This window comes from Phragmites australis, chromosome 16 (genome assembly GCF_958298935.1).
Source record: "Phragmites australis chromosome 16, lpPhrAust1.1, whole genome shotgun sequence".
NCBI lineage: Eukaryota > Viridiplantae > Streptophyta > Magnoliopsida > Poales > Poaceae > Phragmites > Phragmites australis.
In genome coordinates, this window is record NC_084936.1 from 12,023,475 (window position 1) to 12,095,563 (window position 72,089).

General features: G+C 50.8%; 1 protein-coding gene across 1 annotated transcript; it reads left to right on the top strand.

The window, feature by feature from the left end:
• The first annotated feature begins 15,760 nt into the window (after positions 1-15,760).
• On the top strand, positions 15,761-33,366 carry LOC133895462 (threonine--tRNA ligase, mitochondrial 1-like). Its single transcript, XM_062335790.1, has 20 exons — positions 15,761-16,220; positions 16,579-16,816; positions 16,958-17,017; positions 17,119-17,208; positions 17,403-17,477; positions 17,592-17,720; positions 17,804-17,893; positions 18,408-18,496; positions 18,597-18,693; positions 18,781-18,867; positions 18,993-19,077; positions 29,011-29,105; positions 29,219-29,251; positions 29,577-29,663; positions 30,441-30,533; positions 31,143-31,235; positions 31,314-31,535; positions 32,221-32,292; positions 32,568-32,639; positions 32,786-33,366. Exons 1-20 carry the CDS (start codon positions 15,919-15,921, stop codon positions 32,879-32,881), a joined length of 2,205 nt encoding a protein of 734 aa, XP_062191774.1. The 5' UTR covers positions 15,761-15,918; the 3' UTR covers positions 32,882-33,366.
• The last annotated feature ends 38,723 nt before the right edge of the window (positions 33,367-72,089 follow it).

The window sequence follows — 72,089 nt, forward strand, 5'->3', positions numbered from 1 at the left end:
GAAACAAAACCATGTGCATGTTTGGGAGATGAAGTTGCAGTTGCATCATAGGTGGAAAGTTCTTGCTCAATTCAAAGCCGTATATCCTCCACAAGGATTCCGAAGGGGTCACCTACCTCGCATCTCTATACTGCCTGATCTCATCGATGTTGTCGTTGTTGTCTGCCTTGTCAGCCTTGCTCACAGTCACAGAGGCCCGGTCATGGCCCTTGTATATGTACTTGAATAGGTATTTAACAGCCTTTATGCTCAAGCACGCCTCAACATTGATGTGACAGTTGAACAGCCGCAGAAGGTAAGGGTTATAAGGGACGACCCACCTGTTGTCCAGCAGGTGTTTTCGAACCATTGCACAACGGCCATCTTCACGTCTCCTATACACCGGGTAGGAGTCCTTGCCCTGTAAGGTAGTCACGTTCAAAGGACGCGGATAATGATTCTTGCATGACGAACAGTCCTTTGTGCATGGGCAATCGCGGTTTAGCACACCGCAAGGGCCATGCATCATATGCTTGATGACCATCTTATAGAGCTCTGGATACTTATGCTTGTCCGAGAGCTCGGCTGAGATGAGACAATCATACTGCTCGAGACATGTGAGCTTGTACCGCCCCTGCATGATGAGCAGGAAGTGGGCATGCGGTAGGCCCCTCTTCTGGAACTCCACCACATAGACATAGGCCCTCACCTTGCCAAGAATCTCCTTTTCAAGCAATTGCTTTTTTTAGTTCCTCTAGCTTCACCCTGAAAACGCGCACAACGAGATCCGGACGATCCTGGAGTATTTGGATAGGGTAGAGTTCGCGCATGATCTCATCCCAGTTTGGTTTGCATGTCATTGTGATGAAGATGTCCGGCTTCCCGTACTCCCGCACTAAAGCCATAGCATCCATGTACCGACGCCTCTTATCTCGAGGTCCTCCAATAATGACATAGCCAGCACAGTCCGTTTTCCAATAGCGTTCGCTCTTCCCTCACCGGCATGCAAGCTGTCCACCAAGCCTTGGTACAGGTCCACCTTAACTCTTTCTGATGAGCCCATATGTAGTCCAGCTGTGAGCTCTCAATCTTGATGTATGTGTCGACCAAGAATTGCTGAAAAAGACACTTGCCAAACAACATTGGGTTGAATATCCTTGGCCGAATCTGGAATTTGTAGCAGTAGTAATCCCGCACGGACACACATAGCTTGCCACCAGAATCTGCACAGAGCATATGACGTTAGAGGCTAGTGTTGTACATAAGAGAGTACAGTGCCAAGTATTGATAGTGAAAATGCCATCTTTTGAGAACACTAACCTGATCCTCATCATTATTACCATGAGCCTTACGAGCCGCACGAGCCGCGTTCACCTGATCGATAGACACACCAACCTTTGGGATGTCGGTATGCCAGCCGAGTTCGCCTCTAGGAAAGAAGAGAGGGTATGACAGTGCATCGTAGCATCCATGATATGACTGGATGCCATATACTTCTCTATTCTTCCCTTGTAGGATAATGCTATTCTCAAACGGCCTTCGGCGTTCGCTCCCCTCAACACAAACAGCGGCCACCTCTGAAGTGTCCGGCGCGTTATATGTTCTCTGGTCCAACCTATGATTAAGGTTCAGTGTCACACGATAGTCATCAAGGTCCTCGACCTGTCCCATACTCCGGAGTTGTTCAGAGTACGGGTTGCCACGCAGTATGTCAACCAACTTTCTGATGACATCCTTGTCTTGCTGGTACTGCTCTTTGCGGCAGCAACGAAACTGAAGCTCTAGACTGGGATCATCATCGTAGAAATAAAGCTCCAGGTGCTTGGGTTCTGAACCATCTCTACCGAACGACCGTATGTTGTGGTACATTTGGTCGTGGGCACGAAACGTGTAAATACCATATTTTCTCATGTCAGTGATCTCACTGTCAAGGTGACAGTAAAGCGAGGTGAATGAGAAATGACCGTTGAAAAACCTAATGTTGTCAAGGAAATGCCTAGCATCAGCGTCTGCACTCGACCATAGCCTCATGAGCTCGGGTGGTGTATCTAGGGTGGATAGTTTAATATTTCCATTACGGCAGCAAAACCCCTTTGTCTCATGCTCGAACTTCTTGGCATTGCAATATTGGTAGTTTTCAATAGGCTTCAACATGTGTGTGGCTGGGGGTATATTGCTATACATGTGGTCATACGGATCAGGTATGCTAGAGATAGAAGCAGAGGCGTCGTCAGCTTGATCGAATTCGACATCCTCGTCGACGTCCCCGTCTGAAGATATTTTTAGCATCAAGTAGTTAGATGATGCTACACAAGATATGGACAGAAGGCGAAACAATGTCAAAAGTACCTGTAGCCCTCCTCATCTTCGGAATCCTCCTCGAATATGACGCCATCATCATCACCTGGCGCGGTAATATAAATTTTTATGAGGGTCCTCATTTCATTTTAAATATAAAATGAATACAATCAATGAAATTACTATCAGCATTAACTGGTGGCTGTGTTGGAGGCATGGCGGCGTTGTCAGTTCGGGGGGTCGGAGGGGTATTTTCTGTCAATACAAAATGAGTTCCGTACATCGGTACCTATATTGTATTGGATTTCGAGGAAAAGACAACACATGTAAGAACATTACCATTGTTAATGACGACTGATTGTGTTGGAGGTTCTAAACCATTGATGTCTTCTGCAGTCTCAGTTGGACTTTCTTCTATCAAGGCAAACCGTTTCTTGTCATGCCTTGTTGCAAAGTGCTCGTTACGATGAGCTAGCAATGCTTGACTTTCTCCAGGTGTTACACGTTGTCTACATGATATTTGACTGGCAGCCATACATGGGATCTCCATGTCCAGCATCTGCTCACTTGCTAACTGGATGTAAATAGGGGTACCTTTGACCGCAGGAATCGACCAATCACGTGTGATTGTGGATCCATGTGGACCGGATGCATCCACTGTGCGTGGCACAACCTTAGGGACATACAATGGGTTCTGTATTGCGATGGAATCTTGGCTTAGACTGTTGCGGCGTAACTCTTTCCATGCTTTATCGCGATCTCTCTTTGCCTGATTGTCTTCGGGTGTCATATTATGCACCCTTCGACGTTCGCGACTTGCTTCAATATGCTCCTCACTAAGGGTGTTGCGTCGCACTGCGTAGGACACCTTTTGACGATAGAGTCTTGCTTGCCTATGTTCAGGTGTCATATTTGCGTATCGCGCACAATCCCTCACTCGTTTAGCTTCAACTTGCTTGTTTGTTAACTCTCCCATCTGTGAATTATTAGCAGGTAGAGTATGGGTGGCACAATCATCAATGGTCACGGTCTGGATGATATCAGGGGTACATTGTAGTGGTATTTGCTCTTCTAACATGGTACTATGTTGCTCTGCGATGCGACCACGCTTTTTTCCTAAAATGGGATCAGGTGCCAACATCAGGAATGTAATAACGTGCATCTGTGTGCGTCACAATTGTGGGATGCTTACACACTACAAATTACCATCAAACAAATGACAACAATTTTAATATAGTAGCATGCAAAAATAGGTCAATGTATGTACCTGAGATATGGCAGTTTGGACTCGTAGTGACGTTTATGATGCTTTCGTGTTCACCTAGCAATTGACCAGAGTTGGTATTTGTTGTCTTTGCACTGTTGATGATGTTTTCTTGGCCCTTATACGAGGTACAAACTTGTTGCCAATTTGTGCTTTCGCTAGGAGCCACATTTTCTTTGTTGATAATGTTGGGGTCAACTAAGAAAATACAACATGTATTCAGCTGCTTCAACTAATAACTTGTATCTTCTATAACAATAATGACTGTTGATTACTTTTCAAAGAACCTGGCAAATGGATAGAGGTATTTGTTGTAGCTCTTTGATGTTGTTGGACATTTATAAGGGCAGCTTCAGCTTTCTTTCGATGGTATGCTTCACGTTGCTTCTTTAGTATTTCATCTTTTTTCTGCGCATACCGTTCCTGATCCCGTTGCCTTTTACGTTCTTTAGGGTCTGCGAGGGCCGTCTGTGAACTGATGGTGTTCGATATGTCTCCGAACGGTGCGCGACACCCGAACTTCTCCGAAGACGACATATGCGAGGAAGAACACATGTGGTAACATCTATGATGCTTAGATGAATATAAAACTAAGAAAACGATCCTAGTTTCGTATCCATCAGTACAATCGCACGCACACTGAAAAGAATTTTCGAGTTCCAAACTCCAAAGCCATGGAGTGACCAATTCTGCCCTCTCCCCGCTTATAAACTGAAGCTGAGCTGTGTGATAACTTGTAGATTTCCTACCACAAAGCAAAAGGGACACTTTCCGGAAAAAATGGCGAAGAGACGAGGGCCAAAATCACAAACTGCGGTTTTTTTATATTATGTGCGGTTTTTTTATTATGTAATTTTGTGATTATCGGCAGTTTAATTTGAATCCACAACCAAATTCAATGGTACATGAGAATTCATGCAAGGACATTTGGTTTTGAAATCAGGCATAAAATTATGGATCTTCTGCTTGCTACACAACTGACAAATCACACAATTGTATTGTCAGATGTGTTTAAGTTATCTTCAAAGTTTAGTTGTTCTATGTGAAAAAATTGTACCAATTGTGATTCCAGTTTGAGAATAAACTGAATTAAGGTGTTTTTTTCTACAATGTCTGGTGTTGGCCAGAACCATGTTCTATGTATATGTTAGAAGTGGTAAGCAAGTGATCCTCACATTTCGTTTTACCTGACTCTATTCTAATTTTAAGTTTGAAAGATAAATGGATACAATTATTCTAATTTCATTGTTAGATGATTAATCACTTGAGAGGGATCATATGGGTGTTAATCTGTATAGGTTTCTTGTTAACCATGTTCAGTTATGAGGATATATGATCAAGAAACGGATGTCATTGTTCATGGCACCGGGTCCTTGAACACAGGGCACTATGTGGCTTACGTGAGAGCAAGAAGGCTTGGAAATCACCAAAAGCATAGCAGCAGCTCTCACTCATTTCATGATGAAGCAAACATCCAATGAAACAAAAACAAAATAACATGTCTCATCTAAAACTACAAACCAAACATTATTTAGTACTATCTGTTACAAAAATATCCTTCGAGATGAACTTCAATCCATAAGTATCCACCATATGTCACACCACTGTTGCTAGGTACGCCCACCTTTTTTCAATAAATCTATTCACAAATCTGAGGTCCCTCTTGCCCGTGACTAACGACCGCTAGAAGGCTGCATTATCCAATCAGGGATTTTTCAATTAATTCAACTATTTGATTTAGCATCCTTTCAGTACTTGAGTTCATGGACAAAATTTTATGGATGGTTCTGGAACTACTCACCATGCAGTTTACGGGTTTGTAGATTAGTTGGATTTAATGCAAAACTCGTGTGAACTGAAGTCTCCAGACACCCTATCATAAATTCAACTTTCTTAGTTACTATACAGTTATATATGTAGAAACGGTCAATATTCTTTATATTTAAAAAGAAAGGTGATGAATCACTCACTGTGTATCTTGTTCAATTTTAGCATGGTGCCAATGATAACATATTTATTATTTCCCACAAATTGCAAGCTTATCGTATACTGCTCTAAAAGCTCACACCAAATTCCAACAACTATGAGGTTGAACCTACAATTTTAAAATAAAAAATATGATGTTATGTATGAACTTATTATCTCTACTATATAAAGCTGGAGTTTACAAATTTCTATTCGTATCAACAAAAGTATACCTTTCGTCCATGAGTATGACCTCCCTATAGGGTTTTTTGTTACCAACGTGCTCAAGTTTACACCAGTACACAACAACTCCGGCTATATATGTATGATTTATTAATTATCAGTTTATTAAATGAACACTCATGCTTCTCTCAATATAATAGACAAAAGGAAATATTTCACACTTAATTCTTACCTACAAACATCTTGTTAGGACGTCAGTACACTTCATGGATTGGCGTGAGATGCTTCGGATAGAACGAAAATTGAATAGGCATGGTATACGGCTCAACCCAAGTGCGGTCGTTCAAGGCACACTCATACCGATGCCCTATATTCCGAAGTAGCACCGCCTCCTCCAAGTTAGGATGGAATCTCACATCATGCAGGGTATAAACGCACCCTTCTGTGAGTAAAGTGCTGAATCTCTCAACGTTGTTGTTCGATGCAATTGCTTCTATTTTGGATCCCTTAAATTTTAATAACAGACAAAGTTAGGTTGTGATAGGATTTCTTATAACACGATTGTTATCTCTATCCATTAGACAAGTGACTTACATTGATATCCATGAGAATAAAGTGTTGGCTATCACGATGACGAGAGACCGGGAACTTGACATCTACCCTAACAACGACACTCCTTAATCTCTCCAAGTCCAAATATTCAATGTCGTCGAATAATTGAAATCTGTATTAAAAAACATATTTTAGCTTTACTTCTTCACGATTCATTTTAATTTTGATTTGACAGGTGAAATTGAACTCACCTAGGAACTGCTAGGCGGTAGGAGAAGTCTCCAAATGTTCTCTTTTGAGTAACATTAGTTGGCACCATTGGGCTAGTAGTACAAGACGGTAACATCTAGGTGGTAAGACAAAGATCATGAGAATAACATCTAGGTGGTAATGGCTCAATATAACCTAGCAGAGCAGCAGGGAGAAAAGAATTCAGCTACTGCAATTCCCAATTAAGATGTTTGATCTTAGGGCTATTGATCATGTCTAAAAGAGGATAACATCTAGGTGGTAAGACAAAGATCATGAGAATAACATGTAGGTGGTAATGGCTCAACAGAACCCAGCAGAGCAGCAGGGAGAAAAGAATTCAGCTACTGCAATTCCCAACTAAGATGTTTGATCTTAGGGCTATTGATCATGTCCATAAAATCAAACAGGTATGTTGCTCATGCAAATTATAACATTAATATGAATATGAATTGTGTGAAATGTGTGATAATTACATTTTTAGCAATTATAACATTAATATGAATGAACAACATAAATCATTAGTGTACAACAGCTGAACAGGAAGCTCTTATTATAGGACTCTAACGTAAGGTATTCATAAAGAGGACAAAAAATAATTTATACACAAAAATCACTGAGTATGTGCGACATAATAATCCACCAGATAGATGTAGCATAATGTCACACCCGGTTTTAACGGACAAAACCAGATGCGGCTTATGTGTGCCCAAGATGTTCAACACACATAAGGACATGACAGGTGAAATAACAAAAGTAATACTTTTATTAAATAACGTTAAACTCTTACAATAATTTACATATATTGTCTTCTATGAAGATATCTGCAGCGGAACAGAAGCACTGGTGCCCAACAACACCGCAGACAACTGACCGGGAGACATACGCCTAGAACATCACAACCTCGTCTTGATAATCTTCAACATTTTCACTCACTGAGCAGCAGCACACATGTCACATGGCATAGGGAAAATAGCAAGTGTGAGCATATGATGCGCTCAGCAAGTGTAGGAAAGATAATAATATGCAGGCTTATATCAAGAATAGGCTAACACATTGTATATTTGCGTAAATGCGAGTAATGAAAAGATATTTGGACTCAAAAGCATTAAATAATTATTAAGTGAATGTAACTCATACAGTGTAACATCCAGCATACAAGGCTTTCCACCTTGCATACCATAACCATCTAGTACTCCATGTACTATAACCAAAACAACAACCATCTAGTACTCCATGTATCATAACTATAACCACAACCATCTAGTACTCCCTGTACCAGAACCATAACCTCAACCAAACTCATAACCACAACCATCTAATCATGTGAGGATCCAAGTCTCTCATAACCACGAGCACTGCTGTTATAACAGTTTTACACTCTGCAGAGGTTGTCCAGCTTTCCCCACGAGTCGTGATTTCCATGTTGCCGTGTTAGCTAGACACTTAACACACGCTAGTAGTGTGTTGCCCGCAAAGTCACTTCAAAACCGTTACAAAGTTTCATCCAGTATGTGCATGCCCGCTAGGTTTCACCCCTGTCAAAGTGGCATTCACACTACCCAGAAGCCCCCATTTGCGCCTTGTAGCTCTGGAAAGTTTTCACCCTTCCATTCCACTACACCTCTCATACCACTGACTAAATGGTTCTGGCCTTTACCGTCCCCATACATCCACCCTTCCGTGTGGCATGCACAAAACTGGAATCCACTAATTAATAGGCTAGGCATGTCCCATACCAGGTCTCATGGTTGGTACGATATTTCTTGAGTTATCGCTCCACGAACCGGTCCTTACTTAGGTTACTTGAGCAAACAATAAACCAACATTATAACCATGACAACCATCAAAACCACTTTGCTCAAGGCCTAAGGTTCCATGTTGCTAGACCATTAACACATTAACAACCATTATTGCATAAGTTCATTAATCAAATATATGACACTTCTCAATATCCCAAAAGTATGGCTAAGCAATCTACCTAACAAAAATACCTAACCATATGGTTCCAAGGGATGATAAGGAAAAATCTAGAGAAAAATCATAACATAGGTGATTACCCATCATATTGACACTGCATGCAATTTTGTAAAACAAAAAATTTAAAAATATAGGTTCAAGATGATCAAAGACACTTGCCTTTTACCCAATGTTGCTCAGTGTTGTCGAAATCTTAGTCTTGAAATCCCTCGAATTGCTCCGGAACGATATCGACTAATCGCGAGAACTATCGACTAATCGCGAGAACTACCGACTAACAACACAAAGGAAAACACTAAAAATAACATACCAAACATCATCAAAATACTTTAAAAACACTATGGTTGGATAGGGATGATTTTGGTAACATTTATACGCAAGAATCGCCTAAATCAGAGTTAAGATGAAAAGAGAACAGCTTTCGGGAGATAGATTACACTGAAAAGGAAATGTTGATTTACCGGAACTATCTTCCTATGGGAAAGGTTTTATCGCACAATCACTGTGTCAGGCTTGACAACATCATTGCGCAAGATTCAAGAAGTGTAGGGCAGACCAGACTTTGCTAACTAGGCTAAGGAGAATGATGTGGCGCTGACTTGGCATGCTATGCAAGTACCATCTTGGATTAAAGAAGGGATACACTGAGGTCTAGTATCGACCACTTATGATGGATAAAAAGGCCAAAGGTTATGCTTCTAGGTTAAGGATACTACTGGCGACTCTTTGTAGCGATGGTGGTTCAGGTTTCGTCAGAGATGGCGATCGAGCACGTGGCCACAGACATCGATGTCGGCTTCAGTGGTGTTTCAGTGAAACGAGGGAAGCATGGCGTAGAATGCGGAAAGACTAACTTAATGGTACGGTTGGTTTTGGAAGGGGTCATCCGAGGAAGTGACAAAACAGCGATGACTGCTTCTAGGTTTGGTGGTGACCGCGAATAGATGCAGGAACGAAGACGCTCGCGTTTCAAGAGATTGGCTATGAAATTTATGAAACCGTTTGAACAAAGATGTCCATATATCCTGGGAACACAATGCTATGGTATAGTTTTGGGTAGATCATCCACTGAGAGAAAGAACGATCAGCAAAGATGAGACGGGTGATGGCTGCGACGTGCTGTGGTTGGCAATGGCGTCCTGGTTGTGTCGCTATACAAACGTGGATGGGCTCCTAGGGTCACGTAGAAGACTCAATGGGACACGTCGTGACATGGTTGGTGCATCCATCTGGCTTTCGGATTGACGGGGAACACGAACGCAAATCCAGTGCGCACGCAGAACGCGTCCAGAAACCGGACGGCGGGTATGTCGATCTTGATTTCGATGGTTTGGCTGCTCTAATGACCGACCTAGTTGGTGAGGACGTGGGGAACATCATGGTATATGCACCGGTGAAAGGGCTTGGTGATTTGACCTCTGGTTGGTCGGGAACATCGATGCCAATCGGCTACAGCGCGGCTATCCCGCAGCTGTCCGCGACGGCGATGACCGTGGCGGTGTAGATCGGGCTTTGGCCGGGACTAGGGCTTGGCTAGTGACTTAGTATGATGCTAAAATAGTAGTAAGGGAGGAAAATAAGGGGTTCTCACCTTGCTTTGATGGTCGAGGAAGGAGGATTCGCGGAGAAGACGACGTAGCGCATCACGAGCGACGGTGGCTCCGGCGAACGGCGGCGCTCCAGCAATGCACGGACATGGCAGCAGTGACTTCTAGGGCTTAGGGGCATGGAATAAGGGTAGGAGAGGGCGTGCAACTCATATTTATAGGGCTAGGGGCGGCTAGTTGAGGTGGAGTCCAAACCGAACAAGAATCGGATTCGAGTTCGAGTCGGTTACGATTTCCTTTTTTGTAGCTCTCTATTCCGAGGATGATATCTCCCTCGTTCGGACTCCAAATTGGACGTTTCTTGATTGTAAATTGTAGTACTCGAAAATATCTACAACTTTGGTAGTCATTCGAACTTCTGAAAATGCCATCTTCATTTCCAAAAATGCGCCACAAGATAAACTGTTTGAACTCGGACTTATCTGCGCAGTACTGATTTCGGGGGCCATAACTCTTAGCTCCATTATCCAAAAGAGGACTCCCATAGGTTCAAATCAAACTCTCGACGAGACCTACAACTTTGGTATTGTCAAGATTTGCATTTGAGTCCGTTTTGAACTCCAAAACTTCATGAGAAGATGAGGCTGTCCAGGACTCCGCGAAAATTTACAGATTTCATGGATTTTTTGTTGGGTCATCTAGAAGACTTGGTGAAGGGTTTGGACTTGAGCAAGATTGAGCCCAAAGATACTTTAGGTATATCTAGGGTTTAAAAAAGAAACTTTTGCAGAGAAATTTGAATATGGTTTGAATTTGAATTGAGCTTTGAGTGAATTTAAGAGAAACGAAAAAATGAGGTTGAACAAGAATAGGAGTAGATAAGGAATTTGAATTTGGATTTGGGTAGAATTTGAGAAAGAGGAGAGATTGACTTTAAACAAGAATTTGGATAAGATTTGAATTGAACTAGAGAATGATCAGGTATGATCAAGGATTGAATAGATGATGAATTCAAAGATTTTGAATTCCAACCATTAAGATCCTTAACTTATTCACTACTGAGTTTTGTAAAAATCTTTTCAAAATCTTTTTCACTCAAAACATCAACGAGAAAGAAAAAGAAAAGGAATTCTAATGCATTTACCTAGCTCCTAACAAAACTCAGCATGCAATGCACACAAAATAATAACCTATATTAATTGATTGATTAAGAAAATAGATTTTAAACCTATATTACTGGTGAAGCTATTCAATAATTTTGGAAAATTTTAGAAATTTCAGAAATCTGAAAAATCAGGGTGTTACACAGAAGCTCACTGGTTGATGCTAATCTGAAAGTTAAGTTTGAACCAACAACCATGGCAAGGACTGTGTATATTGCACAGGGCAAGAACCTGTTCAGCTATTCTTATTGATAGCTACACCGTGCAAGCGAAAAGCAAGTCCTTGAGACAAAATAAAGCAAACTTGTAAACAACTCGAGGTCCACTATGGGTGGGAAGAATGCAAAATCTTCAAACTAAGAGTAAATGAAATGTGAATACTGAAAGACAAGTGAATGCTTGGTATTTTCTTAAACTGGAACAGCAAAAATTCAAGCCAGATTAATTGGAACAACACCCAACCATTCGTTCATAAGGTATCCACCAGTAGGGCTAATGAGCCCATGCAAAGGAATTCATTTGAAGGAAATAATGAAGTCCAGAAACAAAACAGCGGAGCTGTTTGCTAGTATTAGGTTAGTTTATGAAAGCTTTCCCTTTTCTCAGCTGGATAGTAAGATGTTTGGAACTGATCTTTATCTAGCTTCAGTTGCTAGATAACCATGTGTAATAACAAGCATTGAGGACAGATAAACCAAGTTAGAAAATACATGAGGCTACTCAAAGCACATGTTCATTCTACAGGATTGCATAGGAATGCCAAATTATGGAACCTAATTCACCCAATACTATCTTTAGGCAGTAAAATGGAGTACATAGACTAACCAAAATTCTCAATATGTTTAACTAATTCGATCTTAATATCATAGAAGAAAATCAAAATGAAGGTTATTCCACATTCCACATGTAAACAGAAGGTCTGAATATATGCAAGTGCAAATTCCTAGATGCTATTTCACAGAGGAACTTACTAATCATTGGAATATCCAATGAGTCTACCATTTGGGCAATCAGAAATAGGGTCTTAGCCAAACAAATTACCTGAACTATCTAAGCTCTTTTGTAGTGCTTCAGATTGGAGAATAAAATAAAATAGATGACCAAATGGTTTCACCAACTGAAAAAATAGCAAAAGAAACTATTAGAAGTGCCAAAAGAAATTGTTACAAAATAGCTTCAGCACAAGAAAGCATAAGCTAAAAAGGAATTGAAGGTATGTAAAGGACCAAGTCACACAGCTATCTGATATGGTCAAACTGAAGGCATAAAACTGAACATGAATCAAAGCTATTTAGCATTCTGCACAGAATCAACAAAAGATAGCTTTTAATATTCATATCAAGACTATGCACCAACTAATTTAACTCAGATCATTTCTATCAAGCCAAGGAAAAGCACTGATCTAAAAATTCATATAATGGTTCAGAGGCTCCATTAAATTTGAATAGATCAAAAAATAAATTTTAAATACACTTTCATGAGGAACTGCTAATTAGTAGACTAGAGTTTTCAAAATTATCCTGCTAAACTTGTGTACTCCTGCAAGTATAGGAGCAACCTACAGTAACGTGGTTTACAAGTAAAGTGGTAAAGAAATAACAAAGTACCTTTGATTAAAGCATCAAGACGAGAGAATATGTTCCAACATGAATGATTAAAGCATCAAGAGGGGGTACCTTTATAGTGATGTCTGGGACAAATCATTTCATATAATTTCAGTGGCATTTGACAAGTTAGGTATGTACTAGAAATACCCTAACTATCTGGTTATGCTTGGGGATTAAACTTGGCGTTTGCATCATGTTATTGATTTTGTTATGATGGTGATAGTAGATAATCATTTTCATTATCAATAGATTAACCCTACTGGAAATTTGGAATTCCTAATTTTATGTCTTATCTGGTCAGAAAGGCATCATTGTTCATTTTAACTTTCACTATATTTGTTTTTGGGCACTGTGACTTGTAAATCAAACCAACTGCTCATGTTAAAATATTTTATGATGAATTGAATTATTGTATCATTGTACTTTCATCAGTTAGTTGCTTGTAATCAAGTGCCATGAGTTCTTGAGCTGATGGCTAACATTAAAAAGAACATGAGAATTTTCATGTGACCTATTGCCTGAAGCACTCAAGAACTTGGCAGACATGCAAAACTTGTTAAATAAAAATGACATGATAAAGGAAATGTGATTAAGAGAGAGAACTAAAAGTTGAGTTGAACAAGGTGGAACATGTTCAGCTGTTCTTATTGATAGCTACACCGTGCAAGAGAAAAGCAAGTCCTTGAGAAAAGATAAAGCAAACTTGTAAACAGCTCGAGGTCCACTATGGGTGGGAAGAATGCAAAACCTTTAAACTAAGAGTAAATGAAATGTGAATATTGAAAGACAAGTGAATGCTTGGTATTTTCTTAAACTGGAACAACAAAAATTCAAACCAGATTAATTGGAACGAGACCCAACCATTCGTTCAAAAGGTATCCACCAGTAGGGCCAATGAGACCAAAAGGAATTCATATGAAGGAAATAATGAAGTCCGGAAATAAAACGACGGAATAGTAAGATGTTTAGAACTAATCTTTACCTAGCTTTAGTTGCTAGATAACCATGTGTAATAAAAAGCAACATTGAGGACAAATAAACCAAGTTAGAAAATACATGAGGCTACTCAAAGCACATGTTCATTCCACGGGGATTGCATAGGAATGCCAAATTATGGAACCTGATTCACCCAATACTATCTTTAGGTAGTAAAATGGAGTACATAGACTAACCAAAATTCTCAATATGTTTAACTAATCCGATCTTAATATCATAGAAGAAAATCAAAATGGAGGTTATTCCACATTCCACATTCCACACATAAACAGAAAGCCTGAATATATGCAAGTGCAAATTCCTAGATGCTATTTCATAGAGGAACTTACTAATCATCGGAATACCCAATGAGTCTACCATTTGGGCAATCAGAAATAGGGTCTTAGCCAAACAAATTACCTAAATTATCTAAGCTCTTTTGTAATGCTTCAGATTGGAGAATAAAATAAAATAGATGACCAAATGGTTTCACCAACTGAAAAAATAGCAAAAGAAACTATTAGAAGTGCCAAAAAAAAATAGCTTCAGCACAAGAAAGCATAAGCCAAAAAGGAATTAACTGTATGTAAAGGATCAGGTCACACAGCTATCTGATATGGTCAAACTGAAGGTATAAAACTGAACATGAATCAAAGCTATTTAGCATTCTGCACAAAATCAACAAAGGATAGCTTTTAATATTCATATAAGACTATGCACCAACTAATTTAGCAACAGAACAGTGTACTGAAGAGGTTATTCCACATTCCACACATAAACAGAAGGCTTGAATATATGCAAGTGCAAATTCCTAGATGCTATTTCATAGATGAACTTACTAATCATCTGAATATCCAACGAGTCTACCAATCTGAACAATCCGCACACCTAATTTTTAAGGAGTTATAACAGCATTGAGCCAAAATTCCACAGATAAAGGATTTCTCAGTTCCATCAAAATAGTTTTAGCTACATGACCACGACACAAGCTCTAGCAAACCAGTCGCCTATAGTGAGAACAAACAGATGATGCCGAGATTTCCGCGGGGTTATACCTGCTTGTTGATCTCAACGATATTGGATCAGAGTTCAACATTTGCAAAAACCTTATGGATCAAGTCGTCGTCACCAATGGAGCGGCTGATCTTCTTGTACAGCTCGTACAACGCCTCCACCTTGTTCACCTAAGAAGGATCTGGAAGGTTTGGCGGTGCGGGTGCTTCATCAAGGAGAAAGGAAGAAATAAATAGGGAAAAGAAAGTCAAGAACTAATATAAACCTAAGAAAAGCACCAGGTAATCGATAGAGATCATCTCGCGACTCTAGTGGTATTGACCTCGCGAGGCGGCCGGAGGATGTGTACTCGCCAATGCCGTCGTGGTGCTGCCCTCGACGCGGAGGTACTTATAGGGGGCGCGGAGAAGCTGGAGGACGGAGCAGGCGGCTGCAGTTGGGGCGCTGTGCCGGGCGTTGTTTTCGGCGGTGGTGGCGGCAGGGAAATCTCTATGGAGCCAAGACGGTTAGCCTGGGGAGGGAGGTGCGGAGAAGGCGGCGGGCGGGTGCTGCGGAGATGCCCGGGGCGTGGTTGGCGGCAGCGGGGCTCGGGGAGGGGGCGCGGAGAAGGCCGCGGGCGGGTGCTGCAGAGAAGCCCGGGGCGTGGCTGACGACAGCGGGGCCCGGGGAGGGGGGCGCGGAGAAAGCGGCGGGCGGGTGCTGCGGAGAAGCCCGGGGCGTGGCTGGTGGCAGCGGAAGGGGCGGGGAACGATAGGGATGAGGATGCGGAAAGGAATCGCGAGGGGAGCGAAAGAATATTCGGCGGTATATGGTGGACGAATCACGCCTTATGCGTTTTTAAGTAGGAGAGATAAGTATTAGCAAGCATATGTGAGAAATTAAACATCCCCTAATCCTCTTGGCACAAACCCATCGGCCATCCCAGGGGCATCTGACAGCTGAGCTCACAAGACAAACGGGCCCGCACGTCGGAATTCCTACATAAGCCCTAGTCCTCTGCTTCCAGTCTCCGCTCGCTTCCGCAGTTCCCTGGTCGACGCCGCCGCCTCTCAAATTCACCTCGCCATCCGCCGGCACGTCGCAGAACCCCCGGTGTTTTACCTTAGTCCAGTCCTCCTCTCTGCTGCCACCGCCGCCGCTTTATGCTCGTGTGCCTCCGGCGAGGCCTCTCGCTCGTCCGGCAGCACACCCCCAGCTCCCTCTCCTCGCCCCCGCTCCGCCCCGCCCGCCTCCTCTTCCGCCACCTCTCCGACGCCGCGATGGGTGAGGGTTCAACCGCCGGGAAGGACGCGAAGGGGAAGGCCAAGGCCCCAGCCGCGGCCCTGGTCGTCGCGCGCGACGCCTCCTACCTGGAGGCGGTCACATCGAAGAGGATCCGCTTCTTCGAGGAGATCCAGGCGAGGCAGGCCCTCGAGCGGCTCAACATCGGAGGCGAGGCTATCAAGTGAGTGCTTCTAACGATCCGCTTGCGTGGCTGTCGTCGAAGTAGTAGAGTCCTGCTGTTGAATCAGAATTTGTGGTTTGTCAGCTTCGGACCACCCAAAATTCGTCTCGCGTTATGAAACACGAACTGCCAATTGTTTGTCATATGTTTCTCTCAATATCTTCTTGGATAGAATTACGCAGTTGAATCAGAACTTGTGCTTAAGTTCAGCCAGCTTTGGACCACCCAAAATTCATCTCGCGTTATGAAACATGAACTGCCGATTGTTTGTAATATGTGCCGCACCAACTGTGTTTCACTTGTTTGACATTACGCTGTTGGATACTTTGAAACATTGTTGTCCGGCGGCTTCCTTCAGGGTTACTTTGCCTGATGGCGCTGTGAAGGAAGGGAAGAAGTTGATAACAACCCCAATGGATATTGCTAAGGAGATATCAAGTGGACTGGCAGCTAGTTGTTTGATAGCTCAAGTGGATGGAACACTGTGGGATATGGGGAGGCCACTGGAAGGTGACTGTGAATTGAAGTTGTTCAAGTTTGATAGCAATGAAGGGCGTGACACCTTCTGGCACTCAAGTGCACATATTCTTGGAGAAGTGAGTTGGTACTTCACGTGCTGATGTCTTTGAGCATGCTTTTTATTCATAATATGTTATACATCAAATGATTTTTTTCAGCCTCTCTGTGACAATTCATTTTCAATTCAACTATAACTAATTACAGATGTAAATTTGCAGTCTCTTGAGAGGGTATATGGCTGCAAGCTGTGCATTGGGCCTTGCACTACAAGAGGGGAGGTATGAAAAATGTTCTGAGGTTCAATCTACTCAATGAATTAGCTAAACCATCTTATCAACAATCAGATATGTTTTCTAATGTTTCCACTTAACCTTTTAAGGGCTTCTACTATGATGCTTACTACAATGATCTGACATTGAATGAGGAGCACTTTGGTCTCATTGAAAGCCAAGCTCAAAAGGCTGTTGCGGTATGCTGTGAATTCTAACTCATTTCATTTAAGTTTATATTTAACTTTTTTTGTGGGCACTATCTACCTGCATGGCTTCTTTCAATATGGTGCTTACAAATTTTGGAATCGCTTGCATTGTTTTTATGGCATAACTCAAGTGCTCTAGCAACACACATTCTGTTACTTAAACAGTTCGACCTTACATGGTGCAGGAAAAGCAACCATTTGAACGCATTGAGGTCAGCAGGGCAGAAGCTCTTGAAATGTTTGCTGAAAATAAATTTAAGGCAACCTTCCTTGTTTCCATCTTGTTTGGTTCATTCTTTTATATCATCTTGCTGCTTATGTCAAATATACGAGAACTTCATTCGTTTTTAAATAGTTTTGAACTATATGTTCAGGTTGAAATCATTAATGAGTTGCCCGAGGACAAGACCATTACAGTATACAGATGTGGTCCTTTAGTTGACCTTTGCCGTGGGCCACACATCCCGAATACTTCCTTTGTCAAAGCTTTTTCTTGTCTTAAGGTTATGGTTATGCGTTAATCTCTGGGTTCTCTTTTTAGTGGAATTGGCTATTTTCAGATTCGAACTTACATGTAAACATTCAGGCTTCATCATCGTATTGGAGAGGAAAAGTAGACCGCGAGAGCCTGCAGAGAGTATATGGAATTTCTTTCCCTGATTCTAAACGTCTCAAGGTATGGCATATAATTTCTGCTATCACCGAGGATATGGACAATCGCAAACTAGTTCCTAGCCTATGACTGCTGAACATGCCCATTATGTTTGCTTTTTGGATATTAGCATTTATTATTAGTTCGTGATCCCATGTGTTGCATCTGACTTGGCTGGAAATTTTGCACACACAATGATATAGCATGCAATTTTCAAAGAATCAGTACCTTGAAACTTTATCTAGGATCACTTTGCGGGTGTTGGCCTGTTGGGTAACATGGTTGTGGTTTTGGAGGTGATTTGCAGAACATACTGCACGGTAATCGTGCAAAACTGTTAGTGAGTACTCTGTGCGTTACATGTCTAGTATTGATCAGTCCAGACAAAATTCCTTTATTAAATGATGGTTAGATCAAAGACAGGTCATAGCTTTCTAGTTTTTATCTGATCATACTTCCTAAATGATATGCTAATGTTTTCCATTTGCTAATGATCGCTCATCTTTTGCATGCATATTTATTACTTGATAATCTGCAGGAATATAAACATCTGTTAGAGGAGGCAAAGAAACGTGATCATAGGTTACTGGGGCAGTCTCAGGAACTCTTCTTTTTCCATCCACTTAGGTAACTTAGCGCTCCTATATGATTCTCTCTTTTCTTTCATATCTCAATTCCCAGATCCCTGGGTACTCGTGACTCACTGATTTTCTTTACAATTATGCAGCCCAGGAAGTTGCTTCTTCCTTCCACATGGTGCTAGAATATATAACAAACTGATGGACTTTTTGCGACAGCAGTATAGAGATAGAGGCTACCAAGAGGTTCGTATTAGTTTGTTATATAGCAATGAGAATTATAAGCATTGCTGTGCATGTCCATTGTTTCTGTTCCTTATGTCTGTCTTATAGGTGTTGAGCCCAAATATTTACAATATGCAACTTTGGGAAACTTCTGGACATGCTGCAAACTACAAGGAGAACATGTTCCTTTTTGAGGTAAGCACATCCACAGATGCTACAGCAGAATCGGAGGTGCCAGAAAATTTATTTTGCATATGTCTATAAATTCATCAGTGAGTTACAACTTCTGCTGGATGCTTGTTGGATTGATTCTTGTGCAGATTGAGAAACAGGAATTTGGACTTAAGCCGATGAATTGTCCTGGCCATTGTCTAATGTTTGACCATAGGGTTCGTTCGTACAGAGGTGAGCTTCCTAATTCAATATTGTATTCTAAATTACTCTGTATTTGTCATGAATGAGATGCTGCCACAATAATTGCTTAAAGATTCTTCCTTTCTGAACTGTTTTTCCTGCCAAATGTAATGCTTTGTCTGTTCCTTGTTATCCCAAGTTCAGTATTTATTATTAATGATTGGTGCTTTGTCTCATCATTGTGAGGAACCGTCCAAATAATATTCTAATTAATCACCAGGAGATCATTATTCATAATCACAACCTCGATGATTAACCAGAATATCATCCCGGTAGTTCCGGCACGTGTTTTGTGCTCAAGATCGGAACACATGTCTTCCCAACATGTACATCACAACAAAGCTTAAGAAAGAACGGATAATTAACATTATATTACAAGATCTTAAGCATGCAACAAGTTATCACAATTTACAGTAAAAGAGAGCTACGAGGAGATTAAAATCTGCTCAACTCCTAACCAACAAAAGAACTAAACAGCGGAAGATTACGGTAAGTGCTAAAGCCAACTATCCCGACGATCGGCCTTAAACGATGCAAGCGGCCTACGGTGTCCGGGTTCCCTTCCCGAACTACTCCTGAACTTTCCTTGAGGGCAAATGACATCCCTAACACCGCCCACATCTCGTCTTATACTCACCACTCGACCAACCAACATCATTGACCCAACATTGTAATCGTTGTGAAGGTAATTAACCTACAGCTCGCGAACGATGGGACATTCCACTGTTCTATTTCTACCGATAACCTATGTATTGCTAAGCATCTCACATAACTTTTAAGTTAGATCTTAGCATGATTAAACCCAGGCTACAAGGATATTGATTAACAATACATCAGTAACAATACATCAGGTAGAGACAATGCAATTCAACATAAGATCTACCCATCAAAACCCAAAATTGACTTCCTATACGTGTAAACCTATACATAAGCATAATTTATCAATATTTAGACTCCATTCAATACAACCGACAGTGTTCAATATGATAGATGCTTGCCTTGATGCACTGGTTCACAAAGGTGCGGCGCCTTGGGATCGACCTTGCTCGCCGAGATCGTTGGTTCGGCGATCTCTAAAAAGAATAACGCGTGCAATGCAATGAGTATGAATGAAGTGCAAATATATGCCACATTATGCATATAATGGATGAAAATATTTTTCCTAGATAGAACAAGTCATAAGGAAACTAGCAAAACTGGATTCATCAATTTTGGACTTATGATGAATTAACGGTAAATTAATGAAGCTTTAACCTAATTAATTAATCTCATAAATTTAATTTATTATTTCATGGCTGGGGATATTTTTAATAGGTAGAGTAGGTTATTATGAAACCAACAAAATTTGTTTCATAATTTTTGGAGCTACAGAGAATTTATTATAATTTTTACAAGTTTCAGCAAGCAGTAATTGTGCTGTCTGGGTATACAGCGGTCAGACCGCAGGTATACTGGCGGTCAGACCGCCAAGAGTCGCGGTCAGACCGCCCCTATGCAGAGGGTTTTGGCCCCTGGCGGTTTGACCGATCTTGGGGTGGCGGTCAGACCGCTGGGAGTCACCAGGGGTACTTTGGAAGCTCACCGGCGACGATTTTGGCGACATTTGGAGTGGAGACTTGGACCTAGAGCATCACATTGACTTCCTCTACCGCGTAGGACAACATGTATACGCCGAAATCAACCAAAACTCGGCTATTGCTTCTAAATCATCAAGAACTTCAAACCCCTAGCTCAAAATTCGAAATTCAACCATCTAAAAGGTGGATTCTTGCCATGAGAATTTAGGGGACTCACCCAAAGGCCTTTACCGAGGTTGTGGATCGCCGATTGAAGGAGGAAACAGAGGGAAAAGCTCGGGAGGCGAAAAACTCCGGTGTTCTTCACATTTCAACGCTAAACACCAAAAGACAATAAATCCGGCTCAAATCCTCCGGTAAAATGAAAATGAATTGGGGGGGGGGGATGGATAGCTCATGAGCTTGTGATCGCAATGATACCACATACTCACCTCAAATCCCTCTCTTGAGCTCAGATTTTGGAAGAAAAGAGAGAGAGAGGGAGTGAGAGGGAGAGTGAGAGGGGAGGGGAGCACGCTGGGGTGCCGTGGAGGAGAGTGAGGAGGAGAGAGTGAGCTGCCACTCTAGAGGGAGAGAGAATGGGGTGGTTGGCCCACTCCGGTGGGGCCTACGTGTTAGAGAAAGAGTCCGTTTTAACTGTGAATTCAATTTTTTTCTCTCCCGAATTTCTCTCATTCAATTGTTTTCAAACGAAGTGCTCTAGTACGCCAAAATAATTTACCTCGAAATTAATTATGATGCTAATGATGCATGATTAAGCTTAATCATGCGATTATGGAATTTGGGACGTGACAAACCTCCCCTCCTTAAAAGGAATCTCGCCTCGAGATTCGGTACGAGTCGGTGAAGAGCGCGATGAGTCTAGAAACCACGCTGTGAGAGGTACCATGCTATGAGGTACCACGCTGTGGGCACTTTCACGCGGTGAGTGATGGAACCCAAAGCAATACCTTAAATCCACATGTGTAATGAGCATAGACATGCAAGAGGTCCTAATTGTACAAAACTCACACAACGCTTACAAGCTCGCAAAGAGCTCGGGATACTCGGAGCGGATTTTAGCCTCACGCTCCCAAGTGGTTGCTCTATTGGACTTTGATGATGAATTTGATGGAATTTCGCCGTGTCTTGCGCTCGACTTTATCCAAGATTCGGATTGGCCACTCACAATATGTCAAGTCCGGTTGCAACTCCTGAGGTGCAACATCAACGACCTCAGCTAGAACTCGGAGGCATTTCTTCAGTTGTGACACGTTATACATGGTGGAGAGGGACGGAGGCAAGTCCAGTTGATATGCCACCTCTCCATGCCGAGCAATAATTTGGAATGGTCTCACGTATCGAGGCGCTAACTTACCTCGGACTTGGAATCGGCGAACACCCTTGAGCGGTGAAACCTTGAGATACACATGATCTCCAATTGCGAACTCGAGGTCTCGGCGGCGACGATCCGCATAGCTCTTTTGTCGGGATTGAGCCATGAGGAGACTTGCGGATATTCAGAACATGTCTTCCGCCTCCTTGACCAAATTCGGACCAAGGAAAGCCCGTTCACCGGATTCGGACCAATTTAGCGGTGTTCGGCATATCCGGCCATAAAGAGCTTCAAACGGTGCCATCTCAATACTAGCTTGGAAGCTATTGTTGTAAGAGAATTTCGTGAATAACAGGCATATGTCCCACTTCTTCCTATAAGTGAGAACACAAGCTCGGAGCATATCTTCTAGAATCTGGTTCACCTGCTCAGTTTGACTGTCTGTCTGAGGATGATATGCCGTGCTGTGAAAAAGCTCAGTTTCCATAGCCTCTTGGAAACTCCTCTAGAAATGAGAAGTGAACTGCATGCCTCGATCGAAGACAATCTTCTTCGGAATACCATGAAGACAAATTATCCTGGTGAGGTACAACTCCGCATATTGCTTGGTCGAAAAGGTAGTCTTGACGGGCAAGAAATGAGCAGACTTCGTCAATCGGTCCACAATCACCCATATAGAGTCGTACCCATTCGAGGTCTTCGGTAAGCTGGTAATGAAATCCATTCTAATTTTCTCCCACTTACAGGAAGGAATGGGCAAGGGCTGAAGTGTACCGGTTGGCTTGAGATGCTCGGCTTTCACTCTTCAGTAGACATCACACTCAGTTACATATCGAGCGATTTCTCGCTTCATGCGAGTCCACCAAAATCTCGGCTTGAGGTCTTGATACATTTTTGTGCTTCCCGGATGAATAGACAACAATGAATCATGAGCCTTATCAAGGATCTTCTTCCTCAGCGCTTCGACCCTTGGAACCACTAGTCGGTTCCCAAACCACACAATGCCCTTATCGTCTTCAGAAAAGCATACAGCCTGATCGATCTTCATCTTCTCTCGGATTCGGGCCATGCCTTTGTCATCCTTCTGAGCTGCCTTGATCTCATCCAAAAGAGTGGATTTGATCTCCAGGTTGGCAATGAATCCATCTGCGACCATCTCGAGCCCAAGCCGGCGGAACTCATCATAAAGTGTGGAATTCCCGGGCTCGACCCTAAGACAATGGCAATGAGCTTTCCGGCTCAAGGCATCGGCGACCACATTCGCCTTGCCGGGATGATAATGAACCTCCAGTTCATAATCTTCGATCAACTCGAGCCATCTTCGATCAACTCGAGCCATCTTCGCTGCCTCATGTTCAGATCGGCTTGAGTGAAAACTCTTGTGATCCGTATAGATACGACACAAGTTCTCCATCAGATAATGACGCCAGATCTTCAGAGCGTTCACGACTGCAGCCAGCTCTAAATCATGTGTCGGAAAATTCTCGTGGCGCTTCAACTGCCGTGAGGCGTAAGCGACAACCCTGCATAAGGACACATCCGAGGCTCATGCGAGAAGCATCACAACAGATATCGAAATCCTTGTTCACATCAGACTGAGTAAGGACTGGAGCGGTCGTGAGCAATTTCTTCAAAGTCTGGAAAGCTGTCTCACAGTCACTCGACCACTCGAAAGCATTGCTTTGCTTCAACAACTCGGTCATCGGCTTGGCAATCTTGGAGAAATTCTCGATAAACCGGCGGTAGTAGCCTACGAGTTCAAAAAAACTCCGGATATCAGTGACATTCTTGGGCTGAACCCAATTGAGTACATCCTGCACCTTGCTTGGGTCCACTGCAACACCATTCTCTGACAGAACATGCCTCAGAAATGTCACCTCCCTGAGCCAGAACTCACAATTGCTGAACTTGACATAGAGTTGATGATCTCTGAGCCGGCCAAGAACAATACGGAGGTGCTGTACATGCTCTGCATCAGTCTTGGAGTATATGAGAATGTCGTCGATGAAAACTACGACAAACTTATCCAATTCCTCCATGAACACCGTGTTCATCAAATACATGAAGAATGCCGGCGCATTCGCCAATCCGAAGGACATGACGCTAAATTCATATAGCCCGTAGCGAGTCGAGAAAACCGTCTTTGGGATATCTTCTGGTCGGACCTTGATTTGATGATAGCCTAGTCTCAATTTGATCTTCGAGAAGACTCGGGCTCCGGTTAGTTGATCAAATAGAATATCAATCCTAGGGAGAGGATATTTATTCTTGATAGTGACCTCATTCAACGGACGGTAATCAACACACATCCGCAGGGTACCATCCTTCTTCACAAAGAGCGCCGAACATCCCCAAGGGTAAGGAGCTCGGACGAATGAATCCCTTAGATAGCAATTCCTAAAGCTATTTCTTCAGCTCAACTAGCTCAATTGACGACATCTTGTAAAATTTCTTGGAAATTGGAGCCGCTCCAGGCATGAGATCAATTGAGAACTCAACTGCTCGGTTGGGCGGTATTCCTAGCAATTCATCTGGAAAGACATCCGAGAATTCACACACCACAGGAATACTCATCATGTCTACGGTGGGGATAGCCTTCAAGGCGAAGAGACAAGATTTGACACCCTCAAGCTTTAATTGAATTCGGGTGCCGGACGGACCACTTAGAGTAACTGTCCTCTGAGCACAATCCATAATAGCTTCATTTTTGGTGAGCCAGTTCATTCCCAAAATGACATCTATCCCCTTTGAGTCCATCACCAGCAAGTTTGCACCAAAATGCGTCTCATTGATAATGATCGACACTCTGGGCACACACTGACTCACTAGAATCTTGGCCTCGGGTGCATCGATGACATGGTGAAGTGGTGGCACTGACTTTCAGCCCGCGCCGCCAGGTATATCTCGTAGCTATGAAGGAGTGAGAGGCTCCGGAATCAAACAGAACCAATGCAGGAATGATGACATAATTGAAACTCATACTTAACATACCGATCAGGACGGTATCACCCTCCTGAACCTCGTCGGCGTTGGTGTCGCGTGCTCGGCCACGCTTGGGGACGTGGGTCGCCTGAGGGGACTGTGGCGCAGACTGAGCTGGTGGTGACCTGGAAGCGGCCACCGTGGCTTCTGGCTTCGGATACACGCAATCCTGCGCATAGTGGCCGACACGGCCGCAGTCGTAGCACGGGTCACTGGGACCACCTGTCACGCTCACTTGGGAGCCGACGGGTCTCATAGGCTGTCCTTATGGAGCGGAGAAGGACGGACGCCGCACCAGCCACATCGGCCGTGGGGCTGTCGAGGCCGACATGTGAGATGGTGGAGATGGATTCTCCGTGCGGGCGCGTTGAGAGCCCCCGCCCACGGAAGGCGACGGACCCCTCTTGCGCTTCTTCTCCTCTTGGTGGTTCTTGAGCTTGAACTCCACCGTGAGCGAGGTGCTCACAAGTTTGTTGAAATCGGCGAACTCGTGCGCCGACAACCGGTCTTGCATCTTCGAATTGAGATCGTTAACGAAGCGGTATTGTTTTCGCTCGTCTGTGCTCACTTTATCTTGAGTATATTGTGCAAGGTGGTTGAACACCTGCACATATTTCATCACCGATCGGCCTCCCTGCTTGAGGTCCATGAACTCCCGTCGCCTGATCTCCATAAGACCCTTGGGAATGTGGAAATCTCGGAATGCTTGGCGGAACTCCGCCCAACACCCGATAATTGGCGGGGTGCATGGCCAAGTAGTTGGACCACCACGCGCCCGCTGGACCTTGAAGCTGATGAGTGGCGAAGAGCGCCCTCTCGTGGTCCTTGCATCGAAGGAGAGCGAGCTTTTGCTCGATAGTCCGGAGCCAGTGGTCGGCGTCCAGAGGATCCTCAGCTCGCGTGAAAGTTAGCGGCTGAGTCCGCAAGAAATCCAAGAAATCATCTCGGCGCCCGGCCCCACCTCCTCCTTGAGGGGCCGTGTTGCGCACGAGAGCCTCGAGGAGTGCCTGGTTCGTCTGACGGTTTTGCTCAATTCTCATTAGCACTTCCGCCATTGTTGGCGGTAGGGGAGGGTTATTTTCATTCGAGCCCTCGAGAAGATCATCCAAACTGCTACGGGTTCTCATCCTATTGTGACGATAAGAAGAAAAAGAGGCGAAGGTTAATTTCCGACATAGGTGAAAAAAAATCAAACTCTAACTAATGTTATTTTGCTATGTCGGATCTCGCTTACTTGGATCCATACACTATATATTGATGAAAATGCATGTTCAAAGGTATGATGCAAAATGAGCAATAAAACATGAAACTATGCTCGTTTCTAAACTACACGTATCTTTCTCAAATGCATCTCATCCCATCAAACACCACAACCGCATACGTTATACTTAGGGACATAATATAGCAGATTCATACATATTGACAGGAAAATGCATAAGTAAATTTTAGTTGGTTGCTTAGTGAGTTCGACACACTTACTAAACAACATTCTAATTGTGTTTAGGCTACTTAATTAAACCAAGCTCTGATACTACGCTGTGAGAAACAGTCCAAACAATATTCTAATTAATCACCAGGAGGATCATTATTCATAATCATAACCTCGATAATTAACCAGAATATCATTCCGGTAGTCCCAACACGTGTTTTGTGCCCAAGATCGGAACACATGTCTTCCCAATATGTACATCACAACAAAGCTTAAGAAAGAGTGAGTAATTAACATTATATTACAAGGTCTTAAGCATGCAACAAGTTATCACAATTTACAGCAAAAGAGAGCTAGGAGGAGACTAAAACCTGCTCAACTTCTAACCAACAAAAAAAAAACTAAGCAGCGGAAGACTAAAAGCTATACAACAAAAGGATATGGAGCCACATGCCCTTAGGCTCCATACCAGAACACTGAGTTAGGAGTAGAGTGTGCTACTCCTGCCCGCCACCCTGATCGGCAGGCACAAAGTAGCCAAACATCGCCCCCTGCTCGTCGACTTGTAAACTTGAATCAACTTAAGGGCAGTACCTTGAGTACGAAGGTACTTGCAAGTCTTACACAATATGGGTATATAATATTCTGACTTCAAGGATTATACATTGAGCTGTTAGCAAGAGTAGGCCACAAGGTTAAGTAAAATACATGTGGTAAGCAACCTAGACATATGTGTGAGCAACTAACTTAACCAATATATATGAAATTACCCTGCAACTACCAACTGATCATATGAAACTAAAACCACATTAGTATCAATGTATAACAAGTACCATCTCGACCACCTCCTACATATTCGAACCACAAACCACATATCCGAACCTAATTAATTGATCTCATAAATTTAATTCATTATTTCATGGCTAGGGATATTTTTAATAGGTAGAGTAGGTTATTATGAAACCAACAAAATTTGTTTCATAATTTTTGAAGCTACAGAGAATTTGTTATAATTTTTACAAGTTTTAGCAAGCAGTAACTATGCTGTCTGGGTATATAGCGGTCAGACCGTAGGTATACTGACGGTCAGACCACCAAGAGTCGCGGTCAGACCGCCCTCATGCAGAGGGTTTTGGCCCCTGGCGGTCTGACCGACCTTGGAGTGGCGGTCAGACCGCTGGGAGTCGTCGGGGGCACTTTGGGAGCTCACTGGCGACGATTTCGGTGACATTTGGAGTGGGAATTTGGACCTAGAGCATCACATTGACTTCCTATATCGCGTAGGACAACATGTATACGTCAAAATTGACCAAAACTCGGCTATTGCTTCTAAATCATCAAGAACTCATGAACTTCAAACCCCTAGCTCAAAATTCGAAATCTAACTATCTAAAAGGTGGATTCTTGCCATGGGAGTTTAGAGGACTCACCCAAAAGCCTTTACCGAGGTTGTGGACCGGCAATTGAAGGAGGAAACAGAGGGAAAAGCTTGGGAGGCGAAGAAATCCGGTGTTCTTCACATTTCAACCCTAAACACCAAAAGACACTAAATCCGGCTCAAATCCTCCGGGAAAATGAAAATGAATTGAGGGAATGGATAGTTCATGAGCTTGTGATCGCAATGATACCACATATTCATCTCAAATCCCTCTCTTGAGCTCGGATTTTGGAAGAAAAGAGAGGGAGTGAGAGGGAGAGTGAGAGGGGAGTGGAGCACGGTGGGGTGGCGTGGGGGAGAGTGAGGAGGAGAGAGAGTGAGCTGCCACTCTAGAGGGAGAGAGAATGGGGTGGTTGGCCCACTCTGGTGTGGCCCACGTGTTAGAGAAAGAGTCTGTTTTAACTGTGAATTCAATTTTTTTCTCTCCCGAATTTCTTTCTCTCATCCAATTGTTTTCAAACGAAGTGCTCTAGTACGCCAAAATAATTTACCTTGAAACTAATTATGATGCTAATGATGCATAATTAAGCTTAATCACGCGATTATGGAATTTGGGATGTGACAATCATCATTGTAGTACTTGAGATTTTCTAGTTTCGGTTGTGTTAAGCACACTTTTCAATGTAAAAGTACTCGGGGGCTCTAGAATAATGAAGAGAAGAGAATAAGTCTGAGCTTGTTTTGTTTAGTACTCAAAATGATACTAAAGTCTGCATTAAACAGTCCTTGGGTAAGGAATGCTATGGGTAGGGTACTTGTACGAAAGGAATGGCTAATGTGCAGGAACCCAAAAACCACAAGCCGTGGCACACGATAGAACGCTCACGGGGAGGGTTGTGATATTGGAGATAATTTCATTGCTTGCCTTCAAATGAGATTGCATTCAATAATATTCAATCAAACCAACTCCTACCAAACTTATCCCTAAGCAGACTTGGAATAAAGCTATTGAAGATAAGTTGGATCCAAAGAAACCCACACGTCGGCACTGGCAGGAGATACTGCTAACCCCTTTTGGCAACACATGCACAATTTAAGCTATTGATTGTTGATGCTCGAATCATCCTTTTGGTGTACCTTCTTTTTCTAGGGAATCCTAATATTTGCTATTGTACTTGTGGATTTTGATAAATCTTGTGAGTAATGTTGATTTTCTTTCCCTTTTTTTTTTGAAATGCTACAGAGTTGCCTCTCCGTATGGCTGATTTTGGAGTCCTTCACAGAAACGAGCTTAGTGGTGCTCTTACAGGTTTAACACGTGTTAGAAGATTCCAGCAGGTAAGGCTAATGCTATTCTGTTAGTTGTTCTTTTTTTTATTTTTCAGTTATTGTTAATGATTATTTATGCTCTCCATATTTTAACTAATCTTTTTTGTGTATGTTTCTGGCAGGACGATGCCCATATCTTTTGCAGAGAGAACCAAGTAAGCTTTATTTGCACATATCATGTTTGTTTATTATCCTCTATAATGAAAGGTTTCTATTAGAAACGTATCGTACTTTTCTAGTTATTGTTATATTGTATAATTTGCATAAGTTTAGGCTGTCATGATATTTACTTGTACATGCTCATGACCAGCACCCTGCATACATGCTAATTTGCATCCTCACTTGCATTAGCGAAGTTGCATATTGTTTTTACTGTTTCTTCCTACTTTGACAGTAGCTGCACTGTGGTTTGGATTAGTTAGATAGTTTCCACTGTTTGTATTACCGCCTACCTTTGTTGAAAGTTTGTTTCTGTTGCAGATCAAGGATGAAGTTAAGGGTGTTTTGGAATTCATCAATTATGTGTATGAGATATTTGGCTTTAAATATGAGTTGGAACTGTCTACGGTATTCATCGCTTCTTTGTTATATTGATAGCATTCAGAAGTTCATAAGAACTACAATCTATGTTTGAAAATTGGCATGAAATGATGACACATAATGAACCTTAGGTTGCATTGTGATTTGCAGGATGAACTGCTTAACTATGACACTGCAGTTTAGTCATTTAATGGATAGCCGTGTTTCCTTTTTCTTTTTTGTTTATTGCGTGCTAACCACGGTTGAACTTGATGACAAGATCATCGGTGAATCTGTGATATGACTGATATCAATATGTTACTCGGGGCATGTTATCACATATTTCTTTTTGAGAACTTATTAAAATCTGGGCAATCATGCTCTTTATAAGTATTTGTTCATGGTTGCTGGTCGCATTTCTCTTATTATTAACTTAGTGAAATATATTTGTACGATAGTTTACATTTTGCAATTTTCTAAACCTGAGAAGGTTCATGACCAGACCTCCCAATCTCTTTTAGCATTTAATGTTTCCATATAGTTCTTTCCTGACTTTCTTGTTAATTTCTGACAGCTTGAGTGGATTGATGTATTGTCATATGGTGATCCTAAAGATCCATTCTTTGGATAGTTAGTGAGAATTTTTCATGTCACATTGGGGTTGACATTGCCTCTTGCATCTTCGTTATTGGCCATTTCCCCTATCTTTGGTGCAAATTGCTAAGATATATGAATTCTCTGAGCCTTTAAGAATATTAATGACCTTGTGACAATTTGATGGTATCTTAATGCTCCAACCTGATCATAATCTTACTTTTTTTCCAGAGACCAGAGAAGTATTTAGGTGATATTGAAACCTGGAACAAAGCAGAGCAACAACTGACAGAAGCCTTGAATGAGTTTGGGAAGCCATGGCAGGTACCTTCACAAAGACTACACGCCATTTTTTCCAAACATCACTATATGCTGCTAGTGCTAGATGTGCATTTGTAATGTTTAGTATTTTTGGTGCAAGATGTGCATTTGTAATGTTTAGTATTTTTGGTGCAGTAAAAGGGGGTTTCACTAAATTCTTCTGCCATTGTTAATTGTACCTGCATTAACACTATCTCTAAAATCCTATCCTTTCATGTCTGAGAGTGTATGGCAACGATTTTCGGGATTCGCTAGTGCTAGGAAATCCTATCCAAGGGGAAGGATCGGACACATCCGATGCCATCAGATCTCACTTAGAGGGTGCTTTGAGCGAGTCTGGGGCTGTTAGGTTCAATCACGGTAATTAATAATCTGTTCTGATCTCTGGTCATAGAATTATGGTCAGAGTAATGTCTAATGAGCTTAAAGATATTTCGTGTTGGTGGATAAGATATATGTTGGCAGTTTTCTCCGACTTTTTTAGTTGCTGTGCAAGAGTATGTATTTCCTTTATTCTTGTTGCTCTACGAGGAAGTAGATACATTTTGTAACAAACATTTAGCCATGACGTTGCCTTGTATTCAGAGGACTTATATAGATGTATGCATGCAGATTAATGAAGGGGATGGTGCTTTCTATGGTCCGAAAATTGATATTGGTGTGTTCGATGCCCTCAAGAGAAAGTTTCAGTGTGCAACTCTACAGGTTCCCTTGAATATTATTCTGTCATCAACTGAAGAGAATAGAAAGGTTCATGTATCTAATCTATATCATCTGTTACAGCTGGATTTTCAGCTGCCCCTTCGCTTCAAATTGTTTTACTCTGCGGAGGATGAAGCCAGGCTTGAAAGGCCTGTGATGATACACAGGGCAATCCTAGGATCTGTTGAAAGGATGTTTGCCATTCTTTTGGAGCATTACAATGGTAAATGGCCTTTGTGGCTAAGCCCACGCCAGGTCATTGTTTGCTCCGTATCCTCCAATTCAGTAGAATATGCAAAACAGGTAAATGGTCCTTGTGTCTGGAAACTAAATTTACTTCATATTTTTTTATATGGTGAGCAATGTTTCAAAATCTGCTGCTTGACTACTTTCCACATGGTGGCCCTTAGGAGTTCAGCTGTGTTTTAGATGTTTCTTTGCGGTAGTTGGTCTGAAATTGCTAAATTTTTTGCTCTGATTCAAATGGCATACTTGTTAGCTTCAAGTTGGTTGATGAGTTCTTGACATATCTGCTGCTTTGATATAACTTTTGTCCCTTTTGATAGCTTAACTTGCGTGGTATCCTATGCGCACAAGCGTGACCACTCAACCTCACCCTTACTGTAATTTTTTTTGAAAAGCGCATGATGTGCTGTTTCAAGAAATTTTGAAAGAAATTTGTGGTTGTAGTACATGCAATGGTCTGCAGACATGCCAAATTCTCAGAAAATTCATTGTTTTAGGAAGGGAAATGCTCTGCACACGATGATTTGGTGCACGCTGTGCTTACAACTAGATTAAGAAGTAGATGTAAATTTGTTTGCGGATTTTTCATGTTGATTTCGGTGCCTCAGAGAGCCAGGTTACACAATTACACCCAAGGGAGGGTAACACCAGCTGATATGATGTTTTTTTACAGCATATGCAAATTGGACCATGCTTATATTAGCAACTTGCTGACTGATCAATTTTTCTTTTCTGGTACCAGGTTCTTGCCAGGTTACATGAAGCTGGTTTTTATGTTGACATTGACATGTCTGACAGGACAATTCAAAAGAAGGTACTTCCAACTCGCTTTTACACTGTTTCTTTTTTTCCTATTTTTTGCACATTATTTGTATCAACTTTATCAGTGGTAGAAGAAAACTAAATATAGCAATTTGTGGTATGGATTAGTTTGATTATTAGATTGAAGTTCATCCATCTCATTTGTGGCATTTGCCTTTATTATGCAGCAAGGGTTTTGTCATTGAAGTTAAATAGCATGTGGTCTGTTGTAGCTCAATACGTGAAGTAACCTGTGAACTGGTTACGACCAATTTTCTATCTTTGCAGGTACGGGAAGCTCAGATGTCCCAATTCAACTACATTCTTGTCGTTGGTGCACAAGAGGCAGAGACTGGGGAGGTCCGACTTTCCTCGCACGCCAATTTTACTTACAGATGCTGCATAGCCATAGATATATATAATTACTCAGATATTGCAACAACCATTATGAGCTTCTCCCAGCTGTTCGTATGAAATGCTGAATTTTGTGGACTCGTGTTTTGCAGGTCGTTGTTAGGGTTAGAGACCACGCTGAACTGACCACAATGAGCATTGAAGCCGTCATCGCACGTTTTAGGGAGGAAATAGCAGCATTCAGATGATTTTGATTTCACATAATGTCCTCATTTGGCTAAGAATTCACTATTTCACTCCCCATTGTGGTTTGGATGGATTTTGTGGTGAACAGTACCAAATTCCTTGTGCTACTTTGGTCCTGTTTGGCACGGCTGAAGCTTATGGGTTTTTGCTGAAAAAGATTTTCGTTGAAAGCTGTTTATGGCTTATGCCAAAAGTAGTTGGGTTTTATAAGAAATTTTTATGTTCTCGGTACATTAGCTTTTCAGTTTATCAGTTTTTAGTTTATTTCATTAAAAGCTAGTTTTTCAGCTTTTCAAAATCAGCAATAAGCCAGTCCGTGTTTCCGTTTATAATTTCTGTCAAACAGGGTCTTTATCTGTAGGGAGTTGTGCAGTCGAAAGCTATGCTCCTTGTTTTTCGTTAATTACATAAGTGCAATACTTAATCTGTAGGTAGTTGACCGCAAGTTAAAGACCTTATTTTAATTTACAGGAAATGTTTTTTATTATTTTTGTCCTTTTCGTCGGTGCTTGAGTCAGAAGTACAGGAATTGTATTAGGCATTTCTGACACGGAATTTTATCCCACCAATTTTCTTTGGGGATACATTCTGTATGCACATCATACTATAGTCTCGCGTCACCACGCGCGCACACACTTCTGTGCGGTAGTGTGTGCGCTCACTACGCACGCTATAATGTGGAGACTCTTCCTCACGTAGTGAAGGCATGTATTATATTACTGAACAATCTTTGTTTGTACTTTAAGGTAGTGTTTGGTTTGGTGTATCAATTGATATATGTATGAGTTTGTCTGGGATTTGTGCACATCATGGTATTTGGTTTCTTGAATTGCATGTTGATTTGGCACATCAGCACATCAGCTATAGGTCTGTAGCTCGCTTGGACTTCCTCCGTCGCCTGGACATTCACCACCACCACTTAATCGTCCTCTGCCTAGGTCCACAGCCTAGACCTGCTTGACTGCCACTTCGGTGGGGTGCGGGGCTATACTGTTGAGATCTGCTTTGCTGCCGCTTGAACAGCCCGCCACTAATTCCTCCCCACTACCTCTAATGATCCCACCACTGCTACTTGCCTTTTCTGCTGTGGCACCCATGCCTCTCCTTTCTTGCAATTGATTTGGCATATCAGCATACATTGTTTCTTGATGCTTCTTTTATTACAGAGCTTAGGCACGTTGAGCTTAAGCCTACTCGAGCTGAGCTCGAGCTCATCTCCATTCTTGACTGCCATCCTAGGCTGACTCGAGCTCGGTTCAATCTTTTGTCAAGCTTGAGCTTGATAGGGCAAGCTCCCTCGAGCTCAGCTCATTGACAACCTTACCCTCAAACCCACTCCTATGCTCCTAGATTCTCATATCTTTAATTTCTATTGGATATTCCCTAAAAGTCACAAATACTATAAGTTTTAGATAAGGTTGGTCGGAGTTAGTTAAACTTTTGAAATTTTGATTAACAATAACTTTTAAAAATATTTAGTTTGAAAATATGAAAGCCATATGTGTAGGTTTATCTGGAAAAATATTTTCATGATCTCATAAATTTATTGAATTTCTTAATATATTTTAATAAAAAATCATGGTCAAAGATACACATTGAAGACAATGTCATATAGGAAACATCATTATTAAAGGAGTAGAATGTTTGAACTATGCATAGTGCATAGAAGATAATTACTTGTGTCCTGAGAAGAGTATCATTTTTTACTCTGTCCATCTCTCTCTTCCTTGAGTTCTTAAGTAGGCTATTTGTTGGGGGTCGTTATCAAGGACCCCCGGCGGCTCCTTGGCTTAATTAGCCCGGTCTCTCAAAGGTTTGGCCTCTCGAAGCCCCGACCTTTCGGAGCCCTGCCTCCCGAAGGCTCAACCTCCCAAAGACTCGGTCTCTTGAAGCCCTAGCGTTCCGGAGCCTTGCCTCCCGAAGGCTCAGCCTCCGGGAGGCTCGGTCTCCCGAGGCCTCAGCCTCCCGCTGTCCAGGCTGGCTTTTCGGAGACTACTGGGTGAGTCATCATGCTTCAGAAAAGATCTGCCAAAAGGGAAGCACCGGTCATATTTTGCCTACAAGGAGATGACTGGAATTAAATACCTAGGCTAGTGGGCGCCGCTCTGACACCCCGGCATGATGGGGGCTGTTCTGACACCCTTAACAGTGCCGCACCGGGCCGCAGTTGGTGACCGGCTCGCCCCCTTTAGGGGGCAGACACCACGATAATTACCACGGTGGATATTTATCTCTCCGATAGGATAGAAGGTAGTTATCTGGGAAAAGGCCTAGTAATTCGATCAGATCTCGGATATTTGTACATTATGATAACTTGTACGTCAAGCTACGTACGACCTTATAAATAGGAGGTCATGATTCTCTGGGCAAAGGACGGGCGAGACAGCAAAAAGACAAAGGTGAAAACACACCAAGTCACGCTGTGATACTCCTCCCAGAGCGATCCATTTTTTTCTACTATCAATACATTCGTGGTATTCCTTCCTCTTAAACTTCATCTCCAAGCTTGAGTCTCCTCCTTAAAAGAAACTCTCGCCGTACTTGTTGGGGCAAGACGAACTCTTGCCCTAACAGCGCGCCGTCTGTGGGGACTCGAACACAGAAGTGCTAAGAGAGGTAGGATGCCACCCAAGAAGAAGACCACCAAGGCTGCATTAGCGACGGCCGACCCCCCAGTCAAGCCTGCGTGGTAGTCCAACCGGCTATACGCAGCCACCACTGGTAATGGCCCCCCAGCCGTGGGGAACAGGAACCTTATGGCCACCACTGACCCAACCATAACTACAGTTGCGGGCGACACCGAAGGGTTCTCTACCCCGGAGACCCAGCAGCAGCAAGGCGAGGCCCCCGCTGCGCCCCTAGGGGTTGCGACCAGCGCAACCGCTGAAAACATCGTTCCGCCTAAGCAGCAATCACGCTTGGCAGCACTCCTGGCCCAAACGGAAGAACTACAGACGGCCCTGCGGGCCGAATAGCAAGCTGCCCACACCTTCGCCACCGCTCCCGGGACGACCAGCGCGGTTCCAACCCAAGCTCCACGAACAGACGAACCCCTCGGTGCAAGAACCCGGCCCATTCGGTCCCAGGAGCCTCGGGGCTGGTGTCATGAGAACCCCCTGCAAGACCACGACTCTCCCCTGCGGGCTGACCTGGAGGCCATGCCCTTCCTAGAGGGTTTTCAGACCCTAAAGTTGCCCAAGTTTAAAGGCAATTTGAACCCCGACGAGTTCGCCCGATCCTACGCCCTAGCCATAGAGGCCAGCGGGTGTGGACCGGTCACCATGGCTAAATGCTTCCCCCTCGCCCTAGAAGGGGTGGCCATACGCTGGTTATGGGCGCTGGACCACACCATTCACACTTGGTCCCAACTTTGAGACCTCTTTTGTAGCAACTTCCAGGGCCAACTTTGAGACCTCTTTTGTAGCAACTTCCAGGGCACCTTCATCGAACCAATAACCTCCAGCAGCCTATTCACTATCAGGATATCTTGCTCCCGAAGAGGCATCGAGGCCAATCCGGGCAAGATTCGTGTCATCGCAGAAATGTCGCCTCCCGCCAATCCGAAAGAAGTACAATGCCTGGTCGGCCGCCTCGCGGCCCTCAGGCGCTTCCTTGCAAAATCTGATGAGCACAACCTCCCTTTCTTTAAAATACTGAGGGGCTCCAAGCCATTTAGTTGGACACCGGACTGTCAGGCGGCATTCGAGGCCCTGAAGGCACACCTTTCCCACCTCGAAACACTTGTGATGCCCCTCCCCAGCGAAGGACTACTCATATATCTATCCGTCTCTGCGTCCATCATCAGCACCGCCCTAGTACGGGAGGAAAAAAGTAACAATCGCTCCGCTCAAAGGGCTATATACTACGCCTCGGAGGCCTTAGCCGGGGCCAAGACACGCTACACTGAGGTCGAAAAAATAGGCTACGCCCTGCTGATGGCCTCACGCAAGCTCGGACACTATTTCCTTGCCTATGACATCACTGTCCCAACCTCGTACCCGCTTGGCGACATGTTTCGCAACCGGGAGGTCACGGGACGCATTGGCAAGTGGGCGGTAGAGATAGCCCCCTTCGTGGTAAGGTTTGTGGCCCGCACCGCCGTCAAATCTCAAATCTTGGCATACTTCATCGCCGAATGGACCCTGGCACCCACCGAACCCACCACTACACCCACCTAAGACATCTGGACCATCTACACTGACGGAGCATACTGCTCCATGGGCGCCGGAGCCAGAGCAATCCTCATCTCTCCAATAGGCCAGCAGGTCCAATACGTTGCTTGCCTGGATTTCAAGACGACCAACAATATAGTCGAATACGAGACCGTCCACTTAGGCCTCCGAAAGGCCCGAGCCTTGGGGCAGCCAAAATCATCATCCGTACCGACTCTCACATCGTCGCCAGTCACGTCAACAAGAACTTCCAAGTCCGGCACCCGGACATGACAACATACCTCGAGGCCATTTGTAAGGCTGAAGCACACTCCCGTGGCATATCAATACGAAGCATACCGCGGGCGGATAATAGTTAGGCAGACACCCTAGCAAAGGCTGCAGCCACGGGTAAAGACCCACCGATAGGCACCTTCCTTGAAACCCTACACTAGCGGACCGCTAGAGCTCTTGACGAGACAGCCGCCGCCATCCTCCCCATCGAATCCGCGGACTGGAGGGCCCCCTCCTATCCTTCCTGAGAGGAACAGAAGAACCGAACGACCCAATTGCACTCCGTCGCATACAGCATCGCGCCAAGGGCTACCATATCATAAATGGCGCCCTTTATAAGATAGGTATCTGCGCTCCCCTCCTTCGATGCATTACTAAACAAGGAGCCGACCTCCTTCGAGAAATACATGAAGGCCTTTGCGGCAATCATCTGGCGCCTCATGCCCTAGCCGGTAAGACACTTCGCCAGGGGCTCCATTGGCCTACGATCATGTCCGATGCGGAAGAACTCGTCCGCACCTGCCAAGGATGCCAATGGATGGGACGCCGAAGCCACCGACCTTCAACTCCCTTGCAACCAATCGCCCCCATCTGGCCCCTGGATCATTGGGGTATGGACCTCATTGGTCCATTTCCCCGTGCCAAAGGCAACCTTCAGTACGCAGTGGTAGCATTAGCGTACTTCTCCAAATGGGTCGAGGCCGAACCCCTCACTGCAATAACGTCAAAAAATGTCCAAAAATTCTTCTGGAAGAACATAATCTGCCACTTCGGCATCCCACGACAACTCACAGTGGACAACGGCACACAATTTGACTTCGGGCCTTTTAGACAATTCTGCGACGACCTCGGCATTGAATTATGCTTCGTAGCAGTTCGACTCCCTCAGTCCAATGGACTTGTCGAAAGGGCCAACGACAACATCCTCTCCGGTCTAAATTGCCACCTCATCGGCTTAGCTCAAGGCCTATGGGTCGAAGAACTTCCCAAGGTTTTGTGGTCCCTCCGCACCACTGTCATGTGGGCCACTGAGTTCACACCCTTCCGCCTCCTGTACGGAGACGAGGCCATGACCCCCACCAAGGTCAAGGGCTACTCACTCAGGGTACAACTTCCACAAACTGACGGAGAAAGGGAGCTCTCCCTCGACCTTACCAAAGGCACACAGCTCCATGCCATTCAGAACCTCGATCACTACATTCAGAAAGCTAAGGCTTGGTACGATCCAAGGGTTGCGTCGTGAAACTTGAAACCCGGCGAACTAGTTCTTCGACGCGCCCTAGCCCCAGGGAAGCTACTCAACAAATGGGAAGGCCCATACCTGGTCCTCAAGTCTAACAGGCCTGGCTCCTACCGCCTGGCCGATACAGAAGGGACCCCCCTCGAACACAGTTGGAATGCGGAGACCCTCCGTACGTACTATGTATAGAGAGCCCTAGGCTCAGTCCTCTACGAAGATACCAGAAAAAAAGACCCTCCAGCATCTTGAAGGCATAAGCCTCCGTGCTGGACGGGCATTCCGTTCACCATCTTTAAGGTCTCGCCAACCTACATGGCGGATAGGCAAAGACCGCTCTAGCAACTTGAAAGCATAAGCCTCCGTGCTGGACAGGCATTCCGTTCGCCATATTTAAGGTCTCGTTAACCTACGTGGCGGATAGGCAAAGACCGCTCCAGCATCTTGAAGGCATAAGCCTTCGTGTTGGACAGGCATTTCGTCTGCCATCTTTAAGGTCTAGCTAACCTACGTGGTGGATAGGCAAAGACTGCTCCAGCATCTTGAAGACGTAAGTCTCCGTGCTGGACAGTCATTCCGTCCGTTATCCTTTGGGCCTAGCAAACCTAAAATGGCGGATAGGCAAAGACCGCTCTGACATCTTGAAGGTAGTGCCTTCATACCGGACAGGCACCATACCCTTTGTCATTCCTAAGGCCTAGTTGGGCTAACATGGCAAAGGGATAAACACCCTGGCACCGGCACGACTAAAAGTCTCCATACCAAAATCACCTGACCCTTCCGATATCCTAAAAACCTAAAAACTCCGAACTCCCTGCTCCCACCTAATGCAACTGTCGGTGGATGAACACCGCAAGCAGGGATCCTGAAGGACCCCCTTTGAGATTCAACTGGGGGGTTGGTCCTGGAACTACTTCGTACGTGGGGTTAATGCGTGTGGGACTTAGGCGGGATGAATGATCGTTGGCTAGTAGTAATGAATGCACCAAGGGTTTAGACAGGTTCAGGCCGCACGGAGGCGTAATACCCTACTCCTATGTGTGCTGTATGTTATCAATGCTCTTCGAATGTCTCTATGTCTTTCTCGATCTCTATCTCTCTTGTTTTCCTCTGTGTTACCAGGCTCCCTTTCTACGAAGTGCTCCACCCCTTTTATTTACCGGGGGGAGGCCCTCCAGGGAGTGCCCAGAATGAAGGCACAAGTTCCCGTAAATAATAAATGAAAAGCAACCATCACGGGTCTACATTTAATGTTACAGAGGGTTGAAAATACATCCCTCGGACGGTCCCATCGGTCTTCACGTCCCAGCTTTAGCAGGCGCAGGGGCGCCCACCGGCCAGCCGCTGAGTACTCTCTCGTGCCTGTCTGGTCAGAGTAGGTCTGACACGGTCTGATGCAACAGGGCGATAAGCCATAAGTCTCAAGCCCATCGAAGATATCTTCAAGCTGTCTTTCTTTATGGGCCCCGCGAGGGGATATGCGATGGGACCCGCCGCATTAATTGTGCCCACGCCTTCCTGCTAGGCGACGGCAGGGATTGACGTATTCAGTACGGCAGGCGTGGGGGAGAGTGGTTGGATGTGACCGTTCACGCTCCCCATTAAATGCAGCATCGGGCCTCCCACCGTCCGACACCTCATTGTGGAGTCCCTGCGGGGTCCACCAGCATGGGGCTTGCTGGGTGCTCAGGGCTCTCTGGTTGCTCGGAGACCAACTGCTCTTGGCCCCGAGCGCCCAGTCCCAGACCTTGCTTCCCTCGGGACCTCAGGGCACTTCGGGTACTCGGGGACCATCTGACCTTGGCCCCGAGCGCCCAGTCCCGGACCTGGCTCTTCTCGGGTCCTTGAGGCACTCTGAGTACTCGGGGACCAATTACTCTTGGCCCCGAGCACCCGCCTCCGGACTTGGCTTCCCTAGGGCCCTCGGGGAGATGGTCCCTGAGGGAAGGCGCCATGTTGCGCTATCCTGGCCTCAGGACTCGGGAACCCCTGGATCCCATATCACCGACAGCAGCCCCCGGGCCCATCGGCAGGCGATGGTCCAGAGACTGAGGGTGGGGCCCTATTTCTTCGAGGCCGATCGCAGCATTGGTGCCACGTGGCTTTCTGTCACCTGGTGCTGAAGTCTTTGTGGGCCTTGCAATTTTTAGGCCTAAGCTCTTGGTATAACCCAAGGAGGAGCCGAAAGGGCGCGTGCCCTTTCGAATTTTGAGGAAGGCGATGATGAGGCGGGAGACGCCCCGGGCCTCTACGTAGATCGAGGAAGACGTGCTTCGCTTATTGCGCTGAGGAATAAGGCGTTTGAACTCCTAGCGATAGAAAAGGGGAGAGGCAACAGACCGTTACCTTCCTCAATCGCCATGTCTTGCCGTTTCCATTCTTGCCTTTGTCATTCTTGAGCACTGGGAGCCTTCTCTTCACCCTTCAATGCACTTTGATTCCAATCTCCTCCAGCGCACTGCCCACCCCCGAAAATTCCGAGGGCAGGAGGCGGCCGTCGGGAAGCGTCGAGTGTCGGCGGCATTCTGCCGAAATCCCGCCTCCTGAACGAGGAGGGAGCGGAGAAGGTGCAGAAGCTTATGGTCCCCACCAGCCAGTGGGGAGCATCGGTGGTGACGCCGGCCACCCATTCACCGGCCCCGCGTGGGCCCAGGCAGGTCGTCATCTTTGCCTCCTTCATGGCCGCCGGTCTAGTCCCGCCATTTTCGGCGTTCTTCATGCAAGTGCTGGACACTTATGACATCCAGTTGGCCCACCTGAGCCCGAATTCGGTGGTGATCCTGGCGGTCTTCGCCCACCTCTGCGAGATGTTCGTATGGGTGCCGCCGTCGGTGGCGCTCTTCCGGCACTTCTTCATCCTCCGAGCGGCCGAGAAGAAGAAGGGGTCGAACGATGTGGAGGTCGTGGGCTACTGCAATTTTTGCCTGTGGGAGGGATTCAGCGACGCCTACATCCAGTAGGTGCTGCGCGGCAAGTGGGACGACTGGCGTCGGGACTGGGCCTATGTCGACGTCAGCCCCCACGACCGCCTTTCGCTACCCCAATCACCGGCAGAGCCCATCAAACTGGTCTGGGAGTTCGCCCCCACGGAGGATGCCCGCCTGCGCCCGGTGCTGAACCGCATTGAAGACCTGTGCTGGGCGGGGCTTGATTTGCTAATGGTGGTCGCCGACTTCCTGCGCCGCTGGCTGGCCCCCCTGAGGGAACGCCAGGCCTCGTGATGTGACGAGGATGTGCATTGGCGAGGGCGGGAAACTCGACAAGAGGGCCCTGGCGGCGCTGCTCAAGGTGGTGCCGGCGTCGAAGACCTCGCTCGGGCGGTCCTGCCACGCGAAGACCTTGCGCTTTGCTCAGACCCGGGCCGGGCGTCTCTGCAGGAGTCAATGCCAGCCTTTGACGCCTAGGGGCCGATGGACCGCACGAGGCACCGAGACCTCGGGACACTGCACATTCCCGGGGTGGATGACAACGGAGGGCGAGGTGCTGCCGCAGACGATGGCAGACCGCCGAGCCGGGGCGACAAGGGGAAGCATCCCCGGTCACCCATCCCCCTACCGTCCTCGTCCTCTTCGTCGCCATCACCTCCACCATCCCCGTGCTGAGAACCTCGACCAACGGCTGGTGGCGCGACGGCCGGTGGCCAAACTAGCCAGCCCTCAGGAGCAGGTTCCGGGGCGGATGCTGGGACCAGTTCACAACGGCCCAGGGGCCAAAGCCCACCCTCGAAGAGTAGAAAGCCGAAGGCCCCAGAATTCCAGATCCTGCAGTTCCGATGGTGGTACCGCGGGCCAAAAACCACGTAAGCCCCCTTTCTTTTCTTCGAGCTCATTTTGCTCATGTCCTGGCTGGGGGTTGATCTGTTTTCGTTCCAGGCCGCCCAAGGACTCTCCAAGAGGCTGGGCGTCTCCCGAGCAATCGAGGCCTCCCCCTGTCCCTGAGTCGAGAGCTCAGGCTGGCTCTGCCCCGAGCCTTCCGACTGGGGAGGAGGAACCGGCTTCAGGGGAGGCCGTCGCGACAAGGGTGGCGCTGGCGCGGCTGCCGTCGGGGTCCCCGAGCGCCTCTGCTAAAAGGGCACGAAGGGGACCCAGCTCTCGGGCATTCCCTGGCCAGGCCCCGAAACCCCTCCCCGAGGTGCTGGGGAGCACCCGGGAGGCTCGAGGCGGCCATTGCGGCAGAGAGGGCCAAGCTCGAAGAGGAGCGCGCCACCCTCGTCGACGAAAGGGGCCGGCTGGAGGAGGCTCGCAAACTTCTGGAGACCAGTGTAGCCACGGCCCACACGGCCTACGAAAGGTCCTTGCACGAGCTGGCTGTGGAGCGGGAGGCCCTGGAGGAGGTCCGCGAGGACACCTTCGCCGCGCAGAAGGAGGCTGACTGTCTGGGGCAGCTCACGGCGGAGCGCGACCAAGTGTCAAAGAGGCGCGCCGGTGAGCTGGCCGCTTGCGAGGAGCAGCTTGCCCTGCGCGAGCAGGAGGTTGCCTCACGGGAGGAGGCGGTCGGCAAGGGGGAGGAAACCTTGCGGTCTGCTCAGGCGGACCTCCGCCACCAAGTCGATGATCTCGAGCGTTGCCGCACCGAGGATCTCCGCCAGGAGGAGCAGTTTGTACTGCGCAAGATGGATGCCGATCTGGCATCATCAGCGCTTGCCGCCTAGGAGGAGAACGTCGCCAACCAGGAGGTAGGTGTAACTGCCCGGGAGCAGGCCATCGAGGCCCGGGCCGAGCGACTAGAGCGGGCCCGCACCGAGGTGGCTGCCCAACTCCAGGAGGCACGGCCCGCAAAGGACGTCCCTACCAGTACTGCCAGCAGCAAAGGTCTTGAAGCTCGGCTGAAGAAATCCGAGGAGGATCTTGATGCCGTCTACGAAGAGCGGACGAATGTTAAGGCAATGATGCAGGATGTCCTTCGGCAGGCCCGGGGCTCCGTGGAAGCGGTCGACCTCGGGTCTGTGACGGTGGGTACCCAAGGGCTGGATACGCTAGGCCATCTTGCCCTTGGGTTCACGGAGATCGCCCGGTGCCTAGAGGCTCTCCCCACCGCGGTCCAGGACCTGGCGACCCGAGAGGGGCGTGCACTGGCCCAGGGTGTGGCTGAGCACGTTCTCGCCTACTATCGCAGCCGAGACGCTGCCTTCCCGTTGGAGCCAGCCCGGCCGGGCGTGGTTGAGGTGGAGGAAGCCGCCGCTCGGGCAGCCGTCCGCGATCTCGCCACCGAAGTGGCAGAATGTTTTGTGCGGGAGCCAAGCCAGAGCAGTGATAGCGGCGACGACGCGTGACCTCCTCTGTAGCATGTAATAAGTTAGGGGTTTTCTTTTTTTTTTGAAAGTTATAAATCTGGAAGTGATTCCTTGTTGATTGGCTCCCTTTAGTATAATAGAAGCCGTTCTTGGAATCGTACTCCACTTTGTACTTCTTCTTCCTTGATTTTGCTTGTACTAATGTCCTGGGATGCATTGACCAGACGGAGCACCGGCAGTTTACCCCCGAGAAGATAGGTTGCCCCGACCACTTGCGCTCGAGCAGCTGGACTACCCAAGACCCTCGGGGGTTCGGCAGGCCCCGAGCATTGAGCCCCAGAGCATCCACCCCCCGAGTAGTTGCGAGTACGTGGCTGCTAAGTCAAATAGACACAAAACTTTTTTGCTCAGGAAGTGAATCCACCTAGCACGGTACCCACCGCGACTCATGAAAGCCTTTTGTCTCGTGACCTCTCAAACAAATAGACTAGAGACGCGCTGTCAGTGACCTGGGACCCAGGGGTCCCTGAGTCCCGAGGCTTGGATAGCAGAATGCCACGTGGCGCCATCCCTCGGGGACCATCTCCCCCAAGGGCCGAGGAGAGCTAGTTCCGGGAGGGGTGCTCGGGGCCATGAACAGTGGTCCCTGAGTACCCGGAGTTCCCCGAGGACCCGAGAAGAGCCAGTTCCGGGAGGGGTGCTCGTGGCCATGAACAGTGGTCCCCAAGTACCCGAAGTTCCCCGAGGACCTGAGAAGAGACATGTCCGGGAGAGGGCTCTCGGGGCTATGAACAGTGGTCCCCGAGTACCCAGAGTTCCCCGAAGACCTGAGAAGCCCCTTGGCGGTGGACCCCACAAGGGCTCAACGGTGAGGTGTCAATCGGTGGCAGGCCCGAAGCTGCATTCTAGAGGGAGTGTGGCTTGACATTTCCAACCACTCTCCCCACGCTTGTCATACTGGGTACGTCAGTCCCTACCACCGCCTGGCACGAAGGCGTGGGGGCATTTAATGCGACGGGTCCCATCACACGTCACCCTGCGGGGCCCATAAGAGAAACAGCTTGGAGACGTCGTTGCTGGGCTCGAGGCATATCGCCTGCCCTGCTGTTGTGTCAGACCCGCTCTGACTGAGAGGGCATGCGGGGCAGTTCGGTGGCTACCAGGTGGGCCCCCCTGCATCTGCTAAAGTCGGGCGTAATGGGCGACGGGACCGGTCGAAGACGCATTTTCAGCCCCTTGTAACATCAAGTTGTAGCCCCATGACGGTTGCTTTCCATTTATGGCGCATGGGAACTCGTTCCCCCGTTTCTGGGCACGCCGAGCCTCCCCCGACAGGATAAAAGGGGGGTGCATTTCGTTGAAGGGGGGAGTCTGGAGACAGAGACGGATTGAGAAGCTTTAAAACACAGCTGAAGGTCGGAAAAATCCAAGCCGAGTAGAAGCTCAAAGGGATCGGCACTTGAAGACCGAAGCTCTAGACTTAGACAAAAAACCTTGTAGCACAAGAGATCCAGAGAAAGGCATTCTCAGAGCATTAATAGCACATCATACACACTGGAGTAGGGTAATATGCTCCATGCGGCCCGAACCTGTCTAAAATCCCTTGAGCATTTACTCTCACTAGCTGACGATCATCCGTCCCGCCTAGATCTCATACATTCGCATTAAATCCACGTACGAGGTAGATCCAGAATCAGCCCTCCGACCGAATCTCAAAGGGGGTCCCTCAGGATCCCCGCTTGCGGTGTTCATCCACCGACAGCTGGTGCGCCAGGTGGGGGATTGTATCCCTGAATCCGCCTTGTTTTCTGCAAGAAAAATGGCGGGCGGACATCGTCTTCAACGCACTGGCTCAAACTCGAGCGAAGAAGTGGAGCGCGTAGCCCGGGAGGCCCCGGCTCCTTCTGTTCCTCAGCAGCAGCAGCAGCAGTCAGCCCGTACGGTGCCCCCCTCCCTTGGGGACAACGGCGTTGGGCCCTGTAGGGTCGCCACCGCCGCAGGCGGGCCGCCCAATCCTCAACAAGCGGTGAACGTCCCTGCCACGAGATCGACGTCCGGACAGCGCCGGGCTCCATTACGTCGGTGAGTGCTTTGGTTGCGGCGCAAGCACTCCTCAGGCACCCTCCTATCCAGGCAGCGGGGGAAACCCCGGAGGGCCGTTGGCTACAGGAGGTGGCCTCCTTGGTGGGCACGGCTCACCGGTAAGTGCTGGCTGAAAGTTCCTGTGCCACCTCCCACCGCGGTGCAACAAGAGTCGAACCATCTTTGGGTGGCGGCAGAACCGGCCTGGGGGGGGGGGCTCCAGACGAAGTGCTGCCCCCTGGTCACAACAGGAGCTCAGGACCTCCGCTTGCACCTCAATGAGTAGAGGGCTGTCGAGGATGCTCGCGTCACTCTTGAGCACCACCGGGAGTCCTGGCGCGAGGCCGAGGCAGAGGACCAAGCTTCCTCTATGCCGGCCAACGACCGTTGGGCTTCCCCGGCGTGCCGGCTTCACCCCCCAAGGGCACTACCAGCGCCGTGGGATACGGCACGGGCTGCCGTGCATTCACCAGTGAGCTCCGCCAGGTCAACTAGCCCATGAAGTTCCGGCCAGAACTACCAGAGAAGTACGACGGGTCCATCGACCCCGTCGATTTCCTCCAAATCTACACCACCACCGTCCAAGCGGCAGGCGGGAGTGAAAAGGTGATGACCAACTACTTCCACGTGGCCTTGAGGGGCTCTGCCCGCTCTTGGCTTATGAACTTACCCCCAGGATCTATTAGCTCCTGGGATGATCTGTGCCACCAATTTGTAGCTAATTTTCAGGGTACTTTCACACGCCCCGGGTTGGAGTGCGACCTCCATGTCGTAAAGCAGCAAGAGGGGGAGACGCTGAGGTCCTTCCCGCTCCGACAAGTGGGAAAAGAAAAATGGGAAGAAGCGTGACGTTGCCCTTGTCGTGCTGGCGGAGGGCGCTGCCCGCAGGCCAGCACGCCGGGCGGCTATCGACAGGAAGCCCGCTTCCACGAAGCCCGAGCCGGGAAAATGGTGTGAAATCCACCAAACTGACTGGCACAACCTCATTGAGTGCCGGTCGGTCAAGGGCCTCATCGAACGGCGCCAGAAGGAGCACGAGGAGCACTGTCGGGGTGGCGATGACAGAGCCACCCTCGAAAATCAAGAGCTCGGGTTCCAAGAGCCCGAGCACACCGTCGCCTTCATCGACGGAGGCGTATACACGCCCTCCTATCATCGCTGCATCAAGACAATGCGGCGTGAGGTGTGATCGGCAACCCCAGGCGCTGCGGCCGCAAGGCCTCTAAAGTGGTCGGAGACACTACCGATCACCTTCAGTCAGGCAGACCACCCCGCGAGTACTACAAGGGTGGGGCAACTACCTATAATAGTGTCCCCCACCATCTGCAATGTGAAGGTCAGCCGAGTGCTGATCGACGGGGGTGTGAGCTTGAACCTCCTGTCCCAGGAGGTGTTCAAGAAGCTGCAGGTGCCTCCCAGGCGCCTTAAGCCGTCCCTCCCCTTCTATGGGGTGACGCCAGGACACACACTACCCCTCGGGCAGGTCGAGCTGCCCGTCACCTTCGGGAGTCGGGACAATTTCCGGATGGAGAACGTCGTCTTCGATGTCGCTGAAGTCCCTCTCCCCTACAATGCAATCCTCGGGCGCCCGATGCTCGCCCGGTTCATGGTGGAGACACATTACGCCTACCTCACGGTCATGATGCCGGGCCCTGCCGGCCCCTTCTCTGTGCTCGTCGAGATCGGTAGCGTCGTCTCCTACGCTGAGCAGCTATACTCGGCCTTGGTCTCTGCTCAGGCCGAGGTCAAAGGACACCTAGGGGGCCCGAGACCCTCTTCATCCAAACCCCGATTCACCGTCGATGCCTCCATCCCCACGAAGGAGGTCGTGGTGGGCGAAGACTCGTCCCAGGTCATCCAAATCGGCGGTGACCCGGGCGACAAATAGAAAAGCGCACTCGTCGCCTTCCTCCGGGCTAACGTTGACGTGTTTGCATGGCAGCCATCAGATATGCCCGGGATCCCTAGGGAGGTGATCGAGCACCACCTCGCTGTGCGCCTGGACGCACGGCCGGTGAGGCAGAAGATCCGGCGGTAGGCGCCCGAGCGCAAGGAGTTCATCCGGGAGCAAGTCAACAAGCTCCTCGACGCCGGCTTCATCAGAGAGGTCCTCCACCTGGAGTGGCTAGCAAATCCCATCGTCATCCCAAAGGCCAACGGCAAGCTGCGGATCTACGTTGACTACATCAACCTTAACAAGGCTTTTCCAAAAGATCCTTTTCCTTTACCCTGCATAGACCAGATAGTCGATTCCACCGTGGGGTGCAATCTTTTGTGTTTTCTAGATGCAAATTCGGGTTATCACCAAATCCGCATGGCCAAATAGGACGAAGAAAAAACATCTTTTACTTCCCCGGTGGGGACCTATTGCTATGTGTCAATGCCTTTTTGTTTGCGCAACGCTGGATCTTCATTCCAGCTGGCCATGCGCATTACCCTTAATACGCAGGTTGGTCGCAACGTCGAGGCTCATGTCGACGATCTCGTGGTCAAGTTTCGAGATTGGGCCACCCTGCTGGAAGACTTAGCTGAGACCTTCAATAGTCTCCGTACCACCCGCCTGAAGCTCAACCCTGAGAAGTGCGTCTTCAGGGTACCCGTGGGCAAGCTCCTCGGTTTCATGTTTTCCAGCCGGGGAATCGAGGCCAATCCCGAGAAAATCCGGGCCATTGAGCAGATGCCTCCCCCGGCTCGGCTGAAGGAGGTTCAGTGCCTCGCTGGGTGCATGGCGGCCCGGGGGCGCTTCATCTCCAAGATCGGGGAGTGAGGGCTCCCACTCTTCAAACTGCTAAAGAAGACTGGTCATTTCGACTGGACATCGGAGGCCGAGCAGGCCTTCCAAGACTTGAAGTATCTCACCTCACCACCCGTACTGGTGGCCCCCTTCGAGGGCGAGCCTTTATTGCTCTATGTCTCGGCCACTCCTCAGGTTGTGAGCATAAACTGGTGGTGGAGCGTGATGAGTGCTCGGGGCAAGGTGCTGGGTCTGAGCTCCTGGCCACCCCCGTGCAGCCTTCGGGTCTCGGGGCTCCTCCCGACCAGGGAGTCGAGCCTGAGACCTCGGCTCCTCCCGACCAGGTAGTCGAGCTCGAGACCTCGGCCGGCCCCGACCACTGCGCCAAGCTCGGGGGCTATGACAAGCCCTCAAGTGAAGCCACAGTCCGGGCCCACCATATACAACAACCGGTGTACTTCGTCGGTGAAGTCCTCCGAGACGCCAAGACAAGATACCCCCAAGCCCAAAAGATGCAGTGCTCATCGCTTCCAGGAAGCTGCGTCACTACTTCCAAGCACAAATGGTCTCGGTGGTAACCACATACCCACTGGGGCCGATCCTGCGGAACCGAGAAGGCACTGGGCGTATCGTCAAGTGGGCGGTCGAGCTCGCAGAATTCGATCTACACTTTGTCAGCCGCCAAGCAATCAAAAGCCAGGCTCTGTCCAACTTCGTGGCAGAGTGGACGCCGGTCCCCGAGATCCACAATGAAGAGTTGTCCGTATATCCCAAGCAGGATGGGCCCAGGTACTGGGTCATGCACTTTGACGGCTCCCTCACGCTGAAAGGCGCGGGGGCTAGAGTGGTGCTCACCTCCCCAACGGGTGAAGTACTCCAGTATGTCATGCAGTTGCATTTTCGAGCGACCAACAATATGGCGGAATACGAGGGCCACATCGCTGGCCTCTGGGCAATGGTGGGCCTCGGGATCCGGCGGCTGCTCATTAAGGGAGACTCCCAACTGGTGGTCAACCAAGTCAGGGTGCTGGAGCTGCAATTTGACGGCCTAGAACTGCGGCACATACCTCACCGTGACAACGCTCTGGCCGATGACCTCTCCCGCCTGGCCTCTGCCCGGGCGCTCGTCTCAGCCGGAGCCTTTGAAGAAAGGCTCACATGGGCAACCGTCCTGCCTGTCGACCAGGATGAAGGGGAACCCTCGAGCCTTGTTGGGGGAACCCAGGCAGCACCCTCAGTGGGAGGTCCCGTCAGGGTGCCGCCTCCCGGCGATTGTGTTGCGCTTACCGGTAGTTCTCAAGAGGCCTCGTGGATCAAGGAGATCCGAGGGTACTTGAAAGAAAACATCCTTCCCGGGGATGATGCCTCTGCGGAGAGGATTGCACGGCAGTCCAAACGCTATGTCATTGTAGATGGGGATCTCTACCAGCGTGGCACGGACGGTATCCTCCTGAAATGCATCATCCGGGCAGAAGGCAGTGAGCTCCTCACTGAGATCCTTTCGCACGCAGGTCAGGAAGGCCTTTCGGCAAGGTTTCTACTGGTCTACAGCCCTCCAGGACGTTTCCGAGTTGGTTCGGCGCTGCAGGGCGTGCTAGTTACACGCAAAGCAGATTCACCAGCTAGCTCAGGCTCTTCATACCATCCCCCTATCTTGGCCCTTCACGGTCTGGGGGCTGGACATCTTGGGTCCATTCCCCCGAGCAATTGGGGGCTATGAGTACCTCTACGTCGCCATCGACAAGTTCACTAAGTGGCTGGAGGCAGTCCTAGTTGTCAAGGTTACCAAGAACACGTCACCCAATTCATCCATGGTATCACAAGTCGCTTCGGCATCTTGAACAGGATCATCACCGACAATGGCACCCAGTTCACAAGTGCCCTGTTCGGGGAATATTGCAAGGACCTCGGGATCAAGCTTTGCTTCGCCTCTGTCGCTAATCCTCGGAGCAATGGGCAAGCCGAGCGTGCAAATGCCAAGATACTGAAGGGGCTCAAAACCCGGACCTACGACGTGCTGGCAAAGCATGGGAAAGGGTGGATCAACGATCAACCTGCTGTGTTATTGGCCAATCGAACCACGCCAAGCTGGGCCACCGGGGAGACACCTTTCCTCCTCGTCTACGGCGCCGAGGCGGTTCTCCCCTCCGAGCTCATGCTCGACTCCCCTCAGATGACTGCTTACTCAGAAGGCGAACAGGAATAGCGAAGACGCGACGATGTCGATCACTTGGAGGAGCGTCGGCGATGAGCCGCCGTCCGAGCCGCCAGATATTAGCAGAGCCTGCGGCGCTATCATCAGCGCCACATCTGGGCCCGGTCACTCGAGGTTGGGGATCTAGTTCTCCGATGCGCCCAGACATGCGAAGGAAAGAATAAACTCTCCCCCATGTGGGAAGGTCCCTTCATCGTGACCGGTGCTCCGCGGCAAGGCTCATTTCAGCTGGCCAAAGAGGATGTGCAGCCTCTCCCAAACGCGTGGAACATCGAGCATCTGCGCAAGTTTTATCCCTAGGTCGGCATGTTTGTGCTCGGGCCAACCAGGACAGGGGCCTTACCCCTGCCCAAGTTGGCCGGGGGCTGCCACCAACCATGTAAGTCAGCCATTCTGTACAAATTATCAATATACGCGTGAGATGCTCGATTTATGCGAGAAAAACATGCTCTCTCATTTTTCCTGCTGATAAAAAATGGATCCCGGTCGGTATGCGCGCAGGCAGTAACTGCTGACTTAAGTCTGTTGTGTAGGCTGTGGTGCCTGACTGCATGGCAGTACCCCGAGCACTACCGGGCCTCTGGGGTTCTCGGGTAATCCTACTGCTCGAACATGAGTGGTCAGGACCGCCTAGACCCCAGGGGCGTGCTATCGGTGCTCGGCCTGGTCAGTCCTACCCCGGGCACCACCGAACCATTGGACCTTTTGGTCACGCCTCTGTCTGTACACTTCACCGGTCCGGGCGTTCGAGAGGTCTCGGGTGAAAAATGAGAGCAGTCTATAATAAGTACCACACTAATAGAGCGCACCAAGCAAAGTACCTTTGCCTGTTTTCCAAGCTTACAGATCAATGCTCGAGAACCAAGCGGCCCGACCACAAGGGCCTCAGTGCCCAGGGTGCTACTCGAGCCTTTGGTTGGGACCGCCTAGGCCCTGGTTCCATTACCGGGTTTCCAGTGCTCGGGTGCTAAAAGGACGTCCTGGGGGCTTAGGCGCTCTGCACGAGGGAACCCAAGTTCCTGGGCGCCCCGAGCTCAAGGCATCTACCCTTTCTGGACCGATCGGCCGGAAGGCTGACAGCTACCTGGTGAGTTACTAAAGTTGTATGAATTTTTCTTTCATACATACGCAATAAACTATTGTTCCCGAGTTATCCTCGGGACCCTCGCATGCTAATCTGTTCGATGAGACAGTCTCCTCGAGCGCAAAACCCTGCCCACGTGCTCGCTTTTCTGAAATGACAAAAACAAATGGTAGTCGGTGTACCGCACAGGCGGTGATGGCTGACCTAGGTCCTTTATGGTGGCCGTGGTGCCTGGCCAGCTTGCCAGTACCCCGAGCACTACCGAGCCTCTGGGGTTCTCGGGTAATCCTACAGCTCGAACATGAGTGGTCAGGACCGCCTAGGCCCCAGGGCGGGCTGTCGGTGCTCGGCCTGGTCAGTCCTACCCCGGATACCACCAAACCGTGGGGACTCTTGGTTGCTGTCGGAGGATGAACTCATCAAGCGGGGATCCTGAGAGACCCCCTTTGAGTTCGGCCAAGGGGATGATTCTGAATCTACCTCGTACGTGAATTAATGAGAGTAAATGAGATGTAGGCGGGACAGATGATCGTTTGTTGGTGGGAGTAAATGCAGTTTCCTTCATGGGCCCTGCAGGGTGACGTGCGATGAGACCCGTCGCATTAAATGACCCCACGCCCCTGCCAGACAGTGGCAGGGGCTGGCATACTCAGTACGACTGGCATGTGGGGGAGTGGTTGGAAGTGACAGGCCACACTCCCTCTTAAATGCAGCATTGGGCCTTCCACCGATTGACATCTCGCCGTTGAGCCCTTGTGGGGTCCAGCGGCAAGGGGCTTCTTAGGTCCTCGGCGAACTGTGGGTGCTCCAGAACCACTGTTTATGGCCCCGAGTGCCCTCTCTCGGATATGTCTCTGCTCAGATCCTCGGGGAACTGCCAGTGCTCGGGGACCACTGTTCATAGCCCCGAGCACCCTCTCCCGGAACTTGTACTTCTTGGGTCCTCAGGGAACTCGGGTGCTCTGGGACCACTGTTCGTGGCCTCCAGCGCCTTCTCCCGGAACTGCCTTCTCGGGCCCTCGGGGAACTCAGGTACTCCGGGACCACTGTTCATGGCCCCGAGCACCCCTCCCGGAACTACCTTCTCGGGTCCTCGGGGAACTCGGGTACTCGGGGACCACTGTTTATAGCCCCGACCACCCCTCCCGGAACTGGGTCTTCTCGGACCTCGGGGAGATAGTCCCCGAGGGAAAGCGCCACGTGGCATTCTGCTGTCCTGGCCTAGGGACTCGAGGACCCCTAGTTCCTATATCACCGACAGTAGCCCTCGGGCCCATCAGTAGGCGATGGCATAGAGACTGCGGATGGGGCCCTACTTCTCCGAGGCCGATCACAGCATCAGTGCCACGTGGTTTGTCGTCAGGTGCCAAAATCTTGCGGTCCTTTTGGCCCAGGCTCTTGGTACGGCCCAAGTGGGAAACCGAAAGGAAGCGCGTACTTCCAACTTTCGAGGAGAGTGATAACGAGGTGGGAGGCGCGCGTGGCAACCGCGCGGATCGAGGGTAGTGCGCCTGGCAACGGCGCGGATCGAGGGAGATTGCACCGAGGAATTTGCCATTTGAAATCCCAACGACATAAAAAGGGGAGGGGCAATGAACCGCTGCCCCCACGCCATTCTTGCGATTGCTGTCTTCTGTCTTCTTCTTCCTTACGCACCGGGAGCTCTTTCTTCAGCCCGCAGCGCTCCATTCTTCTCATCTCCTCCAGCACACTCCCCACCCCCAAAGAATGCCGAGGGCAGGAAGCGGTCGCCGGGATGCGTTAAGCTCCAGCAGCGTCCTACCGAAGTCCCGCCTCATGAACGAGGAGGGGGCTGAGAAGGTTCGCAAGTTGATGGTGCCCGTTGGCCAACGGGAGGCGTTGGTGGTGACGCGGGCGAACTTTCCGCCCTCCACACGTAGGCCGCAGTGGATCGTGATCTTCGTGTCCTTTGTCGCCGCCGGATTGGTGTCGCCATTCTCGATGTTCTTCCTCCAATTGCTGGACACGTTCGGTGTCCGGCTGGCCCACTTGAGTCCGAACTCGGTGGTGATCCTGGCGATCTTCGCCCACTTCAGCGAGATGTTCATGGGAGTGCCACCATCGGTCGCGCTGTTTCAGCACTTCTTCGTCCTCCGAGCGGTCGGGAAGAGGAAGGGATCCGACAAGGTGGAGGTGGTCGGCTGCTGCAATTTCCACCTACGGGAGGGGCTCGGCGACGTCTACATCCCACAGGTGCTGCGCGGCAAATGGGAGGACTGGTGCCGGGACTGGGTCTATATCGACGTCAGCCCCCATGACTGCCTCTCGCTGCCCCAAACGCCGACGGAGCCCCACAGGCCGATCTGGGAGGAGGCCCCTGCGGAGGATGAGCGCATGCGCCCGGTGCTAAACCGCATCGACCACCTGCACCGGGCGGGGCTGACTTCGCTAATGGTGGTCGTGGATTACCTGCGCCGCCGTTTGGCCCCTCTGCGGGAGCGTACCCGCTTCTCCTGGATGTACACCGGCTCAGGCGACCTGACGAGGACCTACATCGGTGAAGACGGGGACCTCAACGAGGGGGGCTGGCGACCCTGCTAAAGGTGGTGACCGGCATCGACGACCTCGCCCGGGAGGTCCTGCCCCAAGAGGAGCTGGCGTTTTATGCCGACCCAAGCTGGGCGGTACTGCACGCGTCCATGCCGAAGTTCGACGCCCAAGGGCTAGTGGACCATCCAGGGCGCCGAAACCCCGGGACCATACAAATCCCCAGGGTCGATGACAACGGAGGGCAGGGCACAGCCGTCGAAAGCAGCAGGCCGGCTACCCGAGGTGACAAAGGGAAGCATCCCCGGGCGTACGTCCCTCAGCCATCTTCATCTTTGTCACCGTCACCACCGCGACAACGGCCGACAGCAGGCGGCGCGACGGAGGGTGGCCGAGGCGGCCAATCATCAGGAGCGAACTCCGGGACGGAGGCCAGATCTAGGGCGCGGCATCCCGAGGGCCAGAGCCCGGCGAGTGACACAACGGCTGGCGACCGGACCGACCAGCCGTCGGAGACAGGCTCCGAGGTGGCCGCTGGGGCCGGCCCACAACGGCCCGAGGGCCAGAGCCCTCCCCCGAAAAGGAGGACAACAGAACCCGGACCGAAGCCGTAGAGCCCCAATTTCCGAATCCTGGAGTCTCGGTGGCGATACCGCGGGCCCAAAACCACGTAAGCTCCCTTTTTGTCTCGAGCACATCTGCCCAGATTTTGGCTTGTCACTAACCTTTTTTTGTTTCAGGCCACACAAGGACTCCGCAGGAGGTCAGAAGCAACCAGAGCAGCCGAGGCCAGCCCCTGTCCCTGGGCTAAGCACACCGGCAGACCCCAAGCCGAGGGCTTCGGCCAGCTCTGAGCCGAGGGCCCCGGCCGATCCCGAGCAGGTAGCACCGACGACACCAACCCTAAGCCCTCCGAGTAAGGAGCGAACGGCCGCCAGGGAGGTGGTCACGACAAGGGCAGTGCCGGCGCGGCAGCCGTCGAGGTCCCTGAGCGCCTCTGCAGAGAGGGCTCGCAGGGGATCCAGCCACCGACCACCTTCTGGCCAGGCCCCGGAACCCCTCCCCGAGGTGCTGGGATGCGCCCGGGAGGTCATCAGGAGGCTTGAAGCGGCCGTGGCGGCAGAGCGGTCCGAGCTCGAACAAGAGCCCTAGTTGATGAGAGGGGCTGGCTGGAGGAGGCCCAAAAACTTTTGGAGACCCGCATTGCCTCGGCCCGCGCGTCCTACGAACGATCCATGCGCGAGGTGGCCGAGGAGCGGGAGGCGCTGGAGGAGGAAGTCGCCGCACAGGAGAAGGCCAGCCGCATGGAGCGACTCACGATAGAGCGCGACCAGGCATCTAGGAGGCGCGCCGCAGAGCTGCTTGCTCGCGAGCGGCAGATGGTCTCTCGGGAGGAGGCGGTCAGCAGAAGGGAGGAGGCCGTGCGGTCTGCCCAGGCGGACTTGGCCCGCTAGAACGACAAGCTCGAGCGCGGCCGCGCCGTCGTCCTCCATCGGGAGGAGCAGGTCGAGCTGCGCTCAACCGACGTCGAAATAACGGCGCTGGCACTTGATGCCCGGGAGGAGCAGATCGTGCGGCGCAAGGCGGATGCCGCCTCGGCATCGTCGGCACTCATCACCCGGGAGGAGCTGGTCGCCAAGCGGGAGGCCGACTTGGCTGCCCGAGAGCAGGCCGTCAAGGCCCGAGCTGAGTAGCTGGAGTGAGCTCAGACCGAGGCGGCTGCCCAACACCGGGATATCCCGATTGCGAGGGGCGTCCCTACCAGCGCCGTCAACGGCACCAGCCTCGACGACCGGCTGAAGAACGCATAGGACAAGCTCGAGACCATTCTTGCCGAGCGGACTAACGTGAAGCTGATGATGCGAGACATCCTTCAGCATGCACGAGACTCGGTGGAGGCGGCCGGGCTTAGGCGCGTGACCGTGGGCGAGCAATCACTGGACAAGGAGACGACAGGCCACATCGCCTTCGGATTCGCAGAGATCTCCCAGCGCCTCGAGGCCCTTCCAGACGCCGTGCCGAAGTTGGTGACCTGGGAGGGGCGTGCTCTGGCCCAAGGAGTGGCCGAGCACGTTCTCGCCTGCTATCGCAGCCGAGACCCCACCTTCCCGTTGAGGCCTGCCCGATAGGGCGTGGTTGAGGCGGAGGAAGCTGCCGCCCGAGAAGCCGTTTGCGACATCGCTGCCGAGGTGGCGGTGTGTTTTGTGCGGGAGACAGAGCCAGAACCGAGCAGCAACGGCAGCAGCGACGCATCCTCTCCTCCACCAGAGCCTGTAGATAGTTAGGTTTTTTGTTTTTGGAATGTTGTAAATATGGGAGTGATCCCCTCCTGAACAGTTCATTTTAATGCAATAGAAACCACTCTTTGGGATCGAAACTCCGCTCTGTATTTGTTCTGTGTTGTCTATTTTTGCTTGCTGTCCCGAGAGGTACTGGCCGGAATGAGCCCAGCAATCTTCTCTCGAGAAGTTCTGTTGCCCAGACCACTCACTATTCAAGTAGTGGGACCACCCGATCGTCTAGCCCCCGAGCCCTCGCGAGTCCGCAGCTGCTAAGTCAAGAGATACAGACATGAACTTCTTTGCTCGGGAGACAAATCTACCTGGCACAGTACACGCCACGTCCAGTGAACACTTTCCACCCTGCAACCTCTCAAACAAGTAGACCGGAGACGCAGGCGGGCGGAAACGCGACCAAGAGTCCCCACGGTTTGGTGGTGTCCGGGGTAGGACTGACCAGGCCGAGCACCGACAGCCCGTCCCTGGGGTCTAGGCTATCCCGACCACTCTTTGCTCAAGTGGTAGGATTATCCGAGAACCCAAGAGGCTTGGTAGTGCTCGGGGTACTACCAAACCGGCCAGGCACCACGGCCACCATAAAGGACCTAGGTCAGCCATTGCCGCCTGTATGGTACACTAACTACTGTCTTTTTTGTCGTTCCGGAAAAGCGGGCACGTGGGCGGGGTTTTACACGCGAGGAGACCATCTCGCCAAACAGATTAGCATGCGAGGGTCCCGAGGATAACTCGGAAACAATAGTTTATCACGTATGTATGAAAGGAAATTCATATAACTTTACTGACTCACCGGGTAGCTGTCAGCCTTCCGGCTGATCGATCCAGGAGGGGGTAGATGCCCTGAGCTCGGGGCGCCCGGGAACCTGAGTTCCCTTGTGCAGAGTGCCTGATCCCCCAGGACAACCTTTCAGCACCCGAGCACTGGAAACCCAATGATAGAACCAGGGGCTAGGTGGTCCCGACCTCTCATGTTCGAGTGGTAGGATTACCCGAGGGCCCTGTAGGTTCGAGCAGCGCCCTGGGCACTGAGGCCCTTGCGGTCGGGCTGCTTGGTTCTTGATCATTGATCTATAAGCTTAAGAAATAGACAAAGATTCTTTTCTTGGTGCGCTCTGTTAGTGCGGTATTTATTATAGATTGCTCTCATTTTTCACCCGAGACCTCTCAAATACCCGGACCGGTGAAGTGTACAGACAGAGTCTTAACCAAAAGGTCCAATAGTTTGGTGGTGCCCAGGGCAGGACTGACCAGGCCGAGCACCGACAGCCCGCCCCTGGGGTCTAGGCCGTCCCGACCACTCTTTGCTCAAGCGGTAGGATTACTCGAGAACCCCAGAGGCTCGGTAGTGCTCGGGGGACTGCCATGCAGCCGGACACCACAGCCTACCACAACAGACTTAGGTTAGCAGCTACTATCTGCGCGCATACCGACCGAGATCCATTTTATCAGTGGGAAAAATGAGAGAGCGTGTTTTTCTCGCACGAATCGAGCATCTCACCAAACAGATTAAACATATGGATTCCAGAGAAAAAACTTGGAATAAGATTGTATATTGACAATTTGTACAGAAATGCTAACTTATATGGTTGGTGGCAGCCCCTGACCAACTTGAGCAGGGAGGAGGCCCCTGTCCTGGTTGGCCTGAGCACAAACATTCTTACCTTGGGATAAAACTTGCGCAGATGCTCGATGTTCCACGCGTTTGGGAGGGGCTGCCCGTCCTCCGTGGCCAGCCGAAATGAGCCTTGTCGCGGGGCACCGGTCACGATGAAGGGGCCTTCCCACATTGGGAAGAGTTTATTCCTTCCTTCGCGCGTTTGGGCGCGTCGAAGAACTAGATCCCCAACCTCGAGTGACCGGGCCCGGATGTTGCGCAGGTGATGGCGTCGCAGGCTCTACTGGTATCTGGCGGCTCGGACGGCGGCTCGTCGCCGACGCTCCTCCAAGTACTCGACGTCGTTGCATCTTCGCTGTTCCTGTTCGCCTTCGGAGTAAGCATTCACCCTTGGGGAGCCGAGGGTGAGCTCTGAGGGGAGGACCGCCTCGGCGCCGTAGATGAGGAAAAACAGCGTCTCCCCGATGGCGCAGCTTGGTGTGGTCCGGTTGGCCCATAACACAGCAGGCAGCTCGTCGATCCACCCTTTCCCATGCTTTGCCAGCACGTCGTAGGTCCGGGTTTTGAGCCCCTTCAGTATCTCGGCATTGGCGAAGCAAAGCTTGATCCCGAGGTCCACGTAGTAGTCCCTGAACAGGGCACTTGTGAACTGGGTGCCATTGTCGGTGATGATCTTGTTCGGGACACCGAAGCGACTTGTGATACCGTGGATGAATTGAATTGTCGTGTTCTTGGTAACCTTGACAACTGGGATCGCCTCTGGCCACTTGGTGAATTTGTACGTAGAGGTACTCATAGCCCCGAATTGCTCAGGGGAATGGACCCAAGATGTCCAGTCCTCAGACCGCGAAGGGCCATGATAAGGGGATGGTATGAAGAGCCTGAGCTGGCTGGTGAATCTGCTTTGCGTGGAACTGGCACGCCCTGCAGCGCCGAACCAACTCGGAAGCGTCCTGGAGGGCTGTAGGCCAGTAGAAGCCTTGCCAAAAGGCCTCCCGACCAGCGTGCAGAATGATGCATGGCCACCGCACTCGCCCTCGTGGATCTCAGTGAGGAGCTCACTGCCTTCTACCCGGGTGATGCATTTCACGAGGACACCGTCCGTGCCGCGCCGGTAGAGATCCCCATCTACTATGGTATAGCATTTGGACTGCTGTGCAATCCTCTCTGCAGAGACATCATCCCCGGGAAGGATGTTTTCTTTCAAGTACCCTCAGATCTCGTCGATCCATGAGGCATCTTTAGAACCACCGCAAGCGCAGCGCACTCACCAGGCGGCGGCACCTTGACGGGACCTCCCACTGAGGGTGCTGCCTGGATTCCTTCAACTAGGCTCGAGGGTTCCCCTTCATCCTAGTCGGCAGGCAGGACGGATGGCCGTGTGAGCCTTTCTTCAAAGGCTCCAGCTGGGACGAGCGCCCGGGTAGAGGCCAGGCGGGAGAGGTCATCGGCAAGAGCGTTGTCGCGGCGAGGTATGTGCTGCAGCTCCAGGCCGTCAAAGTGCCTCTCCAGCCTCCTAACTTCCGCCACGTACGCCGCAATCTGAGGATCCACGCACTGGTATTCCTTGGATACTTGTTTGACCACCAGTTGGGAGTCTCCCTTCACCAGCAGCCGCCGGATCCCGAGGCCCACCGCTGCTCGGAGACCAATGATGAGGCCCTCATATTCTGCCATGTTGTTGGTTGCTTGGAAATGCAACTGCACGACGTACTGGAGTACTTCACCTGTTGGGGAGGTGAGCACCACTCCAGCCCCCGCGCCTTTCAGCGTGAGGGAGCTGTCAAAGTGCATGATCCAGTACCAGGGCCCATCTTGCCCGGGGTACACGGAAATCTCTTCATTATCGATCTCAGGGACCGGCGTCCACTCTGCCACGAAGTCGGACAGAACCTGGCTATTGATTTCTTGGCGGCTGACGAAGTGCAGATCGAATTTTGCGAGCTCGACCGCCCACGTGACGATACGCCCAGTGCCTTCCCGATTCCAGAGGATCGGCCTCAGTGGGTATGTGGTTACCACCGAGACCTTGTGCGCTTGGAAGTAGTGGCGCAGATTCCTGGAAGCAACAAGCATGGCATAAAGCATCTTCTGGGCTTGGGGGTATCTTGTCTTGGCGTCTCGGAAGACTTCACTGACGAAGTACACCGGTCGCTGTATACGACGGCCCCGGACTGTGGCCTCGCCCGAGGACTTGTCGCGGCCCCCGAGCTCGGGGCAGTGGTCGGGGCTGGCCGAGGTCTCGGGCTCGACTCCCTGGTCGGGAGGAGCCCCGAGACCCATTGGCTGCTCGGGGGTGGCCAGGAGCTTGGACCCAGCACGTTGCCCCGAGTACTCATCACGCTCCACCACCAGTACCATGCTCACGGCCTGGGAGGTGGCCGAGACGTAGAGCAATAAAGGCTCGCCCTCGGAGGGGGCCACCAGTACGGGTGGTGAGGTGAGATACTTCTTCAATTCCTGGAAGGCCTGCTCGGCCTCCGGCGTCTAGTCAAAATGACCGGTCTTCTTTAGTAGTTTGAAGAGTGGGAGCCCTCGCTCCCCGAGCTTGGAGATGAAACGCCCCAGGGCCGCCATGCAGCCAGCAAGACGCTGGACTTCCTTGAGCTAGGCCGGGGAACGCATTTACTTGATGACCTGGATATTCTCCGGATTGGCCTCGATTCCTCTGCTGGAAACCAAGAAACTGAGGAGCTTGCCCGCGAGTACCCCGAAGACGCACTTCTTGGGGTTGAGCTTCAGGCGGGTAGTGCGGAGGCTATTGAAAGTCTCGGCAAAGTCTTCCAACAGGGTGGCGCGGTCTCGGGACTTGACCATGAGGTCGTCGACGTAAGCTTCAATGTTGCGGCCAACATGCGTATCAAGGGTAATGCGCACGGCCCGCTGAAATGACGATCCAACGTTGCGCAACCCAAAAGGCATTGACACATAGCAATAAGTCTCCACCGGGGTAGTAAAAGATGTTTTTTCCTTGTCCTATTTGGCCATGCGAATTTGGTGATAACCCGAATTTGCATCTAGAAAACACAAAAGATTGCATCCCGTAGTGGAATCTACTATCTTGTCTATGTGGGGCAAAGGAAAAGGATCTTTCGGACAAGCCTTATTTAGGTCAGTGTAGTCGATGCACATCCGCAGCTTGCCGTTGGCCTTCGGGACGATGACTGGGTTGGCCAGCCACTCTAGGTGGAGGACCTCTCGGATGAATCCAGCGTCGAGGAGCTTGCTGACTTTCTCCCGGATGAACTCTTAGCGCTCGGGCGCCTGCCGCCGGACCTTCTGCCTCACCGGTCGTGCGTCTGGTCGCACAGCAAGGTGGTGCTCGATCACCTCCCTAGGGATCCCAGGCATATCGGACGGCTGCCATGCAAACACGTCGACGTTAGCCGGGAGAAAGGTGACGAGCACGCTTTCCTATTTGTCGCCTAGGTCACCACCGATTCGGATCACCTGGGACGAGTCTTCGCCCACCACGACCTCCTTTGTGGGGATGGAGGCGTTGGCAGCGAGTCCCGGGCCCCCTGGGTCTCCTTCGACCTCGGCCTGAGCAGAGACCAAGGCCGAGTAGAGCTGCTCGGTGGAGGAGACGGCGCTGCCGGTTTCATCGGGCATGGAAATGGGGCCTACGGGGCTCGGCATCTTAACCATGAGGTAGGCATAGTATGTCACCACCATGAACCAGGCGAGCGCTGGGCACCCGAGGATGGAGTTGTAGGAGAGATGGACTTCCGCGACATCCAAGATGATGTTCTCCGTCCAGAAGTGGTCCCTGCTCCTGAAAGTAACGGGCAGCTCGACCTGCCCAAGGGGCAACGTATGCCCTGGTGTCAACCCGTAGAAGGGGAGCGACGGCTTTAGGCGCCTTAAAGGCACTTGCAGCTTCTTGATGGCCTCATGGGACAGGAGGTTTAGGCCTGCACCCCCATCGATCAGCACTCTGCTGACCTTTATATTGCAGATGGTGGGGGATACTACCAGAGGTAGTCGTCCCATGCCTGCAGTACTAGTGGGGTGGTCCGCCAGACTGAAGATGATTGGGGTCTCCGACCACTTCAGAGGCCTTGCGACCGCAGTGCCCGGGGTAGCCGAGCACACCTCACGCCGCATTGTCTTGACGCAGCGATGAGAGGAGGGCGTGTACGTGCCCCCTCGATGAAAGCGACGGTGTGCTCAGGTTCTTGGAACCCGAGCTCTTGGTTCTTGGGGGCGGCTTTGTCATCGTCACCCCTGCGGTGCTCCTCGTGCTCCTTCTGGCGCCGCTCGATGAACCCTTTGACCGACCGGCACTCAGTGAGGTCGTGCCAGTCAGTTTGGTGGATCTCACACCACTTTCTCGGTTCGGGCAGGACCCTCCGCCGGCACGACAGGTGCACCGTCGCGCTTCTTTCACCTTTTCTTTTCCCACCTGTCAGAGCGGGAAGGACCTACCTCGTCAGCGGTGGGTTGCTCAGGGCGCGGGACATGCCACGCCCAAGCCTCTGCCGCCTTGGCACACTTGTCAGCCAATGCGAAGAACTCCGTGGTGGTCTCGACCTCATGCGTACCAAGCTATTCAAGCATCCGCTCGTCGCGGACGCCTTGCCTTAATACGACGATGATGGCATGGGGGGTAATCTGCAGGATGGTGTTGCGGACCTGGCTAAAGCGCTGTATGAAGCGCCTTAGCGTGTCCCCCTCTTGCTGCTTCACGGCATGGAAGTCGCACTCCAAGTCGGGGCGCGTGAGAGTGCCCTGAAAATTGGCAATGAATTGGTGGCATAGATCATCCCAGGAGCTGATAGATCCTGGGGGTAAGTTCATAAGCCAGGAGCAGGCAGAGCCCCTCAAGGCTACATCAAAGTAATTGGCCATAACCTTTTCACTCCCGCCCGCCGCTTAAACGGCGGTGGTGTAGATCTAGAGGACTCGACAGGGTCGATGGACCTGTCGTACTTCTCCAGTAGCTCTGGCTGGAACTTCGTGGGCCTGTTGACCCGACGGAGCTCACTGGTGAATGCGCGGCAGCCTGTGCCGTATCCTACGGCGCCAGCTGTGCCCTTAGGGGGCGAATGACGGCGCGCCGGGGAACCCCGGCAATCGCGGGTCGGCATAGAGGAAGCCTGGTCCTCTGCCTCGACCTCGCGTTGGGAGTCCCGATGGCGCTCAAGGGTGACACGCGCATCCTCGACAGCCCTCCGCTCGTTGAGGTGTAAGCGGAGGTCCTGAGCTCCTGTTGTGGCCAGGGGGGCGGCACTCCGCCTGGAGCCCCCCCCCCCCGACTGGTTCTTCCGCCACCCGAAGATGGTCCGGCTTTTGTTGCACCGCGGTGGGAGGTGGCGCGGGAACTTTCGACCAGCACCTGCCAATGAGCTATGCCCACCAAAGCGGCCACCTCTTGCAGCCAACGGCCTTCTGGGGTTTCCCCTGCTGCCTGGACAGGCGGGTGCCTGAGGAGTGCTTGCACCGCAAGCAATGCGCTCCCAGGGCTGGCATCACTGAAGGCGAGCCTACGCCGGAACGGTGCCCGATGCTGTTCGGACATAGATCTTGCGGCAGGGGCGTTTGCCGCTTGCTGAGGGCTAGGCGACCTGCCTACGATAGTGGCGACGGCCCTGCTAGGCCCAGTGCCATTGCCCCCAAGAGAGGGGGTGCCGTACGGGCCCACCGCTGCTGCGACTGAGAAACGGCAGAAACTAGGGCCTCCTGAGCGATGGGCTCCACTTCTTTGCTGGAGTTGGAGCCGGTGCGTTGGAGACGATATCCGCCTACCATTTTTCCTGCAGAAAATAAGGCAGATTCAGGGATGCAACCCCCCTACCTGGCGCGCCAGCTGTCGGGGGATGAACTCCTCAAGCGGGGATCCTGAGGGACCCCCTTTGAGTTCGGCCATGGGGATGATTCTGAATCTACCTCGTACGTGAATTAATGAGAGTAAATTAGATGTAGGCGGGACGTATGATCGTTTGCTAGTGGGAGTAAATGCTCGAGGGATTTTAGATAGGTTCGGGCCACACGGAGCGTAATACCCTACTCCTGTGTGTATGCTATTAAGGCTTTGGGAATGCCTTTCTTTGGATCTCCTGTGCTACAAGGTTCCTTGTCTAAGTCTAGAGCTTCTACTCAGCTTCGTGCTTCGTATGTTGTCACCTTGGCTTGTTGACCAAGAGCTTGTGGCATGGCCTCTTCTCCGGAGTACAACCCCCCCCCCTCCTTTATATCCCGTCGGGGAGGCTTGGCGTGCCCAGAACGGAGGGCACGAGTCCCCATGAGCCATAAATGGAAAGCAACCATCATGGGGCTGCAGTTTGATGTCACGGGGGGTTGACAATGCGCCCTTGGTCGGTCCTGTTACCCATTATGCCACCTTGTAGCCGGTGCAGTGGGGGGGTCATCGGGCAGCCGCCGAACAACCCCGCGTGCCCGCTCGGTCAAAGCTGGTCTGACACAGCAGGGGGGCAGGTGATATGCCTCGAGCCCAGCGACGACATCTCCCAGCCATTTCCTTCATGGGCCCCGCAGGGTGACGTGCGATGGGACCCGTCGCATCAAATGACCCCACGCCCCTGCCAGCCAGTGGCAGGGGCTGGCGTACTCAGTACGACATGCGTGGGGGGAGTGGTTGGAAGTGACAAGCCACACTCCCTCTTAAATACAGCATTGGGCCTTCCACCGATTGACACCTCGCCATTGAGCCCTTTTGGGGTCCAGCGGCAAGGGGCTTCTTAGGTCCTCAGGGAACTGTGGGTGCTCGAGAACCACTATTCATGGACCCGAGCATCCTCTCCCGGATATGTCTCTGCTCGGATCCTTGGGGAACTGCGGGTGCTCGGGGACCACTGTTCATGGCCCGAGCGCCCTCTCCTAGAACTTGTACTTCTTGGGTCCTCGGAGAACTCAGGTGCTTAGGGACCACTGTTCACGGCCCCGAGCGCCTTCTCCCGGAACTGCCTTCTCGGGCCCTCGAGGAACTCGGGTACTCGGGGACCACTATTCATGGCCCCGAGCACCCCTCCCGGAATTGCCTTCTCGGGTCCTCGGGGAACTCGGGTACTCAGGGACTACTATTCATGGCCCCGTGCACCCCTCCCGGAACTGGGTATTCTCGGACCTCGGGGAGACTGTCCTGGCCTCGGGACACGGGGACCCCTGGTTCCTATGTCACCGACAGTTGCGTTTCCGCCCACATGCGTCCCTGGTCTATTTGTTTGAGAGGTCGCAAGGTGAAAAGCGTTCACTGGTCGTGGCGTGTACCGTGCCAGATGGATTTGTCTCCCGGGCAAAGAAGTTCATGTCTGTGTCTCTCGACTCGGCAGCCGCGCGCTCGCGAGAGCTCAGGGGCTGGACGCTCGGGTGGTCCCGCTACTCAGACAATGAGTGGCTGGGGCAACCTAACTTCTCGGGGGACGATTGCCGGGCTCAGCCCGGCCAATGCCTCTCGAGACATCAAGGAAAAGCAAACAACATAAAGAACGAGTACAGAGCGGAGTTCGATTCCAAGAATGGCCTCTATTATATTAAAAGGAACCGTTCAGAAGGGAATCACTCTCATATTTACAACATTCAAAAAACAAAAACCCTAACAATTTACAGGCTAAGGAGGGAGGCACGCTTCGCTGCTGCTGACACTGACGGGCTTCCGCCACCTTGGTGGTGACGTCGCAGACTGCTGCCCGGGTGGCGGCTTCCTCTGCCTCAACCACACCTTGCCGAGCTGGCTCCAGCGGGAAGGCGGGGTCTCGGCTACGGTAGTAGGCGAGAACATGCTCGGCCACACCATGGGCCAGCGCACGCCCCTCCCAGGTCGCCAGCTCCTGGACAGCGGTAGGAAGGGCCTCGAGGCGTCGGGCGATCTCTCCGAACCCGAGGGCGATGTGGCCTATCGTCTCCGTTTCCAACGACTGGTTGCCCACAAACACGCGCCCAAGCCCCGCTCTCTCCACGATATCCCGCGCCTGCCAAAGGATATCCCGCATCATCAGCTTCACGTTCGTCCACTCTCAGAGAATGACATCGAACTCATTCTCGACGTTCTTCAGCCGGGCCTCAAGACTGCTGCTGTCGGCGGCGTTGATTGGGATCCCCCTCGCGGTAGGTATCTCCCGGCGTTGGGTGGCCGCCTCGATTTGGGATCGCTCCAGTTCCTCAGCCCGGGCCTTGATGGCCTGCTCTCGGGCAGTCAGGTCGGCCTCCCGGTTAGCGACCTGCTCCTCCCGGGTGGCGAGTGCTGACAACGCCAAATCGGCATCCGCCTCACGCCGCACGATCTGCTCCTCCTGGGCATCAAGCGCTAACGACGTTATGTCGGCGTCCGTCTCGTGCAGCGCGACCTGCTCCTCCCGACGGAGGACTTCGGCACGGCTGCGCTTGAGCTCATCGTTCTGGCGGAGGAGGTCCGCCTGTGCGGACCGCACGGCCTCCTCCCTCTTGCTGGCCGTCTCCTCCCGTGAAGTAACCTGCCGCTCGCGCTGGACAAGTTGACAATCGCGAGCGAGCAGCTCTCTGGCGCGCCTCCTTGATGCTTGGTCGCGCTCTACCGCGAGCTGCTCTAAGCGGTTGGCCTTCTCCTGCGCGGCGACGGCCTCGTCGCGGGCCTCCTCCAGCGCCTCCCGCTCCACGGCCACCTCCCGCAAGGACTTCTCATAGGCCATCCGAGCCGAGGCCACGTGGGTCTCCAGCAGCTTTCGGACCTCCTCCAGCCGACCCCTCTCGTCGACTAGGGCGGCGCGCTCTTTTTGAAGATGGGTCCCTGCGAGCCCTCTCAGCAGAGGCGTTGGATGATCTCGACGGCGGTCGCGCCGGCACCACCCTTGTCGCGACCACCTCCCCTGCAGTAGTTTGCTCCTTCCTCGGAGGGCTCGGGGCAGGGCTGGCCGGGGCTCTTGGCTCAAAGCTGGCTGGGGCTCTCGGCTCAGGACCGACCAGGGCTCTTAGCTCATCGTTGGCCGGGGCCCTCAGCTCGGAGGCCTCCGGGGTGCTCGGCTCAGGGACAGGGGTTGGCCTCGGCTGCTCCGGGGGCTTCTGGCCTCCTGCATAGTCCTTGGGTGGCCTGAAATGAAAACAGGTTAACAACTGGCCAAAATCTAGGCAAAATGTGCTCGAGACAGAAAGGGGGCTTACATGGTTTTGGGCCCGCCGTACCAGCATCGGGACTGCAGGATTCGGAACTCTAGGCCCTGTGGCCCGGCCTCAGGCCCAGGCTCCGGCATCCTCCTTTCTGAGGGAGGGCTCTGGCCCTCGGTCCGTTGTGGGCTGGTCCTACCGGTCGCCCTAGAGCCTGCTCCCGAGGACTGACAGACTGGCCGCCAGCCGTCGCGCCACCGGCTGGGCTCTGGCCCTCGGGTTGCCGTGAGCTAGATCCAACCTCCGTCCCAGAGTCCGCTCCTGAAGACTGGCCGCCTCAGCTTCCCACCATCACGTCGCCTGCCGTCGGCCGTTGTTGCGGAGGTGACGGCGACGAGGATGAAGACAGTTGGGGGACATACGCCTGGGGGCGCTTCTGCCCTACCTTGTCGCCCGCCCCGGGGATGTGCAAAGTCCCGGGGTCTCGGCGCCCTGGACGGTCAACCAGCCCCTGGGCATCAAAGGCCGGCATTGACTCCTACAGCGCCGCCCGACCTGGGTCTACGCAAAGCACCAGCTTCTCGCGTGGCAGGACCGCCCGGACAAGGTCGTCGACACTGGTCACCACCTTCAGTAGTGTCGCCAGGGCCCCCTCCTCGAGGTCGCCCTCCTCGCCGATACAGGTCCTCGTCAAGTCGCGTGCTCGGTGTACATCCAGGCAAAGCGGGCGCGTTCCCTCAGAGGGGGCCAAACGGTGGCGTAGGTAATCGGCGACCACCATGAGCGAGGTAAGCCCCACCCGGCGCAGGTCTTCGATACGGTTTAGCACCAGGCACAGGCGCGCATCCACCGTAGGGGCCGCCTCCCAGATCGGCTTGTGGGGCTCCGCCGGCGATTGGGGTAGCGAGAGACGATCATGGGGACTGACATCGACATAAATCCAGTCCTGGCACCAGTCGTCCCATTTGCCGCTCAACACCTGCGGGATGTAGGCGTCGCCGAGTCCCTCCCGCAGGTGAAAGTTGCAGCAGCCGACAACCTCTACCTCGTCAGATCCTTTCTTCTTCCAGGCCGCTCGAAGGATGAAGAAGTGCCAGAAGAGCGCGACAGATGGCGGCACCCCCACGAACATCTCGCAGAAGTGGGTGAAGATCGCCAGGATGACCACTGAGTTCGGACTCAGGTGGGCCAGCTGGACACCGAAGGTGTCCAACACTTGCAGCAGGAACGCCGAGAACGGCGGCACCAAGCCGGCAGCGATGAAAAAATAAGAAGATCACGATCCGCCCGGCCCTGCACGTGGAGGGCTGATAGCTGGCCAGTGTCACAACCAACGATTCCCACTGGCCAGCGGGGACCATCAACTTCCGGACCTTCTCTGCCCCCTCCTCATTCATGAGACGGTACCTCAGCAGAATGCTGTTGGCGCTCGACGCATCCCGACGGCCGCTTCCTATCCTTGGCATTTTTGGGGGTGGGCAGTGCGCTGGAGGAGACTAGAAGCGAAGTGCGCCGCGGGCTGGAGAGAAAGCTCCCGGTGCGCAAGGAAGATGAAGGCAGAAGATGGCAGTTGCAAGGGTGGCATGAGGGGTAACGGTTCGTTGCCCCTCTCCTTTTTTTGTCGTGGGAATTCAGACGCCTCATTCCTCGGCGTAAGTTGCGAGGCGCATCTCCCTCGATCCGTACGGTTGCCATGCACACCTCCCTCGATCCGCGTGGTTGACAAAGCACACCTCCTCGATCCCACCTCAATATCATTCCCCTCGAAAGTCGGAAGGGCATGCGCCCTTTCGGTTTCCCCTTTGGGCTGTACCAAAAGCCTGGACAAAAAAGCTGCAAGGCCTGCGAAATTTCAGCACCTGACGACAGGCCACGTGGCACCAATGCTATGATCAGCCTCGATGAAATAGGGCCCCATCCGAAGTCTCTGGGCCATCGCCTGCCGATGGGCCTGGGGGCTGCTGTTGGTGACTTGGGACCCAGGGGTCCCCGAGTCCCGAGGCTAGGACAACAGAATGCCACATGGCACCATCCCTTGGGGACCATCTCCCCGAGGGCCCAGGGGAACCAGTTCCGGGTGGGGTGCTCGGGGCCTTGAACAGTGGTCCAAGAGTACCCAGAGTTCCCCGAGGACCCCAGAAGAGCCAATTCTGGGAGGGGTGCTCAGGGCCATGAACAGTGGTGTCCGAGTACCCAGAGTTCCCCGAGGACCTGAGAAGCCCCTTGCTGGTGGACCCCACAAGGGCTCAATGGTGAGGTGACAATCGATGGCAGGCCCGAAGCTGCATTCAAGAGGGAGCGTGGCCTAACATTTCCAACCACTCCCCTCACGCCTGTCGACAGTCCCTGCCACCGCCTGGTAGGAAGGCGTGGGGGCATTTAATGCGATGGGTCCCATCACACGTCACCCTGTGGGGCCCATAAGTGAAATGGCTTGGAGACGTCGTCGTTAGGCTCGAGGCATATCGCCTGCCCTGCTGCTGTGTCAGACCCGCTCTGACCGAGAGGGCATGCGGGGCTATTCGGCGGCTACCCGATGGGCCCCCCTACATCTGCTAAATTCGGGCGTAATGGGCGACGAGACCGGCCGAAGACGCATTTTTCAACTCCCAGTAATTAATATCAAGTTGTAGCCCCAAGACAGTTGCTTTCCATTTATGGCGCATGGGAACTCATGCCCCCATTTCTGGGCACGCCGAGCCTCCCCTGACAGGATAAAAGGGGGGTGCATTTTGTTGAAGGGGGGGGGAGTCTGGAGACAGAGATGGATTGAAAAGCTTTAACACACAGCTGAAGGTCGGAAAAATCCAAGCCGAGTAGAAGCTTAGAGGGATCGGCACTTGAAGACCGAAGCTCTAAACTTAGACAAAAAACCTTGTAGCACAAGAGATCCAGAGAAAGGCATTCCCAGAGCATTAATAGCACATCATACACACAGGAGTAGGGTATTACGCTCTGTGCGGCCCGAACCTGTCTAAAATCCCTTGAGCATTTACTCTCACTAGCCGACGATAATCCGTCCCTCCTAGATCTCATACATTCGCATTAAATCCACGTACGAGGTAGATCCAGAATCAGCCCCCCGGCCAAATCTCAAAGGGGGTCCCTCAGGATCCCCGCTTGCGGTGTTCATCCATCGACACGCGCGTATGCAGAAATGCAACCAAGAGTCCCCATGGTTCGGTGGTGCTCAGGGTAGGACTGACCGGGCCGAGCACCGACAACCCGACCCCAGGGATTAGGTGGTCCCAACCACTCATGCTTGAGTGGTAGGACTACCTGAGAACCCCAGAGTCTCGGTAGTGCTCCGGGTACTGCCATACCGGCCAAGCACCACAGCCCACCATAAAGGACTTAGATCAGCGATCGCCGCTTGTGCGGTACACCGACTACCGTTTGTTTTTGTCGTTCCGGAAAAGCGAACACGAGGGCGGGGTTTTGCACGCGAGGAGATTGCCTTGCCAAACAAATTAGCATACGAGGGTTCCGAGATTAACTCGGGAACAATAGTTTATTACGAATGTCTGAATGGAAATTCACAAGACTTTTTTATGAAAATACCCCAAGTAGTGACTTACCGAGTCGGTATCGACTGACCAGGCCAAGAAAGGGTGGATGCCCCGGTGCTCGGGGCGCTCGGGAACATGGATTCCCTTGTGCATGGCGCTTTAGCCCCCAGGTCGTCCTTTTAGCACCAGACCACTTCCGAGGGGCTAGGTAGTCCCGACTACTCATGTCCGAGCGGTAGGATTACCCGAGGACCCCAGAGGCTCGGCAGCGCCCTAGGTACAGATGCCCCGGTGCTCGGGTCACTTGGTTCTCGAGCATTTCCCTGCAAGCTCAAATGGTCAATGTCTCTTTGCTTGGTGCGCTCGGTGCGGTACTCATTATAGCTTGCTCTCATTTTTGTCCCACGACCTCTCGAATGCCCGGACCGACGAAGTGCACAGACAGAGATATGACCAAGAGGTCCCATGGTTCGGTATTGTTCGGGTCGGGACTAATCAGGCCGAGCATCGACAGCCCGCTCCCGGGGTCTAGGTGGTCCCGACCACTCATGCTAGAGCGGTAGAACCACCCGAGAACCCCAGAGACTTGGTAGTGCTCGGGGTATTGCCACAGCAGCCGGGCATCACAACCTACCACAAAGGACTTAGGTCAGTGATCACCACATGTGCGCATACCGACTGGCATCCATTTTTGTCAGCGGGAAAATGAAAGAGAGCGTGTTTTTCGCGCACGAGTTGAGCATGTCACCAAGCAGATTAACATATGGATTCCAGAGGAAAACTCAGAATAAGAGCAACATGGTGTATATTAATGATTCATACAGAAGTGACGAAAATACATAGCAAGTGCTAACTTACATGGTTGGTATCAGCCCCCGGCCAATTTGGGCTGGGGGAAGGCCCCTGGCCTGGTTGGCCTGAGCACAGACACGCTTACCTATGGATAAAATTTGCGAAGATGCTTGATATTCCACACATTTGGGAGAGGCTGCCCGTCCTCTATGGCCAATCGAAACGAGCCTTGTCGTGGGGTACTGGTCACGACGAAGGGGCCTTCCCACATGGGGGAGAGCTTGTTCTTTCCTTCGCGCGTCTGAGCGCGTCGGAGAACTAAATCCCCAACCTTGAACGACCGGGCCGGGACACGGCGCTGATGGTAACACCTCAGGCTCTGCTGATATCTGGCGGCTCGGACGGCGGCTCGTCGCCGAC

Excerpts from the sequence above, each read along its gene's own strand:
- LOC133895462 (XM_062335790.1), top strand. The coding sequence starts at position 15,919 with ATGCTCGTGTGCCTCCGGCGAGGCCTCTCGCTCGTCCGGCAGCACACC. Across the intron at positions 18,868-18,992 it reads AGAACATGTTCCTTTTTGAG|ATTGAGAAACAGGAATTTGG; the intron begins GTAAGCACATCC and ends ATTCTTGTGCAG. Across the intron at positions 31,236-31,313 it reads TTCAGTGTGCAACTCTACAG|CTGGATTTTCAGCTGCCCCT; the intron begins GTTCCCTTGAAT and ends CATCTGTTACAG.